Source organism: Lactuca sativa, chromosome 9 (genome assembly GCF_002870075.4).
Source record: "Lactuca sativa cultivar Salinas chromosome 9, Lsat_Salinas_v11, whole genome shotgun sequence".
Classification (NCBI taxonomy): domain Eukaryota; kingdom Viridiplantae; phylum Streptophyta; class Magnoliopsida; order Asterales; family Asteraceae; genus Lactuca; species Lactuca sativa.
In genome coordinates, this window is record NC_056631.2 from 102,601,555 (window position 1) to 102,673,643 (window position 72,089).

At 34.3% G+C, this 72,089-nt stretch overlaps 4 protein-coding genes and 2 non-coding genes across 6 annotated transcripts; 2 read left to right on the forward strand and 4 right to left on the reverse strand.

The window, feature by feature from the left end:
* Nucleotides 1-11,465: 11,465 nt before the first annotated feature.
* LOC111920704 (U-box domain-containing protein 14) lies at nucleotides 11,466-14,183 on the reverse strand. Its single transcript, XM_023916273.3, has 4 exons — nucleotides 13,588-14,183; nucleotides 13,332-13,448; nucleotides 12,852-13,265; nucleotides 11,466-12,704 (listed from the first exon to the last, which is right to left on the reverse strand). Exons 1-4 carry the CDS (start codon nucleotides 13,861-13,863, stop codon nucleotides 11,631-11,633), a joined length of 1,881 nt encoding a protein of 626 aa, XP_023772041.1. The 5' UTR covers nucleotides 13,864-14,183; the 3' UTR covers nucleotides 11,466-11,630.
* A 928-nt stretch (nucleotides 14,184-15,111) lies between these two features.
* Nucleotides 15,112-22,592, reverse strand: LOC111920703 (vacuolar protein-sorting-associated protein 33 homolog). The gene is made up of 22 exons (XM_023916272.3): nucleotides 22,441-22,592; nucleotides 22,298-22,337; nucleotides 22,068-22,148; nucleotides 21,782-21,976; nucleotides 21,592-21,702; nucleotides 21,413-21,478; nucleotides 21,221-21,328; nucleotides 21,046-21,090; nucleotides 20,617-20,673; nucleotides 20,285-20,382; nucleotides 20,132-20,183; nucleotides 19,912-19,968; nucleotides 19,526-19,588; nucleotides 19,328-19,434; nucleotides 19,129-19,251; nucleotides 18,462-18,543; nucleotides 18,299-18,369; nucleotides 17,691-17,771; nucleotides 17,150-17,207; nucleotides 16,996-17,051; nucleotides 16,518-16,611; nucleotides 15,112-15,555 (listed from the first exon to the last, which is right to left on the reverse strand). The coding sequence occupies exons 1-22, from the start codon at nucleotides 22,491-22,493 to the stop codon at nucleotides 15,466-15,468; spliced, it is 1,788 nt and encodes a 595-aa protein (XP_023772040.1). The 5' UTR covers nucleotides 22,494-22,592; the 3' UTR covers nucleotides 15,112-15,465.
* A 10,577-nt stretch (nucleotides 22,593-33,169) lies between these two features.
* LOC111920713 (small nucleolar RNA R71) lies at nucleotides 33,170-33,276 on the reverse strand. The gene has a single exon (XR_002859964.1). It is a non-coding gene; the product is annotated as a small nucleolar RNA R71 (small nucleolar RNA).
* Nucleotides 33,277-37,154: 3,878 nt separating this feature from the next.
* Nucleotides 37,155-37,227, forward strand: TRNAK-UUU (transfer RNA lysine (anticodon UUU)). Its single transcript has one exon. It is a non-coding gene; the product is annotated as a tRNA-Lys (tRNA).
* A 2,282-nt stretch (nucleotides 37,228-39,509) lies between these two features.
* On the reverse strand, nucleotides 39,510-39,967 carry LOC111920686 (uncharacterized). The gene is made up of 2 exons (XM_023916255.1): nucleotides 39,847-39,967; nucleotides 39,510-39,757 (listed from the first exon to the last, which is right to left on the reverse strand). The coding sequence occupies exons 1-2, from the start codon at nucleotides 39,965-39,967 to the stop codon at nucleotides 39,510-39,512; spliced, it is 369 nt and encodes a 122-aa protein (XP_023772023.1).
* A 13,560-nt stretch (nucleotides 39,968-53,527) lies between these two features.
* Nucleotides 53,528-56,802, forward strand: LOC111920702 (serine carboxypeptidase-like). Its single transcript, XM_023916271.3, has 9 exons — nucleotides 53,528-53,907; nucleotides 54,511-54,679; nucleotides 54,809-54,928; nucleotides 55,000-55,143; nucleotides 55,221-55,371; nucleotides 55,493-55,584; nucleotides 55,746-56,004; nucleotides 56,214-56,347; nucleotides 56,436-56,802. The coding sequence occupies exons 1-9, from the start codon at nucleotides 53,597-53,599 to the stop codon at nucleotides 56,562-56,564; spliced, it is 1,509 nt and encodes a 502-aa protein (XP_023772039.1). The 5' UTR covers nucleotides 53,528-53,596; the 3' UTR covers nucleotides 56,565-56,802.
* The last annotated feature ends 15,287 nt before the right edge of the window (nucleotides 56,803-72,089 follow it).

The window sequence follows — 72,089 nt, forward strand, 5'->3', positions numbered from 1 at the left end:
CAGTAGTAGCAAGTTGCCTCTTTGGGGTTAGTGACAACAGGAATGTCAGAACTAGACTTGGTATTTGACCCATTGCTAGACGACCCAGATTAGGCATTGTCCTTCCAGTTTGATTGGAGTTTGTCCTTACTCTTATTTCCTTTGCTTTTCCTAATAGAAAGGATGGGAGCACATGTAGTAGAAGGGACTTGATTCTTTTTCATCCCTAATTTAGTTATCTGCAACAAGTTAGGGAGTTGGGCCAATATGTTCTCTATGTTGTTCAAATGATAAGTCAAGATGAACTGATCATAACAAGATGACAAGGAGTTAAGGACTATACAATAGCTAATTCCTCATCAAAATTCACATTGAGCCTTTCAAGACGCTTCGCGTATCTCTACATTTTATGCACATGATTTCAGACAAACTCTCCTTCCTTTAACTTACATGCCATTAACGCTTTGACGACCTCATACTTTTCTTGACATGCTGTCTTGTGAAACTTCTGCGCAAGATCCAAGCCCATCTCGTATGGCCAATAGTCATCATAGAACTTTTGCAACTCAAGTACCATGGTTGCAACCATGATGCAAGGAACCTTCGTTGCATCGTCATAGTGTTTCTTATAAGCGGCAATCTCTTCTGGAGTAGAAATTGACTCATCGATTTCAATGAAGAGTTTTATCGTGGACATATTCTTTGCCCTCTTATCGAAGAGTTATATTGAGATTTCACATCCAATCTATGTAGTTTAGACCAACTAGTTTCTCTTTAGAGAGGATCGATAGTAGAGTAAAGTTGTTAGTGGATGATTGAGTAGCAGTTGCATCTCCTGGAATAGGCATCTATATGAAGGAAGTAGTTTTAGTTAGTTAATATAAATCCTTAATATTTTAACCCATAATTAGTATTCAAGACTAAGATCCAAGATAACTATTCATAACTAAGAAGAGGGATGTCGTAATCTTATTGTGAACTAATGAAGGTAGGTAAAAAACAATTCACCAATTTCAAACTAAGAAATTCCTAGATCTTTTAAGATTCATTGAATCTTATCAATGGCATATTTAATCTCAGTATGCTCTTCTATTTGTGACTTGGATGTCGTGGATCACAAACAAGATGTGAATAACCATGAAAACACGCTTGGCATCGTTGATGTCATTTATCATCTCCAATTAATGTGTCAGTTAACCACACACACTCCAATAACTATAATAATTTTCAAGATGACCATAATTTTTCTTTAAAATCCTTATTAATGTGTCAGTTAACCACATACGCTCCACTAACAACATATTAAAGTATGATGTACGTTTTCAAGAATTAGCATACTTTTTCACATTTTACTAAAGTAACTAGAATGAGAGTTTTAAAAGAAGGTTCTAGTACTTTTATATGATTCTACTTATTAATGATATTATGTCCTATCAAACCTGTTCGGCTAATGACCCTCCACCACACAGGAGAGCATTGGGTGAGACTGGACACCCATTCAACGATCATTCTATAGGCTGCTTCCTTATACCCTCTTTATAGCATGGTTTCATGAATGATGCATACTATTGATTTGACTTAATTTTCTTATACATATGGTAATTAACTTTTAATAATACATATATAAGGTATATTTCAAAACTTTTCAAAATATGAGGTCTAAATATTAATTATTTAAATCAATCTTTTAATTAATTAATATTAAACCAGTTCTAATTTATCTTTATCTTTTAATCAAATAATTGATTCAATTAATTAAATCATTATGGATTAAATAATTATTTACAATTAACCAATTAATAAAATAATTCAAATTTAATCCTAATCCAAAGCCCCTAATTTTCGAAAATAGGGCTAGGGTTTATTAGATTTTAATTTTTCAAATTTTAAGGCTTTTAAATAACAAATAAGGAAACAAGGTAAACCCTAAAAGGGCTCCCTAATTTTTGAAGAAAGGGTTAAGGGGGCTAGGGTTTTAAGAACCTTAGCAATTTTCAAAAATTCTAAGGGTGGAGTCTAGGGTTTCAAGAACCCTAGCAATTTTCGAAAATACCTTCTTTAGGGTTTAATTTCTATAAACCCTAATTATGATCTATTCAAAATTGTGCAAGATCAATTGAAAACAATGGCTCTGATACCACTGATAGGTTTTATAGGTTACAAAAAAAATAAGTGGTGAAAAAACTTAACCCTAAGTTTACATGCAACCAATTGGATCTAAGTTTTCTCTATTGATTGCAACAAACAATTGAACATCAAGAACCCTAGGAATACCCTACTATTTTCGAAAAACATAAAGGGTTTTAGGGTTTACATACCTTTTGATTATTGTAGTAAATAATCAACAATTCCTTGTTAAACAAGCTTCAGAAAGCAAGCACCAGAAATCTCATACCTCTAATGGTTTGTACTCAAACCCTAGCAATATAAGACTTTAGAGGAAAGATGAAAGGGGATGGAAATTTTCAGCTCTAAGGCTCTTAGAGAAGTGGCCAAAAATTCTAAGACCCTTGAGGGTATTTATAGGTGATTAAGGTACCAAGGCAACCCTAATTTGAATATTAAGTTAATATTTCAAATAAGGTAGTTTCTTTTTACCCTTTTCTTACTCCCCAAGGCATTTTGGATGCCTTAAGGAGCTCCACCAAAACCATCCCTTCTAGGGAGGTTCTGGAAGCTTTCCTTTGTTCAACTTTTGAACATTATCACATTTATTCCGTATACTTTTAATTAATCCAAATAATCCAAAAATTAATTGTATTTAATTTCTGATTAATTATTAATTAAATAATATTGTTTCTAATTAATATGTTAACCTCATAATACATTAATAAATTATTTATTGCTATTTTTTAATCCAATAAATCAACCTCTCTCTCCAAAAAGTCATTATGTCAATTACTAGTTTTGAGGTCAACCCAAAATGACTCTACTTTAACTCAAGTACATACCAATTTAGTTATTGTCTTAGACACCTAAGCTAAAAAAATTCGTCACTGTCTGTATTGTCGTGTCACTTGTTGACATGCATAAGTGGCATCTCCATCAACTTAATGTTAATAATGCCTTCTTAAATGATCATCTTACTGACATAGTGTTTATGGAGCAACCTGTAACACCCGATTCAAGGTATTTTTCATTTTGGACCCTTAGTCAGTAATTAGTTTGCACTTTTGGTCCTTAAATGCATTATTGTAATTTTTGGAATTAGGGTGTGTACATTGGGCGTTCCTCCTGAACGATAGGCATAGGCAATTAGGGGACAAACCCCAATTTTAGGGTTGGACCCTATTTAAGCAACCTTATGTCCCAAGGTTCTCTCATTTCTCAGCCTACATTGCCCTTTTGAGTCCCATTTCGAAACCCTAGCTCATCTAGATAGATTTGACCCCCCCCCCCCTCCCCCTCTTTGTGTTTGTTTTAGTGGGTGCTTGGTGAACCTTGAAGAAGAAGATACTTGGGGAAGGAGCTTTGATCAAGGAGGAGCTTGTAGATATAGATTCCACTCATCATTTCTAGCTTCATTGAGGTATACGCCTTTGACCTTTCTCATTTTATGCTTAGATCTAGTTGTTGTGGAGTTTTGGTCACTTTTTGGTCCCATGCATGAGATCTAGTCGAATTTTACCACACCAAAAGTTATAAGTTACTCCTCTTGATTTTTCTGCATTCCCTGGTCCATAAAGTTAGCATCTTGATGGTTGAGGATCAACCATGCATGAGTATATGTCCATTTGGTGAAAGTAGGATGCTAATTCTAGGTTTGGGTCCATTTAAGCCATGCAAAGGCTCCAAGTTAGTGACTTTATAGATTAAGACGTTCCTCGATGTTTGGATCTGAAATATGGACGTTTGGTAGCAAGCATTAAGTGCTTAATGGGATAAGAAGCTTAATGGGTGTATACGTCGGGCGTACGCGTTTGGATCCCCAACTCGGTGTAGTCACCTAGTACGTCAGGCGTACTAGGGGAACGCTTAACATCCGCGACCAGGTGGACTTTTGGCTTTTGAACCGCCATTGGGCTTTTTGGTTTTCGACCCTTCTCGGGCCAAAGGTCTTTTGATTTTGGGCCACTGTTAGGCCTTGGACCTTTTTGGATTTGGGCCCATATTAGGATTTGAGTGCCTTTTAGGAATTAGGCCATTATTGGGCTTTTATGCCTTTAAGTTTGGGTCGCGGCTTTTGGGCTAATTGATGGAAGGGTAAAATGGTCATTTACCCTGGGGAGTCGGGATTAGTTATTTAAGTCCCGATTATGGTTAATGACTCGATTATTAATTAGGGTTTTATTTATTGGTTAGTGCGGGGATTCGCCGGTTCAGCATCCCGAGCATCTATTTCAATGACAGCAAACTGAGGTGAGTTTGCTCAATATATTGTAGGACACTAGGGATTGTATCTGCTTGTAGTCTCTGTGACTCCTGATGTATGTATTGTATGTTTGTGTGTCTTTTTGCTATGTGTGTGGGGTAAAATAAACCCATGGGTGAAATAGACCCGATATAGCCTTGTGCTGACATATAAGTTGAAATAGACTCGGGGGTGAAATAGACCCGGGGATGAAATAGAACTGGTATAGCCTTGTGCTGACATATGAGTTGAAATAGACATGGGGTGAAATAGACCCGGGACAGCCTTGAGCTGGCATATATGTATGGTATGCAGTATTTTAAGGAACTCGCTAAGCTTTGTGCTTACGGTTTCCAGTTTATGTTTCAGGTACTTTCAGATTGAAGTGGAAGAGCTTGGGATGATCGCATCGCATACACCATGACTTTTCATTTATTTGACTCTGATGTATTTTGGATAATTATGGATACACTATGATTTCCCTTTGGTTTTGATAAACACGTTTAGTTGATGTTTTATTTAATATAAAAACAAAAAAATGGTTCTGATTCTGGTCAATCTCAGTTTTATTTGTAATAGAGAGCATACATTGATTTTTATCTTCAAACAAGAATCTTACATCTTATATCTACTAGTCTATGTCGATGGTATAATACTGACCAGTGATCATCCTCCTCTCATTAAGTCGTTTCTATCTAGACTACACTCGAAATTTTCCATAAAGGACCTTGGTTGGCTAAACTATTCCTTGGGTCTTGAGGTCTTATATACGAAATATGGTTTGTTTCTAACTCAAGCCAAATACTCTCATAACATACTTTCTCGACCATGCCTTCCTTACACTAGACCAACCTCAACACCCTTATCCATATAATATTATCTTGTCACTTTTGGTTCACCGTGTTCCAATTCGACTTTATATCATTCCTTAGTTGGTGCTTTGCCATATTTGACCATCACTCATCCTATCTAGTCATATGCAGTAAATCAAGTCAGCCATTTTTTACATGCTCCTAACATTGATCATTTTCAAGCGGTTAGAAGAATTTTAAGATATGTCAAAGGCACTATATCCTATGGACTTTATTTCACTTGTCCAGGATCCTCAAAGTTGGTTGGATATTCTGATGCGGATGAGGATAGATGTATCGAGAATCGACGTTCCACTTATGGTTATTCTATTTCACTTGTCCAGGATCCTCAAAGTCGGTAGGATATAATACACGACGCTGCATTTGTAGGTCTGAATATCGGGCGATGGCGAATATTGTTGCTGAAATTATTTGGATTACTCATCCCTTGCATGAGCTACATGCTTTGCCTTTGGATCTCCCTACTCTCTTATGTGACAACAAGAGTGCTCTTTTTCTCAGTCAGAACCCAAACTCTCATAAACGAGCAAAACATATAGACATTAACTATCATTTTGTTTGTGAGTTAGTTGCTTCTGGAAGATTGCAAACCCGTTTCGTTCCAACTTCTTTATAGTTAGTTGACATATCCACCTAGAGTCTACCACATCTGTTATTCGAGTAGTTTCATGCCAAGCTTCGTGTTGGATTGCCACCACCTCTTCGCTTGAGGGGGAGTATTAATGATAAACTTTAGCGAACATATTTATCTATATGTATTCCTACAAATCAGCTATATTGTTGTTATTTTGTATTGTATATATAGTTGTAAACTTGTTTTACCTTATTGTGGGTTTTATCAATAAAGTATTATATCCTCTCTCCCTCTAGGCTTTCTCTTCAGTTCTCGTGTAACAGCCCAACTTAGGTAAAAAAATTCATTTATATAACTAGAAATAATATCCATATTTGTTTCCCACAAATTATATTACATAATACATTGTTCCATAGATCAGAGTATCCAAAACAATTAGTACGGAATACTGGATAATGCACGTTGCGCCATTAAGCCGTGCCCTTACCCTTAGAGCCAAAAGTACCTGAAACACCCAACAAACTGTAAGCAAATGCCTAGTGAGTTTCCCAAAATACACAACACATATAGTTACATAAAAACCATGCAATAGAAAGGCATACATGAATTGCCATGGACTCCCTCCATGGTCTTTACTTGGAATGTTATAGGCTCCCTCTCATGGTCTGATAACCAAGTGTCATGGGCTCCCCCCCCATGGTCTTTACCTGGAATGTCATGGGATCCCCACATGGTCTGATATACAGGTGTCATGGGCTCCACCCATGGTCTTCACATAAAACAATCCATACCACAAAGCATACAATTGCATATCAACTAATTACTACATATCAGATAATGGGTCGGCATTAGTGCCTTCGACCCACTGGTATGATGAGAAGACTCACCTCAGTATACTGAACACAATAGTTGCTCGCCTATCAGCCCGAAACCTCATACTGAATAATGGTACAAATAACCCTAAATTAGGATTATAACTCAACCTAGTCAAAGAGTCCAAAAACCTAAGCCTAAGTCCTTACATGGTGGCCCAAAAGTCTTTCCTTTACTAATACGCCTAGGATCCAAGGTAAAAGCTATTAATGGGCCATACGGCTCAATAAAGCCCAACCAAAACAACTATGGCCCAAAACCGAATAAGGCCCAAAAAAGCTTACAAGCCCACACGAAGCCCATACCCATCTGGGGTGTGTGCGCCCATCATACCACTCCAATACGCTTAGCGTATTGAACCCCTTGGTTGTACGCGCAGCATACACAATATTACGCCCGGCGTACAAGCAGAATATGCACCAACGACCATTAAGTGCTTAATACATGGGATTCTAACGTTAAACTTCATATCTGAGTCCATTAAGATGTCCTAGGGCATAAAGTTGGCAACTTTATGCCCTTGCATGCCATAAGGGTCCCCAATACTTCATTCTTCCCACTAAAACCTCATTCAAGACCTCAAACTCATGCATGGTATCAAAACAACCTTCAAGATGACACCTTTATGCATCAAGCATGCTCAAAGAGCTCAGATCTAACTATCCTAGTATTTAGTCTCTGGAGTTGCTCAACTCTCAAGAGAGGGTCCAAGAACTAAAAAGGGACTTCATAACAAAACCCTAGCTCAAAATAACAAGAGATATGACAAGGTTATGACTTTATACCTCCAGAAGTTCCTCAAGATGAACTAGATGCGGGATCTAGAAGCTCAATGACACCCAAGACTTGGTCACCACCTTCTTCTTCTTGAATGCTCTCTAAAAGGGCCACCAAAACACTCTTGAAGCTCATGGATCACACTCACATGGAAATATTGGGTTAAGGGACGAAATGAGGCTATGGAGGCTGATTAGGGTTTGGTCCAAATGATATAATGTTACTTAAATATGGTGCAAATCAAAGAACTAGGGTTTTAGACATCCGCCACGTACGCCCCTCGTACATGCTCGTAGGCCCAGCATACGAGCCCCAGCCACCCGATGCCCTCACACACGTACGCTAAACATACACAAATGTACGCCCAGCGTACGGAAAGGACCATTTTTGACAAAATTGAATCACTTGAGGGTGAACAATGGAATACATGTATTGGAGTATTACATCTCGGTTTTGAAGACCTAGTTGCATTGTTTGGTTATTTCCTAAATATCCAACAACCAGAATATCTTGATGTTTGTGCAAAAGTTTCCTAACATCCATACCAGCATTCTGTAATGTTGGATTGTCAAGATCATATTCGTAGACTCAGGAAACTTTGCTTTTTTTTGTTGGGCATCAACATTTTCTTCACTATTTGGCATCAAGAAAGAGAAGGGTTATTGTCTTTTGCTTGGTCATGGTCTTGAGATGCATCCACATTAGAGGAGTGTCGGTTTAGGCTCTTCAATCATCCAAAAGAAAGCAAGGAACCGTTTCAACAAGAAAGGTATATCATTCTACCATCTCTCTCTAAGGTTTTTGATTTTGTTGTGATTAGTCATTTAGTCATGAACTTGTGATCATTGGTGTAATATGGTGGTAAAAATTTTGATTTTGCTTCCGGTACATTTGTTTGCATTTAGTCATAAACAAGAAAGTTATACCATTCTACCATCTCTCTCTAAAGTTTTAGATTTTGCTGTATTTAGTCATGAAGTTGTGATCATGATGCAATATGATGGTAAATATTTAGTCATGAACTTGTGATCATGGTGTAATATGATGGTAAAAATTTTGATTTTGCTTCGACTATATTTAATTATAAAAACCATCATATTCCAACATATACAAAATAAATGGTAAAAAAAATTAAACCATCATTGTTATGATTAACAAATAAAAGTTGAGTACATTACACAATAAATAAATAACCACAAAGCCATTTCTGTAATTTACTCTTATATTTATGTTCATACAGTTTCTGTAATTTACTCTTATATTTATGTTGTTTATACTAAGAACATCGATTTTGTAATTACTGAAAAGTGATTTTACATTATATTATGTTGTTCTTTGTACAAAGTACATTTCACATTACTCTCAAAACGATTTGTAGTGTAAAGTATCTTGTTTACTTCAGCGAATCCATCAACAATTGTTAAAAAAACAAATGGTTACACAAAAATATGTATAAAGATTGTTGACTTTTATCCATAGTACATATATACACGTATAAATAAATACGAATGCATACATATTATGTATCAATCACAAATTGACTTCTGCCTAATGCATACTACTTCTTCATAGTATGTATTCAGGCACACACTACCAATATGTCATAGGTTCGCCCCAAGCTCAACTTGTTGGAGAAGTTCCAACAAACTTCCCGCCTTCCGCTTTGCTCTATCGGTTCCATTCTCCAATAATTCCTTCAAAACCACCTCCGCTCCAAGCTCTTTCATCATCTTCATTCTATATCATACAGATTACTCACATAATAGTTCTATCAAAAATCAAAGACTGTAGAAAACAAAATGATGAGCCATATATTTTCCTCCTCCTAACAGATAGCAGGTAACTGCAATATCGTGGAACATATATTAAGTATACATTACACTTCCATCAGGTAATAACATCATACATTATACATGTAGTGGCAATGAACTTCCAATAAACCTATAGAATGAATGCATCACAGTCCCAACAAAATTCAACCGCGATCTACTCATCCCGCTGCCTGTCTACATTTTTTGTTGTTACAAACCTAAAACATTCCACTTCTGCAGGTATGGCACTTCCAATCTGAAAATTACAAAAAAATTACTACTATACCATAATAATTCTTATTAATGAATACAATCCTGTTTTTAATCCTAGGAACATTGCGCCATGGATCATCCCCTGCCACCCATGTATACATAAATCCAGAAATACCAGAAACAGCAGCACTTTTTGATATATACGACACATTTCTCATCTGTAACCATTATATTTCTTGAATGCAACTATTGTTAACAAAATGAGTATCTGATTTCAGTTTCCATGGACCACAAAGACCAATTTCTATTCCATCTGGAATACCCATTTTACCCATCTATTTCCTTTTCAAGAATAACAACTATATAAACCTGGAATACCCTAAAATCCAAAAACTACTTGAACTCATAACCAAAACATGCTACTATTTACACACAGTATATAATATTAATGATACATTCAGAGGGGGGGGGGGGGGGGGGGGGGGGGGCAACTTACACACTTACACTTACATGATCTCAATATTGGAAGCTAAAAACTTTTTGTCCCCACTTCTCAGTAGTAAAACACAGTCCAAACTCCATTCAATCCATTTTGCAACATTATTCTAATTGAAACTACAACAATAAACGTAAAACAGAATCATCATTATCCAATCTTTCATACTAAATTCAATAAAGACAAAAAATCCATAAACACCAAAACAAAACACGTTTCTCACAAACATCCTTAATCTATAAAGAGTAGATGTAAAGTACTAATTATCACTTTCATTCCTTAAAACATAAAAGCATTACATTACATATGACCACGACAAATACGGTTGCCAACCCATTACCTATACACAAGAAACCAAAAACCAAAGAAACGTCATTTCCAAAACAAACACCATACAACCATACCCATTTACAACCCCAAAAGACCATTCACATTCTAAAACAAAACACCATAACAACTACCTCCATAAAACTATCACCTTAATCCACATAAGGTCGATCATCCTCTGGTAGTGTCTTCAGCTCCTTCCTCAGTTCCTCCATTCTCATCTCTGCTTCCCTCTTCAGCTTATAGATGGTTTGGATAGATTTCGATGCTTCATATGTGTTATCAATGAGAAGCTTCTCCATCCGCGGATAGTTAAGATACGTAGGTCCCCGGTTCATATTTGCCTGTATTTCGGCTTTTGTTTGTTGGTTCACATAGAAATCATTTTTAACATTTGCCAATGCAGTTACCTCCTCTTCCGCCTACTTGATTAGAACTTTGATAATCTTTTCCATTTGCTGCGGCTTCATGTTTCTTCCTGCTCAATTTCTAGCACTGACGTTCGAAAACAGTGTGTACAAAAAAGGAGATATCTGGAATAAAGGGTAATCCCTTTACGGATCTTATAGAAGCAAGATTGCCCTCCATGACGATTGCCTTCCTACACTTAATGCGGTCATCAATACCGCTGACGTTTCCCTTGCCAGCTTCAACCTGTTTACCTACCTAAGTCGGCTACAATTACCGCACCCTAATCATTCCACTTGACCCCATTATTTTTACAATTTTATCCACTAAATTTACCACACACACACACATATATATATATATATATATATATATATATATATATATATATATATATATATATATATATATATATATATATATATATATATATATATATATATATATATATATATATATATATATATATGTTACAAAAATAAAATATCCATTAAAACATATACCGAAAAAGACAGAAATAAAACCACAATCAAAACAGACCCTGCAGAGTGGGTACCACAGCTAGTTTACTTTTATATTTATGTTTATACAATTTCTGTACTCTTATATTTATGTTAGTTTATACAAGAACGTCGACTTTGTAATTACTGAAAAGTAATTTTTACATTATATTATGTTGTTCTTTGTACAAAGAACATTTCACCTCCCTTCCAAAACGATTTGTAGTGTAAAGTATCTTGTTTTCTTCTGCGAATCTATCAACAATTGTTAAAAAAACAAATGGTTACACAAAAATACGTATAAAGATTGCTGATTTTTATCCATAGTACATATATACACGTATAAATAAATACGAATGCATACATATTATGTATCAATCACAAATTGACTTGTGCCTGATGCATACTACTTCTTCATAGAATGTATCCAGGCACACACTACCAACAAGTCATAGGTTCGCCCCAAGCTCAACTTGTTGGAGAAGTTCCAACAAACTTCCTGCCTTCCGCTTTGCTCTATCGGTTCCATTCTCCAATAATTCCTTCAAAACCTCCTCCGCTCCAAGCTCTTTCATCATCTTCAAACACTCAATATCACCCACACACACACACCACAAAACCGCCACTCCATTCTCCCGATTCCTAGGAGACCCCGTTCGAACCACCTCCACCAAAACCGGAATCGGATCGGCTTGCCCAATCGCCGCTTTCCCTTCATGATGACTAGCAATTATCGCCAAAATCGCTAAAGCCTCATCCATCATTCCACCGCTCGCGTCTTTCACCAATTCCATCAACGGAATCACGATTCCGGCGCGTACCGCTCTCACCTTGTTCCCTTGATAGATACATAGGTTAAAAATGGCGGTCGCCGCGTCTTTTTTCCCTCTCGGAGTCCCGTCTCGAAGCAAATCGATAAGCGGCGGAATCGCACCGGCCGCCCCAATCGCCACCTTGTTTTCGTCCAAAACCGACAGGCTAAAAAGCGTTGCCGCCGCGTTTTCCCGCCCCTCCATGGTTCCATTCTTCAATACGTCTACTATATCGGGTATGGCTCCAACACCCACGATTATCCCTTTATTCACCTCGTTTATTGATAAGTTCAAAAGTGCGGTGACCGCATGTTCTTGAGTCCGGTTATCTTGGGAAGATAGTAACTCAACTAACAACGGAATGGCACCGGCATCCGCGATGCAAATCCGGCTATCGGCATTCCGTTTCGCTAGTAACCGGAGTTCACCGGCGGCCGCCCGTTGCTCGTCGGAATTACCGTTTCCGAGTTTCTCGAGTAATCCGGTAATGGCGGTTTGGTCACATTCCGATCCGATTTTAGCGGTTTTAGGGTTTCTTGAGTTGCCTTGCGGTTGTGGCAACTCAATTCCGTTACTATCGCACCATAAGGCGATTAGACTCTTCAAGACATAGTTTGGTGTTAACGCGGTGTGGAGTAATGTTTGTTGAGTTTTTGGGCATGTTTTGTGTCCCGCGTCTAGCCATTTTTGAATACAAGACCGTTCATATGTCTGCAAAATAGAGAGATTTATATTCATTTTCAACCTTAACCACATTTGATTAATGGAAAACGTAATATTTGTAAAAATGTTATTTTTCCAACAATCCATAAGCTTGTACACACTGCCCAATTAGGGATGTCAAATCTAGCACAATACCTGCCCAGTGGAGACAATCACAGGATCTTTCATTAACTCGAGTGATATCGGGCACCTGAAATCATCTGGAATCACCGGAGATCTATGCCTCACGAAGCTCAATTCATGATCAGAGGAATCAAGTTTGGGATTTCCAAGCATCACGAAATCATTAATCTTTTTAAGAAGAAACGACATTAACTCGAAGCAATTTTCAGGAACTCCATCGGCTGACATGACCATATCATGAATTGCAAGAGACTCTCTCCTAAGATCATTTATTGTCGTGAGATGCAGTTTTGCTGAAAGTCGTTTAATCATTTCTAGATCGGGTTCTTTTCCCTTTTTCACCATGGCCAAATCTGTTTGGAACTGTAAATCCAGAGACTCGATTTGTCTTTTCGCTCGTTTGAATTGTAGGTGCACAAGTTGTATCTGAAAGATTATAATTAGTTAAGAGGTTATAGACTTCAATAATGAATTTGCACAAGTTGTACACACCTGTTCTCTAACTTCCTCAGGTATATCGAATCTATCATAATGAACTTTGCACAATGCCTCTTCAATCTGTGCAGTTATTGCACGAAACTTGTCGGCAATTCCATCAATTTGCAGCGCCTGTGGCATAAAAGGAATAAGAAACTGAAATAAAGTTTAACCTAAACCCTACAAACTAGTGGGAGAGACGTAAAAAAACCCAAAATCCCGCATCCAATTACGAATTATAAGACGAATTAAATCACATAAAGTGAAGTACCTGAAAGGTTTTGCTTCCTCCATTGACTGATTTGAGAAGCTCCAGAGCTAAATTCAAGGCAATTTTCAAAGACTGTAACCCTTGAACATCATCATCAGCGTTAAGTTGTTCTTCGCTATCTTTTAATTCCTCAAATAAAGGGTTCAAAAGCTTCACTCTCCTCATCAAATTCACGTACATATCTTTTACGGCGTTTCTGCACTCAGGTAACCCTGAAAACTCCCTGACCAGGTCAACGAGTTGACTCACCAAATCACCCCCTTCTTGATTGGCCATTATTAGACCACCAAAATCACACGATTAAGAGCTCACAGAAACACTCGGTTATGGGATTGAAGAAAGAATGGGTATTAAAGGGACTAGATTCTGCAAGTGGAGACTTATTCTGGGTTTATGAGGAATTGACGAAATCCCATGAAGAATAATTAATTGTAAAAGGGTGGTTATGGATTCATGGTTGACTTATTAGTTTGGTTGAACTTGAGGAATAAGCGGAACAGCGAAAGAGTCAACAATGGCTCCAAAAGGAGAAATGGTCGATGATTTGGTGAAAAACTGAAAATGGCCACAAAGTAAAAGAGCTACGAACTGTTTTTCTTTTTGTTTTTTTCTATGGAAACGAGGAAGTCTTTATTAATTAAGGTTTTGTTATAACGAACATGAGGAAATGATTATTTAATCCTTTTTTTGTTCTTAGAGGTAATCTTGATAAAAGTTGGTGTTGATGTAATTACTACTGAAATGCGAATTCTGAAACACACAAATAATAATAATAATAATAATAATAATAATAATAATAATAATAATAATAATAACTGTAATATGCGATTGATCGCATCATCATCAATAACTTAAGTTGGACGTAATATATAATCATAATAAATATTCCCTCTTGAGTATGGCATCTTGCTCTTTTTTGGCAGCTTCCATTAATTTGGAACTATATTTAGACATAAAATATATTCGTAAAAAAAATATTTCATAGCTGAAAACTGAAAGTTAATAGTTGAAAATTAGTAATTAGTAGCTGCAAATTGAAAGCTGAAAATTATACCTCTTTTATTTGTGTAAAAATGTTCGACAAAAATAGTTACAAATTTTAAAGCTTGTAAGACTACATAAAAGCTAAAATCAAAAAACTCTTAAAAGCTAAAAGTTACTTGAGATAATTCCAAGATTATCAACTTTTTGTTTAAAACTTAGGTTTTTCTTTGTATTCACTTCAGTTCTTCATATCGTTATCTTCTATCAACAAGTGAGTTATTCGAGTAGCTATTGAAGTTAAACATTTTTGCAAATTCTTTCAAAAGTGCTAATGCAGATTTAAATACTTAATGATCAATTATTGAAGATTGTGTCAGTGTCGACACTTCACACGTGTAGACTCTAGGTAAAAAGTCTACATTTTGGTGGTTTGGAAAAGAAAAAGACACTTCCATGCTTTAGTACTTTTACATCACCAAAAACACATGCAAATCATTCGTATAATAAGAAGCATTTTGTTTCTTATATCAAGTTCCAAGGAGACCAACAAATAATCATTTTATTAAGCTCAAGACCTCTTAGTAATTTATGAGCAAATCCCAAACAAAATGTAAAATCTCAAGCAGAATGGCATCATAGTGAACTTTACAAACATGTAGCACAATAAAACAAATAAGTTTTAACATATAACATGAAAAAACAAATGACATCTCAAAAAGCATATAAACAGAAAGCAGAAATGATATGATGCCAAATAACACCACCAGGACATGGATCATAGACTGTTGACATTCGGTAATGGTCATCATCTCCTGATTGGGCTACTCGATGCAAGTTACAAGCTCCAATGCTCATAGTACAAGTTGAATAAGCAAAACCCCCCAAAAAGGAAAGTCAACCCAACTTCTCCAAGAAAGTTTCGGTCAAGGTATTACCATTTATGATCTTTGTTGTCCCTATAATAATATCGTATGCCATCCCTTCCTGCAAATAATAAAATAACAAATATTTTATTATGCTGTAGTGATTAAATTATTATACTTTTTTAACCGGTTAGTATATATATATATATATATATATATATATATATATATATATATATATATATATATATTTGTCAGTGACACGGTTTTGGTTTCGGAACAAAATACAAAAGTGTAAGGTGTTTATACTTTTTGTTGATCTAGCCACTAAACTATTATCATAATAATCAGAGTAAATTACAGAAATGGTCCCTGGGGTATACTGAAATTCGCACTCTGGGTCCAAGTTTCAAAATTTTGACAAGGACAGTCCTTAAGGTTTAATTTTCTTACATCGGGGGTCCATCTAACTAACACCATTAAATAAACTCCATTGAAGCCATGCAAAATGACCAATTTACCCCTCATTTTGTCTTTCTCTTGTTTTTTTATATCTACATATTATAAGTATAAATAAAAACAACATGAAATAATAAAAAATAAAAATAAAAACCATTCATGTTAGTCATTTCACATGGATTTAAAGAAAAGACTAGCGGCACCCAACACACTCCTCAACAGAAAAGACAAAATGAGGGGTAGATTAGTCGTTTCACATGGATTTAACGAAGTTTTTCTAACAGAGTTAGTCAGAAGGACCACCTATGTAAGAAAATTAAACCTTAAGGACTGTCTGCATCAAATTTTTTATACTTGGACTCAGAGTGAATTTTAGTATACCATAGGGACCATTTCTGTAATTTACTCTAATAGTCATGTAAAAGTAATATTTATGTGGCTAAGTCAATAAGATGGCAGAAGTACATTACATTTCTTTTTCCCAAAATGGGTATCCAAGAACATTATTTTTTTTTTAAATTGAAAAAAGTAAAATGGTTTAATCAGTCCAGAAAAAAGTTAAGTGGCTAAATCAGTAAAATAGTAAAAGTACAAGGACTTTTCTGTAATTTGTTCATTCCTGACCTGAGAGCTGAGAAAGCGAAGTGCAGAAATCTCTGCAAATGTTACCCCTCCAACAAAGACAACTAGAACAAGAGATCGCCTCCCATCTTGTACTCTGAGATATATATTAAAAGGTAAACCGTATATGAAAAATTAACTACACCATTGTACTCTGAATAAATCTACAAAATTATAGCATTGTAGTTTTAAGTTCTTTTCTTATTATGATTATTAGCACCTTATACCTTGAATAATCTACCTAATTATAGTAGTAAATATCTCTTTGTATTTGGAAGGAATTATTAATATTATAGCAGTAAAAAGTTCTTTTGTATTTGGATGGAATTATTATTATTAGGAAGATTTTTCAAAGTACAATGCTGTAATAGGAAGGAGTGAAAATATGATGCTATAATATAAAAATCAATGAAAGTACATTGCTATTTCTTGCATTTATCCCAATGTTTCATAAGCAAGGATGAGGAGTCAGAGAACGTACTTGTCCATGTGTGAACCCCCTGGTAGTGTATCAAGTGTACCATTTGCAAATGCACTCTGTAGCAAAGTGGTCAAATAAGTTAAATAATTATTTTTATACAAAAAAAAAAAAAATGAGAAAAGATAAATCACAAAGAAAGGAAACATATTGTAACCCTTTTCGACTCTGTATGTGTGCCAGGCAACAGCTTTAATATTTCTTCAAGGGGACGCCTAAAAGACCATATATAATTATATAATATATAATACACATTCATATATCAGATTGCTTTAAAAAAAAAACAATAACAATACAATAACAGCCTGTAAAGAGCTGTACGACATGACATGACATGACAGTACTGTGTTTGATGTGGATTGGACTGACAAGACATGACATGACAGTCTGTAAAAAGTTGCCACATACGACATGACCGACAAGATAGTACTGTAAAAAGATGCCGCACGGTACTGTGTTTGATGTGGATTGGACTGAGTTTGATGACATGATAGTACTGTAAAAAGTGAGAGTATTGTGTTTGATGTGGATTGGACTGAGTGTGTGACACAATAAATGGCATGTCATTTTTTGTCCTATCCAAAAAGGTGGGACAAAATGGGATGGGTACTCGGTTATGGATCTCTTGTACGTGTAAAAGACTAAAATACCCTTGTCATCCTAATAATCAAACATTGGAGAAATGAAATGAAACTGACCATCCAGATCGAATTGCATGTTGGATCAGTCGAATACTGAGAGGAGCATATCCAGAGAAAACATATGACACGTCTTTGGGACTACCACCAAAAGAAAGAAGATAATTGTAAGTAATTGAATCATACAATAACTAGAAAACCAATCTTCATTTCAAAATTTACCATAATTTGTAAACCATTTGCCAAAATTCAAATAAGTTTTCATATTCCATAAGTAACTTATGGAAGTATTGATTCAAACAAGAAGAATGAACTTAATAAAGGGTTAAATGCTTGTTTATGTAAACTGTAAAGACATTTCACCTTTTGTTTCAATATTATGCAACAAAGTTGCTTTTTACACAAACTATAGAACCATTTTTCATTTTAGGATCAAAATATGCAACACGATATGTTATTTGTAACAAGAACGTTTCATTTTTTCCCCAATTTATGAAATAACACAAATTCTAGGGCAAAAGTATGCAACATTTTAGGTGGGAACTGGTTCAAAAACTTATTTATGCAAACATTGTGTCATGTTTTTATCAATTTATACAACAATGTTTCACCTTTTCACCAATTTTAAGCAACAATTGAGATTGATATTGAGCATATAAATACATTACTTGGTTGTATCAGTATCTTCAACCACAAGGTTAAGAGCTCGTTTGATTAACAACCAGTTGCTTTTTCCCTCCTTCACAAGACACGAATGAAGATAAAATTTATCAAAAAAAATTAAAAATTAAAAAAGAATAAGAGCATGTTAGCAAGAGGTACAAAATAAACCTGTTTCTTAACCAACCCAGCTTTTTCTAAATTATTAAGCGTAGCTATATGCTCAAATCCATAGCTGTGAAGAATCTCTCTCCTATAAATCAGGAAGTATAAAAGAAGTTAAATATGTCTTCACATAATAGCAACAACTTCTATTTTATTTTTATTTTTTTGTTTATATGAAGGAAACCATATTTTAGCCTTAATTATAGATCGAGTAGAATCTTCAAAGTAGGATGATGTAAAAGTTAAGACAAAGAAACAAAAGTAAGATCTACTCTAATAAATAAAAATCTTTTTTGTCACATGTCACACTCTAATTCATTTTGCCACATGTCATTTTGTGGTTGTTTTTTAAATTAAATTTGTTTCCACATGTCATTTTATGGTTTTTTCTGTTTTATTAAATTCCACATAGTGTTTAAATGTAAATGAATATCAATTTCATTAATGCAACTTTCCTTCTAATTTCAAAATTTCTAAATTGAAACCCAATTATTTCCTTTGTTTATTTATTTAAATTTAAAAGAGAAATGAGCATTTCAATTTCAATAATTCAATATTTTTCTTACTTTCATTACAAATTTAAACTTCCTAAATGTTTAGACATTCATATTTAACTTTTTTTTTTAATAATAAAGTAAACAAATCAATAAAATATAATCTTTTTTATCCTCACCTAATATAGTCAAAGTTTCTTTTTGGTAACCCAGCATTGGTAACTGAAAGTAAGATAAGCTGTCTAAGGACACTAACAAGAGGCTCCTGCTTATGAATCATCTCTTCAATGTAATCCAAACATCTGTAAAACATAAAAACAAATAATAATTTATTGTATATTAAATAAATTTGAAATAAATATTATTATTCAAGCTTACATGTCATAACTCTCAGCCTCCACAATCGTGTGTTCCATATCAAGTCGCCCAAGAAACGAAGGTTTTGAAGTAAGTGTGGATAAATGTTGAGCAAGATTAATGTGCCTCTAAAGAGTCATTTGATGCATTAAATATTAGAAAAAGAAAATTATAAACTAAAATGTTAATATAAAAAAAAAAATTCAAGAAAGCACATACAGTCATTTCTGGCAATGAGTTGAGCTTTTTGACAAAATCTTTCAACTCAGAAACTGTCTGATTCTGATATCACCAAAAAAAAAAAACAACTATATAATCAATCACATATATTTTTGTGTTTAACCCAAAAATAATACACATTCTTTAAATATTCGGTTACAGTTTTAATGATTATTTATAGTTTATACTATAAAAGGATGAAATATGAAAAAGGGAAAATTACAGAAAAACCATTTTATTTTGGGCAATTTTGCAGTTCAACCACTTATACTTATTTTTTTTTTCCAATCAAACCATAAAAGTTGCAGAGGTCAAAATGGGTAATTTGGAAAAATGTCTGAAACTTTTATAATCATTTTTTTTTCCAAGAAGAATTATTGACTTACAGTAGTTTGCATCTCCGTGTAGTCTTGCTTCATGGATGTTGCTTTTTGTCTTAAAACCTGCAATCATACTGCAGATGGCAACTAAGAGAGGACCTCTAAGGCAGATATAATTAAAGTACAAAGGGGTATTTTAGTAAATACGTATAGAAACGTATACATAAAACTATACTTGCATACAAACATATATAATATATATAAATCATGGTTATTATAGATCAACCTGGACAACAACTTCAAAGTTAAGATCCCGAGTCTCCCTGAACAGCTTGTCACTGAAAACACAGGGGTAAATCAGTAAATTTACGAAAATAGCAATGTATTTTTGTTTATTTGTGTATTATAATTTATAAGTTATAGAGCAAAACATGCATACGTTGAATTAAGAGGAACCTTCATCTTTTTCCCATCTTGTTGGTTAGCACCCATGATTGATGCATCTATCTCCACAGCACCATTATTGATGTGTAGAAACTGAAAAAATTACAAGGTAGAAAATTAAGATGGGTAAAATGACGGAAATGCCCTTACTAGAACCATGTGTGTTGGGCACATGCCATTTATATCAAAGATTGTTAATGGTGTTAGTTGGTTTCAAGGATATAATTGATATGAAATTGTAAGTCTAAAACTAAGAGTGAAAAAAAAAGATTGGTGGATAAAACATGCAAATTGACTGTAAGTTCAGGGACTAAATTTGTAATTTACCTCGTCCAGAAGCCCTTCATATGTCAATTGAGTACACATAGGAGTCACCATATCCAACTGAAACACAACAACAATCATGCAAGTTTGAAAATGAAAAAAAAAATTATAATATATAGGATTATGGAATTAAACATTATGAACAAGAACACTGAACACCTAATTAATCGAAATATAAAATAAAACTATCACAAAAACAATGACAAGAAAAATAAAGTGATGAAAATTAGGAGTATGGAATATGAATATGCATTGAAAAATATAATAGGAAAAATCCTTGATGAGGAAAATACTTTTCATAGATCAGATGCACTTTTTCATCTATCAAGAAGTTAATAAACTTTTTTCTGTTGCAAAATAAATCAGATTATTCATTTTAGGAATTGCATTGCATTTTAAGAAAAGAAAAGTAATTTAGTACAGAAAAATTACCTCTCTGTCCAGAATGATAATGGTATTTATCTCAGGGACACCTGTCTGCAGTTTTAGAAGAAAAATGAGAACAGTTGCTATTTGACAAAGGGAAAATTACAGAAAAACCATTATAATGGTTTTCTGTAATTTTTCCTTCTACAAGTAGAAAGTATTTCTCTCATGTATTACTTACATCAGTTGAGCTAACAGGCTCTTCAGCTTGCAGACGATTAAGCATGTCAGCAACACGTACAGATGCTTTCCCTTTTGCCCTAACATTTGGTATCAAACCAAAAGAGAACTACAAAAAACACAAATCTTTAAAATTGTATGATATAAATATATAAAGTTAATAATAATACTTCACGTAAAAATTCAACTAAACCTCAAGCTTGTGGATGGCTTTGGCAATATGCCAAAGAGAGGTTGTATCACCATCTGTTACACATTCCTGTTAACAGAAAAACCATACACACAAAGTAAATACTAAACACTCTTAATTGAAGGAATTACAATTGCCTAAAATCCTAATGAATGTAATGATTAATGAGTAATGATACATACTTTATAAGATGAATCGAGTTCAAACGATAATATATCCTCATCAATTGGAACAGCATACAATGGGAACTCCCCAATAGTTAATAGATTATGAACTTTTTCATCCTCAAGAAGCTGCAAAGTGAATAATTGGCTTATAAATATCTACATACATAATCAATCAAGAATTTTGCCAGGTATTAGAAGAGCTTACTTTCTCACATGCAACACCCCTACGAGGAACAAAATAGAGAAAATACTCTCTTTGAAGCCCTTTTGAGTTGTCATTGTGGATATGTGAAGAAATAAATTTCATCAAATGAAGCTGAGTTTGTACAAGGTAAACCACTTTTGTACAGGTAGTCTCGAGTGGATCTTCATTAAGATAAAGGAGTTCAGCCCCATGTTCCTGTTTATGTAGCATTGACAGTTATCAGATAGATAACCTATTAACCCTAATTATAAGACGCATGAAATGAGAGAAATTGGAGTTGACTTGCCTTGAGGACCGAAGTCTGGACGATCAATGACAGGGAACCACCTAGTTTCTGATCGATGACCAAACACTTTTTACCTCGAATCTATGAGTATGTCATCGAAAGCAAAATTGTGTTACAATGTTATCGGTTACTCATTCATTATAATGATTTAATAAACGGTACGAATTACACTAAATTCGTATGATAATGATCGAACTGAGTAGAATTCGGAGTATGCGAGTGAATCTTACATTTTTTAGGATTGTTATGAGCTCTTTCTGAGACTGATCTCTGTAATTCGAAAGAAATCAAATTACAAACTGATGTAAAGGTGAACACACACATTTACACCTAAAGTGAAGCGCATAACTTAACCCATTCGTAGGAAGCGTACCTTATAGGAGTCAAATTGATAGGTCCGTTCTGTAAATTGGGAATTTGAGCCATTGATATCCCCTTTTACGATCTGTGTCCCTCCGGTGTGATCAGAGCAAAAAGTAATTAGGCGACGAGCAGACGAAGATGAAGAACAGATTAAAGGCTTTAGAATGGGCTTGTTAAATTCTGGGCTTTGGAAGCCCGATAAGTTACAAATGTAGCACATCCATGTTATGTGATGTGAAGGTGGATCGTAGGAGCATCTTTTTTTAAATAATAATGTAATTTATACATTTAAATTTTATAAATAAATAAATAAATAAAAAAAAAAAAAAAAAGTCGGACCTCCTTTATAATTTTTCAAGTACCTGCATTATCTATTTTAGCAAAAAAAAATGTATTGAAATGTATGAAGATATTACAATCCACTTGATGCTTCAATCCATTTAAAATGTAATAGTCAAATTCATCAAAATAAATACCGAAGAAAGGAATGACATTTGAAGGCTTGATCAGTGTGCGACTGTTCACAAATCATGATTGGCATCTCCATTAGGCTACGCATCACTCAGGTTTAGGGATGAGCAAAAGGATCGAACCGGACCCGACCCGGGAACCGGCTTCGGCCAAAATCAAGAACCGAACCCGCCCGGCGGTTCTACCGGTTTCCGGTTCCTACCGATTCTTGTCGTGTCTTCAAATGTTGTAACTGGTCCTCGAAAAATAGCATCATACGGTTCCGGTTTTTTTGTCGGTTCTACCGGTTCCGGTTATATCGGTTCCGGTTCCTACCGGCTCCCAGTTCCAAAAATCCACAAAAATAACATCTCGGTCCCGGCCCGACCGGTTCCATCGGGTTCCGCCCGGTTCCCCGGTACATATGTTCATCCCTACTCAGGTTAGTTACTCTTCAGTTAATCATTATTCGATTTTAGAATTTCTTAAGTTGGAGACTTAGAGTTTGTCTAATTGTGTTTAATTGTCAATTTCAGAATTTATTTAGAAGTTAGAACATTAATTTTGATAGCAATGAGAACATTGTTTTTGTCTAGTAGTCTTGATTTATCTATTTCAATAATTTCATTTCATACAAAAATTGGAAGTATGTTTGATTTCATGATTTTTCTTTTGTGTAATTGTTTTGGTCAAAAACTAATAAGTTAATTTCATAACCAAATTAGTAAGTGTGGTGTGATGTTTAAATGTGTAAAACTAAAATGTTTAAGATTTTGAAATATGTTGAAGATCTTGGTCGTACCCAAGATCCTCGGAAGAAGATAATAATATTCAGAATTGATTTGTTTTAAAGTGCAACAAATGTATTTGAAGTATTTTGGACAAAAATAGTGTTAAAATGGTAAAATGGATGAATTTAGATAGTTAGAGGGTGTTTGGCATTACTTTTAGAATGACTTTTTAATTTTTTATTTTTCTTCAAAAAGTTAAAAAAAATCAAAAGATGTTTGGATAATTGAAAATTTCTTTTGAAATGATTTTTTGCAAAGAGTAAAAGAAGGGGTTTCAAAAAGTCACAAAAACCTGACTTTTTGTAATTTTTTGTGATTTTACATATAAAAGTTAATCAAAAGTCATTTTGCTTAATTCAAACACTTTTTAAATAGTATCTTTTGCAAAAAGTCCTTCCACTAAAAGTCCTTCTACAAAAAGAACTTTTGATTTTCAAAAGCAATCCTAAACACCCCCTTAATCTTAAGATATTCGGAAAAAAATATACCAAGATATTATAGAATATATTGGTTGTTTTGACAATAAAATTAGATGTATAATCAAGTAAATATGAATTGTAATCGGTTAAATAATAATAAATGAGTAACATGCAAGAACATAGTGATGTATGAGGAAAACCCTTAATCCTTTTGGATCTCTGGCATAAAATATCAGGGTGTGATGAAATTATATTGTCATATTTATAAACATTTTAGGCATAATTTCAATACATTTTAAGCTATATTTTAGTAATTGCAAAGATATTTAGTACTTATTAAGTTTAAATTTATTATGCAGCCAAAAAGAACATTCTTGAAGAAAAATGACTGAAACCGAAAAAAGTTGGATACTTTAAGGATTAGAGTTTAAAGGAGCACAATTCGAGTTATACACATTTCCCACGATATGGTGTTCTGAAGTCCACGGTGTGGTTACAAGAAGAATCTTGACTCCTTGCATAAAAATAAAGCTCACGACGTGACATTTATCTTTTCACGTCGTGACCACGTATCCTAGAAGATTCATATATGGAGAGGTACAAGTTTCCTTGGTGAATACGGGATAGACACTGAGTTCATGTCGTGACACCCTGATGGTCACGACGTGAAAGAGCGGTTATAAGGAAACTATATATATATATATATATATATATATATATATATATATATATATATATATATATATATATATATATATATATATCGATAATTAGATCAACTTGAAGAATTTTGGACAAAAAAACTGCAAAAATTAACCTTCTAAGACTTTTGGAAGGAAGAGAAGATTGAAGATCGAGAGATTAGAAGATTGTAGCAAGAGTTCACATCATTCATTCGGTTTACTTGGATTTGATCATGTCTAGATACTTTTTCATGGATTTATGAAGTTTTTTTAGCTTGTGTTTGATATATCAAGGCCTAGCATGTTATTAGTTTCAATCTTGTTGCCTAGATTTTAAGTTATGTGTAGTTGATTGATCACTTTAATTGCATGGACTTGTTTACCTAGAAGTTTATGAATATTAAATTGCGAGAGCTAGTGATGGGCCAAATCCTAGATTAGGTAATAAAGATAGTAACCTTAACTGTGTTAGACAACATAATTTGATCATAATTGTGTTTGGTTATTTGTCTTTATCATAGATAATTAATCTTATATTTATCTTACATAGCCCAATAAAATTAAATAATCAATTTGGTGTCCACTTGTGTATGATCATTGCATAGTTAGTAGTCATTGAATTAGTGAAAACGTTAGGAGATCAGATCAAGACTTATAATAGCTTTTATATTGCTAACCAACTGAATTAATCCATGTCTTAAAACTAACCGTAGGAAAAAAGGGGGATTCAAAGCTAAACAAAAGTGTCTTCATTTTCTTGAATACAATCGTCTTTAATTAGTTGTTTGCTTAGTTAATCGAGAAGTTAAGTTAATATAAACTTGCAAAATCAGATAAAAATCCTCATTTTAGTTGTTTTTCTTAGGTAAATTTTTAGTAATTATTTTATTAGCTAAATTTTGTTCCCCGTGTTTGATACCCGACTTACTTTACTATATTATAAAATGACTAGGTACACTGCCTATAAGTGTATTAGTAGTTAAGTTTTGTTAAGTTATAAATTTAAAACTGGTAGGTATATTTGTGCACATCAAAGTTTTTGGCACCAAAAAACGCAAAAAGTTAATTTTTTGTATTAAATTAGTTTTATTTTATTTTTTTACAGTTCTCATGACATGAACAACTTGTTGTCACGGCATGAAACTGAATTTTTCCAATTTCTCGTTTATCTACTTTTTAGTTCGTTTTTATGGTTTTGTTTTGTTTTGTTTTGTTTCAGTGATATATAACCAGGGGATCCAATTTTCAAGATTGTTCCCCTACTTGACAACCCAGAATCCAGGTTCCACAAGAATAAGGATAAAAAGGTCGACGAGTCGAGTAGCAGTTTTCAATCAGACAAGGATTTCGAAAGTTTTGAGAAAACTCCCAAAAAGAAGGGCATTGGGTACAAGCCAAAAACTGAAACTGAGGACGATTCATGAGAAGAAATCAAAAGCGAGGTAGAAAATATGGTGGACATCACAAGGATGACGATGGATGAGTACAAAAAGAGGATGTGTGATGACAACATGTCGGGTCTTGTTCCACCAGAAATTCCGACTGCAAAAAACTTTGAGCTCAAGAGACACATTCTCTTGATGCTCAAGGAAATTCCATTTACTGTAAAGGACTATGATGTAACGCCCGCAAATCTGGGCTAGTCAAATTAGAGGCAATAGGGGTCGAAAACGACTTTTCGACAAAAGATTATTTAGAATAAATAATCTTAACCAAGTTGTAGAGTATGTTACAAGGTTTTCGTACATATAAAGAACGCCGAAAACCGAGTTATAACGAAGAAGTTATGACCCGTTGAAGTTTCGCGACGGAACCGGCACGATACCGGGAAACGTAAATAGTGAATTTATGATAGAGCGAGATTTAGCCTTAGCGATCTAAACGAAAGTCGTAGAATATGTTAAACTAAGAACATCAATAAAAAGAACGCCCAAATCTGACTTCGTATGAGGAAGTTATGATTTTTCTAAGATTTAGCATAGCAGTGCACAGCCCGAAATCTGAATTTTAGATCGGTCGATTTTTAGCCGACGGGATCTAAATGAAAGTTGTAGTACTCGTAAATACCAACGCGTGGATATAAAGAACGTCGATAATAGAGCTCGTATGCAAAAGTTATGGATGAAGCTTAGTCCCTACTTTTCGAGCGCGGCGAATCCGATACAGTTTTGTAAATCCGAGATAGAATGAGAATTAGCCAACGAGGTCTAAATGAAAGTTGAAGATCTCATTAATAGGAACTCAACGGTAAAAAGACAGACAAAAACGGAGCTCGTATGCAAAAGTTACGGACGAAGCTTAGAGACTACTTTACTATAAAACTCCTATAAATACAAGGGTGAACTCCTCATATTTTCTTCACACCATAAGCCTTTCTTTCTCTCTCTAACTTCTCTCTAACCTCCCTAAACCCCTCCCAAGTCTACGGAACCTCCCTAGCACGAGAAGAAAGCCCCGGAGCGCCCGACGGCTCCGAGAAGAAAAGCTTTCGGCTTGGAAACGCTGCTCCAGCGAAGCCCGGTTTTTAATAAAAACTCGTTGTTTTGTCGAGGAAAATTGTTTTGAGATAACGAAGTGCTGTCTGAGTTCGGAATCACCACCTAATCAGGTGAGTGCATGGTCTCTTTCATCTTACACATAGATATGAAGTATTTTAATATAAATTACGTGTTATGTATGCATATTGTCTGAATACTTGTTGTCTATGCTGGTGAAAGATTTTTATACATGTTTTAAAAGATGTAAACTGTATAAAGTATTTTATATCTACAAAATATGTTGGGTAAAACATGGGTAGATGAATGATGATGGATAAAAGCTGAAATAGAGGAACATTAGTAGTACGGACCTAGTGCCCTATAGGTATACATTGGCAGCAGTGGACCTAGTATCCTATAGATGAGCACTGGCAGCTGCGCCACAACCCGTAGATGATTTAGATCTACGGTAAACGTCCTAGCAGCTGCGCTATAAGGATAGTATCGGCAGCTGCGCCTAATAGGGAGCCTTATGACCATGACAGTAGTGTTTAAAGGTCAATACCGGCAGAAGCGCCTCATAGAAAATGTCCTAATTCTGGCAGCTGAGCCTAAGTGACAATATTAGCAGCTGCGCTTGACCAATGTGTCATTGGCAACAATGGACTTCATGTTGTTTCCTTAGGATGATCCTTAGGAATGAATGAATGAGAAATAGCTGATTCTTAGGGTAGATCCTTAAGAATAAAGAAGATAATGGGGATGGGTAATTGGGTTGATTGTTTGATTGTTTAAACATAATAATTATATTATTGTGGGTTGAAAACCCTATGTACTCACCAGGTTTCCCAACCTGACCCACTCAGTTTATTTATATCACAGGTGTTGATATGAAGTGACATTACACTGAGAGATTTAAAGAGATGTAGATCACTAGTGTAAATAATTGTAAGTTCTGTTTATGCTTATGTTTATGTATTAACGATGACATCCCAAACGTTTTAAAATGAAATAAATACGTTTCTTCGAAAATGTTTTAATAACGTATTTACCATGTTTTTCTGGGAACAAATTCCGCAACATTTTTTTAAAATGAAGTACTCTGATTTTTATAAAGCATAAACAACATCGGTCTTTTTTGGCCGTGAAAATGGGGATGTCACAGTTGGTATCAGAGCATTAGTTTAAGCGAACTAGGAATATGGATTTATTTCTAGACTTAAACTTAGAATGTTAAGCGATGATTGTGAGGTATGAGCACTAGATTATTTTAGGAATTGTGCCTAAAATGCTTTTATGTGCTAAATGCTTGTGCCTGATATGCTGTTATTTGTTCGGATCTATGGTCTGTTGCCGACCGGATCTGGAAACCTTATGTGTTTAGGATTCTAAGCGTTTAACTACGATATTAGAACTAGCATATAAACGTTTCGGAGTGATAAGAATGATTTAAACGTCAATCCTAAGTAAAGGTCTAGATTCACCTCATTCAGTGTATAGATCAAGATGGCAAGAACCCGTAGCGGAAACGTGAATGCAAATGGGAACCGAGATCAACCCCCAGCGATTGAGCAAATACCGGTTGTGGTAGCCGCTGCTGAGCCAATAACGATGGCAGGAGTGCAAGCAATGATCCAAGCGATGTTGGATCGTCAAATGGAGGAAACCAGACGTTTTCTCCAGCAAAATCGAGAGGAAGCGACTATTCAGATCGAACAGCCCAAGTTGAACGAAGGGCAGACTGAGGAAGGAAACTACAGTGGGACTGTTGGTCAAGTCAACCCACCAATAGTTCGACAAAACAACCAAGATGACAAAGTCGAGAGGAATGGATGCAAGTACAAGGATTTTCTGACTTGCAAGCCATCGACTTTCACTGGAAAGGAGGATCCGATCGGGGTCATGGATTGGATCTCGGAGATGGAATTAGCTTTCATGACGTGCGGTTGCAAGGAAAAACAACAGACCATGTTTGCAGTGCGTCAGTTTCGAGGAGGCGCTGTACGATGGTGGAATACCTTGGGAAAGACGCTGAGCCCCAATGAGCCCCTGCAACTGACATGGGCAGAATTTCTGGTGCATTTCAAACGTAGGTACTGCTCAGCCCAAAATCTGCTCGAGCTAGAAAACCAATTCCTTACCTTAAAGAAAGGAAGCATGTCTATTGATGAATACACCAACAACTTCACAGAGAAGATGGAGTTCGCCTTACGTCTTGTTCCGGATGAGCTGACAAAAATTGACAAGTACGCAAAAGGACTTCCATGGGAATATGCAGTGCCAGTGCGTCAGGCACCTACTTTGGAGGCAGCTATCTGGGCTGCCAAGTCGGTTGAGGAGATGATCAAGGGAAGAGCCGCCAACAAGACCGAGGTTGGCGAAAAGAGGAAGTTTGAGGGGTCTGCGAAGCCCGATGAGAGAAGCAAATCAAGTACCAGGAAGTTTAGAGGAGGAGGGAGTGAAGAAAGATGGTGCGAGAAGTGCAAAAAGAAACACTCTGAAAAATGCAGTGAGGAAGTAACTTGTTTCAAGTGTGGGAAGCATGGGCATTATGCCAACGAGTGTAAATTCAATAAAAGGGTGTGTTACGAATGTAATGAGGAAGGGCACTTCAAGCAAGATTGCCCAAAGAGAGAGGGGGCTACAAAGCCAAATGTGCCGCCAAAGCCAAAGGCGAGAGCATTTCAAATGATCCTTGACGAAGCAGATGACAATGCGAGGATTCAGGAGTGACGGCTTGACATCCAAAGATCGAGTTATGAAGTAGCCATAGAATCGTATGATGTAGCCTGTTAGAGGCATAGTCTAGGGTGAACTTGAACACCTATGTAATAGTTTCAAGGAATAATAAAAACCTTCGTTTTGATATTTGATGTGTTAAGTTGTTATATGATTTTATTGTGTGGTGACTTGGAAAACTGCGGGACGATACATGAGACGAGTATGAGTAGGTGTGAATGGTAGTAGAGGCCTATACTACCGGAAGCCCAGGACTCACACTTGGATCAGGGAAAGTCACAAGGTTACCAAGAAGCTAGTAATTGATTTTGTTTTATTCAAGTGTGTTGTTACCATCGTTTCGGTAATGACTAAGAAGATTGTTGATATTCCGACCCTAGTGGTCATATCGAATCGAGTCCGACTACGATGAGTATGTTGTGTGGTTCAGAGAACCAAGTTTGATGTAGCGTCTGACTTAAACCAAACGGTTGAAATCAAAGCGATCAATAGAAGTATCGCACTTGTTGTTAAAGAAGTTGGTGGTTAGAAATGCCTAATGTTAAAGTGTGATTATATCACATTAGAACATGAAGGAAGGCATAGTCTGTTTTAGAATTTAACTCTAAGAGACCTAAGTCTAAGTGTTGCAACATACGATGATAGGTCATTAGAATATGACACATCGATCTATAGTAGTAATAAAAGAACTTATCTCAAGTTCGTATCCAGCAAGGATCGAGATTGTGACTTGAAGGTCATAATTTGGAGTCTAACCTGAGGTAGAGAGCAGGTGCACGATCGAGTACTCTTACAGTCAATGAGTTTAAGAGATAGAATCGAAGGAATGTAGAAGTTATAATTATTACCTAGGATGAAGAGATGACGTATGGAGTCATTATACGACCCTGTTTCGTTGATGATTCTGGGACGTAATCATCCTAAGGGGGAGATAATTGTAACGCCCGCAAATCTGGGCTAGTCAAATTAGAGGCAATAGGGGTCGAAAACGACTTTTCGACAAAAGATTATTTAGAATAAATAATCTTAACCAAGTTGTAGAGTATGTTACAAGGTTTTCGTACATATAAAGAACGCCGAAAACCGAGTTATAACGAAGAAGTTATGACCCGTTGAAGTTTCGCGACGGAACCGGCACGATACCGGGAAACGTAAATAGTGAATTTATGATAGAGCGAGATTTAGCCTTAGCGATCTAAACGAAAGTCGTAGAATATGTTAAACTAAGAACATCAATAAAAAGAACGCCCAAATCTGACTTCGTATGAGGAAGTTATGATTTTTCTAAGATTTAGCATAGCAGTGCACAACCCGAAATCTGAATTTTAGATCGGTCAATTTTTAGCCGACGGGATCTAAATGAAAGTTGTAGTACTCGTAAATACCAACGCGTGGATATAAAGAACGTCGATAATAGAGCTCGTATGCAAAAGTTATGGATGAAGCTTAGTCCCTACTTTTCGAGCGCGGCGAATCCGATACAGTTTTGTAAATCCGAGATAGAATGAGAATTAGCCAACGAGGTCTAAATGAAAGTTGAAGATCTCATTAATAGGAACTCAACGGTAAAAAGACAGACAAAAACGGAGCTCGTATGCAAAAGTTACGGACGAAGCTTAGAGACTACTTTACTATAAAACTCCTATAAATACAAGGGTGAACTCCTCATATTTTCTTCACACCATAAGCCTTTCTTTCTCTCTCTAACTTCTCTCTAACCTCCCTAAACCCCTCCCAAGTCTACGGAACCTCCCTAGCACGAGAAGAAAGTCCCGGAGCGCCCGACGGCTCCGAGAAGAAAAGCTTTCGGCTTGGAAACGCTGCTCCAGCGAAGCCCGGTTTTTAATAAAAACTCGCTGTTTTGTCGAGGAAAATTGTTTTGAGATAACGAAGTGCTGTCTGAGTTCGGAATCACCACCTAATCAGGTGAGTGCATGGTCTCTTTCATCTTACACATAGATATGAAGTATTTTAATATAAATTACGTGTTATGTGTGCATATTGTCTGAATACTTGTTGTCTATGCTGGTGAAAGATTTTTATACATGTTTTAAAAGATGTAAACTGTATAAAGTATTTTATATCTACAAAATATGTTGGGTAAAACATGGGTAGATGAATGATGATGGATAAAAGCTGAAATAGAGGAACATTAGTAGTACGGACCTAGTGCCCTATAGGTATACATTGGCAGCAGTGGACCTAGTATCCTATAGATGAGCACTGGCAGCTGCGCCACAACCCGTAGATGATTTAGATCTACGGTAAACGTCCTAGCAGCTGCGCTATAAGGATAGTATCGGCAGCTGCGCCTAATAGGGAGCCTTATGACCATGACAGTAGTGTTTAAAGGTCAATACCGGCAGAAGCGCCTCATAGAAAATGTCCTAATTCTGGCAGCTGAGCCTAAGTGACAATATTAGCAGTTGCGCTTGACCAATGTGTCATTGGCAACAATGGACTTCATGTTGTTTCCTTAGGATGATCCTTAGGAATGAATGAATGAGAAATAGCTGATTCTTAGGGTAGATCCTTAAGAATAAAGAAGATAATGGGGATGGGTAATTGGGTTGATTGTTTGATTGTTTAAACATAATAATTATATTATTGTGGGTTGAAAACCCTATGTACTCACCAGGTTTCCCAACCTGACCCACTCAGTTTATTTATATCACAGGTGTTGATATGAAGTGACATTACACTGAGAGATTTAAAGAGATGTAGATCACTAGTGTAAATAATTGTAAGTTCTGTTTATGCTTATGTTTATGTATTAACGATGACATCCCAAACGTTTTAAAATGAAATAAATACGTTTCTTCGAAAATGTTTTAATAACGTATTTACCATGTTTTTCTGGGAACAAATTCCGCAACATTTTTATAAAATGAAGTACTCTGATTTTTATAAAGCATAAACAACATCGGTCTTTTTTGGCCGTGAAAATGGGGATGTCACATATGAAGACACATTTAAACACATTGATGGGGTGTTGGACATTGCCAGCTACTTCCATGTTCCAAATGTCTCAAGAGATGCGGTATTACTCAATATGCTTCCGGTGACGTTTACAAAAGAAGCAAAAATTGGTTGAAGTCACTTACACATGGAACAATCACAACCTGGACCAACCTTCGTGAAGCATTCATTGAACAATTCATCCATCCTTCAAAGATAGCCAAACTCAAGATGAAGATAGCAAATTTCCAACAAAACAATGGTGACTCTTTGTATGAAGCTTAGGAGAGATACAAGGGAATGCTAAGGAATTGTCCTCAACACAATCTCAATATGCAACAAGAATAGTTGATATTCTATAATGGGATAAACATAACCGCGAGGCAACTCCTTAATTTTCAAGGACCAATGACGAAGAAGGGTCCGACTACAATAAAGGCGTTAATTGAAGAATTTGCAAAGCATTCGTGAGAATAGCACAACTCTCGTGAAGATATCACTAGAGGAAAAATAGGTGGAGATAGAGGAAATGAGAACTTGGTGGCAGTGATGGCAAAGCCCGATAATATGGATAGAAGAATCACCAAGATGGGTCAATCCATGCATGTCATACAAGTAGGTTATGACATATGTAGTGGACCACACTTGACAAAAGATTGCGACTTGGATGAGAACGAGAACCGAAAAGCACAATTATTCTACTCTAGTGGTGACCGATATGATGAAAATTGGAGGAAGCCTAAGAAGTAATGGTTTCCATATGATGAATACAAGAAGGTTAAAGAAGAAAAGTTTAGGCAAGTTGTCACACCCCCAAAATGGATGGCGGAAACGTTCGGGGGTGAAACAACGATCACGGTATCACAATAATTGAATACATTGAAACATAAGTACATAAACAACCATCATATCATATGATTATATCAGTTACATGACCCAAATACTACTTAGTATCAAAATACATTACAAGGTTTGCATATTATCAAATAAAGTAGTTCTCGTAATGATATTTGGTGTCTTGTCTTCAAAAGTAGTTCCACTGATCCAAGCATAATTGTTTCCTGAGATTACATGCATTTTTAAAAGTCAACATAAAGTTGACGAGTTCATAAGAGGTCAGTTGTAGAAAAATTTGATATTTTTCCTTAGATAAAAATCTTATCTCTGTCTTCTAAAATATAACTAATATGTTTGTTTTACTACTTACATTGGTTTTCAAGTAAAAATATAAATAATAAATTGTTACGAATTATTATTTTAACTATATAATTATAGTCTCGTGCAATACGTGGAACTCGCCTAGTTATGAATATATTTCAAGATATACGTCATCGTCGGGTTAAATTATAAGAACTTTATTATAACTATTAAAATTATGTTTAAATATTTTAAGACATGACCAGGCCCGTCACTAGTAATTTTTTACTCTCTCATTTTTCCAGTTTAATTACATAAGAAATCACATAGTTTTGGTTCTAGATTTGCCAATAATCTCAAAAAGAGCAACGAAAAAGACTGGTTATGGAAATTTGGAAAGTATCAGATAGAGTTTAATTTGGTGGCCCTATTTAGCAAGTCAAAATCACAAATTTATATGGTTATGGAAATTTGGAATTTGGTCAAAATCGATATAAGCAAACATAATCAAGGTACCAGTCAATCTATTGTGTTAAGATAAATCAGATTTTCTTTAACTGTTAGCCTAAAATCAGTTAACAAAATAGCGGTCTTACCACCACTATATCATAATCAAGCTTACGGTAAGCAGCGGGAAATAGCAGCGTCAACGGTGCTACTACAGTCGTTCCAAAAAACGCTAATAACATATAACTAAACATCATCATTACTATGTTGAGGTCAGTTATCCGTTATAGCACATGATTGATTACATATATTGTATTCCGTTGCATTTACGAAAATTAGAATTTAGAATAGGTCGAATCGATACCATTAAATAGGCAAATAATCAAACTAAAGTTTTATTTATTTTTGTCAAGTTCAAAATTTTGAACTAGTATTTTTAGAAAATTATTTTTGATATTATAATAAAGTATGAAAATTCATATTATTTTAGAAAAAAACAATTTCCGAACTCGTATTTTGTCGGAAAACTGGGTGCACAAAATCATAATGGAGTTCAAAGTTTATCTTTTCGAACATGGTGATTATTTAGTTTTTTTCGTAGAAGTGATCTTCATTTTACGATATCTATGTATTATTGGTATTTATCCCATATTAATAAAATTCATTCTTCAAAATCTTACAACCATACCAAAGTCTAGACCATTCAATGTAACAAAGCACATTATTCAACTTCCATCATAACATCTAAATCTACCATCTAGCTTCCAAAATTCACCAACATATAAAAACAAAGCCTTATTTATTGGGACCTCTATCCACGATTTAACTTCCAAAATTCACCAATATATCAATATATAAAAACGAAGCCTTATTTATTGGGACACCTCTCTAAAGAGTGGTTAAAAATGAATTTTTCCTTCCATCCCAAACCACATCTTCAGTGGCGGAGCTAAATGGGGCGTTGGGTACTATAGTACCCCAAAAAACTGTTTATATATATATATATATATATATATATATATATATATATATATATATATATATATATATATATATATATATATATAATATTATTTGTAAACATGTTTTATGTTATTGTATCCCCAACTAAAGAGATTATAACATATTTTTTAATGTCTGATATTTGATAACTACATATAATATATTGGCAATGTTTGTACCCATATCAAAATTTATGGTTCCACCACTGCACATCGATATCAAATTGTCTCTTTCATCTCACTTTATCACATAACCACCCCTCAATCATGAAGCTTGGTCTCCCTTGCATCCCACATCTTTTTATTTAAGAACTCAAATATATAAAACTTATAAAAAAAATATAAAAACTAGAAAATATTAAAGATAACATTCCATTAATAAAAAAACAAGAGTAAATAATAATTCAAATAAAAAACTACTAAATAAACAACTTAAAAAAAGTTGTTCAAATTGAGTACGATGGCAGTTGCAATATATTCCATGAGATCCACTTGAAAGTTATCGTGGGTTTCTAGGGATTGCAATTCTAGACGAGTATAAACACTCGAAGGGTCCTCTTGATTTGTTGGAGAACTATTTTCATCAAAAGGGTATACTACTGAACCTTTGTCTTCTAAAGTGATATTGTGTAATACTAAGGTCCCGTTTGATAGTTTATGTATGGGAAAATGTTGTCTGATAAAGTGTTGATAAAGTGCTGTCTGGGAAAGTTTTTTGACTGGAAAAGAAATCATACTGTTTGATTGTACATCTGATTGATTTTGCTTAATGATGAAAAAAAGTAATAATTCAATAAAAAATAAATTTAAAAAAATTAATAATCCAATAAAGAAAGAAAAAGACGGGGTTTGGTGTATAATTGTCTTTCCAGCCCATTCAACCAGAAAGATATGATTTTGGGGCTTTCTGGGAAAGACATATCTTACCGGGAAATACCTCTTCTTTTGTGCAAATCAAACAGTCTTTCCGGTCCATTCAGCCAGAAAGATCTGTTTGGACCTGAAAAGATGCGTATCAAACGGGGCCTACACCAAATTCAATATCGTATCATCTGGTACTCGTCTCTCTAATCATACATTGAACTAGACCTAAATCAGAGTCTTGTTTTATATTAATAATTCAAGCCTACTACTAGTAAACATAAATATTTCATAGTAGGGTGTCGCAGGAAGTTAGAGATTGGAAGATAGTACGAAAAAAAATCGAAAATTTTTGAAACTTTTTACACTGCGTTCGGAAAAGTCAGGAGTTGCAAGGGCCACCGTGTGTCATATACTAAATCCACCACTGTCTTTCAGTAAAAACTAAAATAAAATATTGGTTCTATATGAAATCAAAACGATCTTTCTATAACTAGATTTAAGTAGTGGATCGAGTTTACCCATCTAATTTGTATAAGTTTTGCTCAGAGAATTAATTTTACTATTCTTTATTGAAAGTTACCCTCTTAAGTTTATACTAAATATTTATCTCTTAAAAGAATTTTCTCAAAATATACGTGCGATATGAGTCCTAGAAAGTAGAAACATACAACTTGTAAAGTTTAAGATAACTTGGGTTTTCTGTTGTAAAAAGATTAACATTTAGATAGAAATTTAAGTTAAACTACTAGAACATCCTAGCCGTTCTAGCTCAGTTGGTAGAGCGCGTGGCTTTTAACCACGTGGTCGTGGGTTCGAGTCCCACGGATGGCGACTGTTTTAGAATATTATATTTAATCTTGAACACGAATTTTGTTTTTAATTTACTAATATGTTAGGAACCACATATTTTTTCCCGGCCACTTTTTCGATCACTAATTTGTTGTTATTAAGGATGGATATCTTTACTAATCTTCTGCTTCTGTCGTTCTTTTAAAACTATTTATACTTATTTTGATGATAAAATTCGTCATGTCTGTTACTATTTATAAGATCATTTATGACAAATTTCGTTAATATATCAAATAATAATCAAAAGGTGTTTTATAAAGTCGATACAACTTTACTAACTTTGATTGTAATATACACTTAAAACAAAAATATTTGTGTATAATGTTAACTTGGGCACACAAAATACTACGACAATTACAGGAATTTCACAGACAAAGTATAGCATATATTACATAATTACATGTTTCCCTCTCGGGCTCTCCCTCTTTTTTATTTTTTTGGAAAAGCAAAATTTTCTCTTCTCCCTCTTTGTAGGCCAACCCATCTAGATAAACAACCATCTCCCCAATTCATATGAAACAGTAGAAAACCTATTGTCTCATAGTTACACTTGCAACAATAATCATATATTAATGTAACTTAAGAACCTATTTTCCAATTAGCAACAAAGTAGTGATAGAAGCATTGGAGCAACATGTATAGATTTTCTACAAAAACCTTAGCAACGAATTTAATGAAAAAGTAGACCGTTGCCCTTGCTAATCCATCCTAATACGCCATTAACATTGCACTACGCCGGTAAATCTCAAAATATTTACACTATGTCGGGATTATTTCTCAACAGTAGTATAGTTGGTTCCTCTATACCGGGTGTTATCCCTCGGACAATTGCATACTCTCGGATGAGACGTTTGCATGCACCTAATTGTCAACGTATTCTCGATGTTACTAATGTAGTTTCGTCCACCTCATAATTTATAAGTTGATATGACATAAATAACTTAAGATTAACATTTATATATTGTTTTTTATGCATCGTTCCCCAACGAGTTGTTGTAACCTAATGCGCAAGAGCATGCTGCTAGGTGGTGGATTGAGAGTGTCCAGTGGATAGATGCTGCATATTACGCTAATGTTTGAGTTATGATTTTCTTTGTCAATGTTTTAAAACAATTTCCTTTTGAAGATGTAGCAAAAACAAGTTTATGGTTCCGTACAACATTTTGTAGAATATTATGATATCGTACAAACATCAGTACGAGTTTTTTAAATCAACGGTATCATATTGTTAGCTACCTTTTCGACTAGTATGTCTACTCTTAAACTTAACATTACTTTTGCCACTTGACTTGGTCCTACTTGAAGATTCATTTTTTGTTGACTCTGCGGGAAACGGAGCGTCACAGTTTTTGCTTGTGTGACCGATCCTGTGGCAACGATAACATTTTTTCTGAATTAGACCTTCACCTTGGGATGAGATACGACTATGGTTTTTAGGTCGTCCGGCTTGTCGTTTGTCCATCAATGGTGGCAAAACAACCATGCCTTCATTTTGTTCTTCGTATTCAGCTGGAACTGGTACATGAAACACAACCACTACATATGTTGATCGATATGTTTCCATTGTGAAGTACGATGACACCCATGCATAGGCGGATCCAAGGGATATCCCGGGATACCCCTCAAAAAAATTTCGGTAATGTAATTTTTTTAGAAAATTTTTGTTTTTTTAGTGTATATATATGCATCCCTTCACTTTTATACACAAACATATAGCTAGTCTACTAGTTAAGGTGTTGGGTTATTGAAACAAAGGTCTCAAGATCAATTCTTGCTCCTTACAAATCCTTTGTTTATATTTCTTTTATTTTTCCAGCTATTCTATTCTCTTTTAATTTCCAAGCTATTCTATCCCACATCGCAAAACACATATAAACTCAGTTATTTTCATCTATTATAAAAACTTGTTATCATCATGATTCATTTTATATCAACTTTGAGTCCCACATTGATTCAAGTATCAAAAGATACTTCAACTTTATGTTTATATAACAAGACTTAAAGTTAGCTAAGGATTCTATTAAGGTTTGAGTTTAATACCAAAACCAAACAAGTAAACCCATGTACAAGCTGAAAATCGTAACACCGAACTGATGGGTTTGAGTCTGGTTTGGTTTTAAAAGTTTCAAAATTGTGGCTGTCGGTTTTGGGTTTGATTTTAGGTCAAAACTGACCCGACCCGCCCCATGCTCAGCCGTTGCGGTGATACCCGGAAAAAAAAATTGGGATACCCCTTTGCTTTGAGTCTGGCTCCGCCACTGCACCTATGCACTGCAATGTTGATATCTTAGTTCCTTGAATACCGCCATAGCATGAGTACAAGGTATACCTGACAATTTCCATTTCACACACGTGCAATAACGGCTTTCCAAGTTTACTATACCATTTTTCATTTGGTCAGTCACCTCATATTTGCTTTGATAAATCTGGTATACCTGAAAAGCAGCGGATTTGTTGATCCTCCTGTCGATGACCTTCCCGGCATACTCAGTGACATCTTTTTTGCTTTCAGCTATAACAAACATTTACGTATATGTTGTCATGCACAATAAATTACACTACATTTATCATTGGACTATTACAATATATGGAAACACTTACCTCCAAATTGGCACCACCATTGTTGCATAGTTGCTCGAAAGAAATCAATCAACAATGTTATCGGTAGTTTCCGTGCGTCTCTTGATAATGCATTGATGAACTTGACACTATTTGATGTCATAATATTGTACTGAACCACAGGGAAACACGACCTTGCCCATCTCTCATTACCGATTCTGTCTATCCATGTATGACAATCATCGTTTAGTGCACGACGTAGCCTTGTAACAGCCCGGATTTCCAGGTATTTTATTGTTTTGTTTTTTTGGTGTTTTGAGAGGGGACTCGGCGAGTTGGAGCTCAGACTCGCCGAGTAGGGTCGCGATTCTGGACGCGGGATTCGTTTGGACTCGGCGAGTCCAGGATATGGACTCGGCGAGTCCACGCTGTTTAATGAAACCCTAATTTCTCGGGTTTGGGACCTATTTAAAGGGCCTTATGGTCGTCATTTGCATCCAATAGCCCATAGAGAGAAACCCTAGAGTGCTTTAGCGATTTGAGAGGGAAAGGAAGCATTTCTTGACATTTGTGTGTTGTTTAGCAAAGAAGAGGGAGGCTCCAGCCAAGAGGAGGCAAAGGGGACTGCTATTCGGTGGATTTGAAGCTTAGCCCTTCAATCTAAAGGTATGATTTCGGCTCATCTCCTGTTTTGTGAAGTATAATTGATTTTAGGGTTTCTTGTGACCTTGTTGAGTTGATTGGACGGCCAAATAGTCCCTTGCTAGTGATGAGACTTCGGATCTGGATCCATAAAGGTCCAGAGAGCCTCATTCATCAAGCTTTATATAGAGCAATGGAGGTTATGACCTTGAGTAGTGGGATTTGTTGATGATTCTTCATATATGGTCATATAGAGGTTGTTTATGCACAAAGTCTGGAGCTTTACGTGGTGAATCATTCTAGGAAGGCCAGATCTATGAATTGTTGGAATAGATCTGACCTTAGAAGCAAGTTTGAGTGATTGCATGGCATGGACTCGCCGAGTCCGATGAGCAGACTCGGCGAGTAGCTTGAAGATTGCCTTGGACCGACCAGTGAGTGGTCCAGTCGAGTCATGGATTGACCCAGTGAGTCAGGGCGAGTTAGAGAGGGTTGTTAAGTGGTCTGAGTCGAGCTGGGACTCGCCGAGTCGTTCTTGAGACTCGGCGAGTTGAGTCGGGGTGGCCCCGCGATTCTTCCAGGTGGAACTCGTCGAGTCAGGGGGAGTACTCGACGTGTAAGAAGGGAATCCTAGAGAGTTGGTGAAAACGTCTAGACTCGCCGAGTTGCCCTCGTGCACTCGCCGAGTCCGGTCAAAGTTGACCGTTGACCAGAGTTGACCTGTGTTGACTTCTTAGGGATAGTCAACCTTAGAGATAAAAAGTGTTAATTAGAGACATATGATGTTATAGGAGGATTATAGCTCGGAGGATCGGGCACGAGGGATTCAGGATTTGTGAGTCATCGAGATCCGCGAGGTGAGTCTTCTCACTATACTTTACCTTGAGTCGGTAATCAGAGTTATGTGTTAGTGTATGTATGTTATGTGTATGTTATGTGTTGTACTGCATTATTTCTATGTGATTTATGCTGTGCATGATTACAGAGTTGGAACCGGAAGGTTCCTAGAGTTAGAACCTGAGGGTTCACAGAGTTGGGTGCACGGACCCATAGAGTTATAGCCTCGAGTGGCTAATATGTGTTTATGTGGTATTTTGGGGAACTCACTAAGCTTCGTGCTTACAGTGTTAGTGTTGTTGTTTCAGGTACTAGCGATGACCGTGGGAAGGCGCCGGCTTGATCTGTACACACGCAGGGGACTTTGATATATTTACCTTGATCTTGGGATTTTGTGTAATGTGAATTGAGATTTAAAGCTGATGTTTTTATGAAAAATGAATGAGAAATGTTTTTATAAATTGTGAAAAATTATTTTAAAATTCTCGGTGTTACAAGCCTACTCAAACTTTCTTTTAAATCAAACTCTCGGTAAGCCTTTGCAGCCTCCCAAAACAAAATCTCTGCTCTCTCTTGCTTTTCGATCTTTGCTCTCTATTCATTAACAAATGGCGACATCAGAGTCCGTGATATGCATTCGAGAACACGACTTGAATGACCATTTCAATTAAATTGGCTCTATCTGATATGATAGCCAAAAATGACATGCCCCTGATACATTCTTTAAGTCTTGATAAAAACCAAATCCATGACTCTTCACTTTCAGTTTTCCTATCACCAAATGCAACATGGAGGATTTGGGTATGACCATCCATGCTTATTACTAGAAACTGGTGCCCAAGTATTTCCCTTTAAGGTGTGCACCGTCAATGATAATAATAGGATGCAAACATCTTTGAAACGCTTGAACCTAAAAAGTAATTAATAATCTAATTAAAGCGAACACATGTGTATGGACATTAAATATAAAGAAGTAGGTATATAAAATATAGGGAAAATATATTACCGCACAACTGATAGTCATGAAAAAAATATTTAAATTTGTTGCATCACTCGTCTTTATATGTGTAACCGTCCATGGATTCTTCTTCTTGAAGTTGTAACAATATAAAGGTAGTCGTAGAAAGCTTTCTTCAGGGTCCCTCTCAATAGATTTAGAGCATATATTTTAGCATTTCATGCTTGCTAGTATGAAATATGTACACAAAGACGGTCATTTAAAGTTCGTTGCATCTATTTTGCCCCGTAACATATTATCGCTACTATTAGCTAATATGCCCTTCAAGAAGTGATCCAATACCTTTTGTTGGCTTGTCGGTGATGGGGACGTGGTTGTGTGTTTGATCAAGTGTGTTTCTCTGATAGTTTAACCACTTGAATTGTATCAGTAGTATTATGTTTTGTTGCCCTAATCCGCCAGTCATAATTATCCATATAGGAAACAACTTCAAACATGTCTTTTGTAGATTTTTTCACTTTATATTGGAAACCTTCACTAACACTTTTCAATCCTAAATTAAAGCTTAAGTGCTTCTTTTTGAAGAGTTGGTACCGGTCCAAAGCTATGGTGGGCCCAGGGCAAAAAGAAAAAATGGGACCCCCAAAGCTATAAATATAATAAATATTTGTTCGAAATAGAATGTTATAAAATTCACTATTAATATTAAAAAAACATAAATATGGTCACAACATTACAAAAACAACTAATTTAAAGGAAAATATTTCCCCTAGCCTTTCTAGATGCAAAATCATTAATAATACTATCCAAATCAATTTTATCTAACATGTGTTTATCTATACATAACATTGCCAGTCCGTTCAACATTTCTTGCGACGTCAACGATCTTAAATAATTCTTCAATAACTTTAACTTTGAAAAACTTTTCTCTGCAGATGCAATAGTGACATGAATGGTTAACAAAATGTTATATGTAATAAAAGTATTTGGATAACAATCAACAACTTTAACACAATCCAAAATTTCAAGAGCAGAAATTATATCATTAGGTAAAGTCATTTTCAACACTTTCAATTCTGAAAACGGTTCACTTGAATCCACATCAGAAACATTTTCTTTAGAAAAAGTAGTAGCAAACTTTATACAACTTTCTTTAAGTTCACTTTCACTTAATGACTTTAATTTCTTTGAATCATTTAAAAACCCAAAAATGCGTTCAAAGTATTTTAATTGTTCAAATCTATTTTTTAATGAAACAATTATCATATTCACAATAACCAAAAAATAATTAACTTTTAAATACTCTTCAACCAATTGTGTTTCTTCTTCATGATCACTTTCATCAAATTGTTTTTTTTCTAACAATACGACATTTTGATGGAGATGTAGGCTCTACACCCATATCAAGTGAAATAGTTTTAGCAATATTCATAGTTGATGTAAAACCTTCATTTCTATAATTTTCAAAAACTTCATAATATTTTCTATTTGGTTAATAGTAGTAGGGATAATGTCACTGTAGCACAATAAACTTTTGCCATTTTTCCGATTTGGTCACTATTTTTTTTTGCGCAATAGATCCTTAAAGTGTCATTTTACCTGTTAAATAGGGAAATCTTGTAAATTATTTCCGGTTTCACCGGTTACCTTTGGTCCATGTGTTTTTTTTTTCAAAATTAAAAAATCAAGTCTTTAAAGGACATGGCTTTTCTTTTTCCCCTAAATCTAAACAAGATTACGTCTTCTTCCCAATTCCCATTACCACAAAAATCAACCAACGATTTTGCAGAGATTGTGTTTGCTTCTGCGTTTGTATCCTTTACCCCAAGCAAAATAGAGATCGATCCCACTCTTTCGTCTCCTTCTATCGATTGCAGCTTCTGGTATTGATTTTATGTATCAATCAAAGAACGAAACCTCCTACTATTCCTTCCCAATCGATCACAGGCACCCTCATTCATTGTGTATTCTTCACAAAATGTATGTATATGTGCGTGAATCCTCATCACCAAGGAATCAAATCCCCCTTTCTTCTTCTCGATATCAAAATTTTAGTGGTTTGATAATGGCGATGGTGACTCATATATTTCATCGATTCCAGAAATCAGACATCATGTATCGACCTAGGAGGTTACACCGGATAAAGAAAGTTGGACTTACCAGATAAAGGAGCAGTAGTTGCCTAGTTGGTGTCAACGATAGGAAGTATGGAGCAGAGATCGGAGAAGGGTCACAACTCTTCTCTATGATGAACGTTGTGAAGGAGTGTGTCTGGGAAATGAGCCTAACGATGTGAACGAGGGTATTCCTGTTATGGAATTTTCCTAATCCATCACATAAGTAATTACTTGGGGATGAAATTCATTTAGGGATTTCTTAGTTAACATTGAGCGGTGATATAGATTATTAGAGAGTGTGATGGTTGCGTGTAATGGAATCTCAACATGAGTCTTTCTCATGCCTACATCCGTACGACCGGCCCGTTCATAATGTTCCTGTTAGGAGGTGAAAGACACAGCGGAAGATAAAGAACTCGAATAGGCAAACTATTTAAGTAGTTTCATCAGTGAAAGATGCAGAGGAAGATGAAGAGCTCGAATAATGTTTTCTATATTCGTTTTAGATTAGGTGCTTTTTTTGGAATTCTTTTGAAGCTTTGAACTTTTGTCTGGTTTGGTGTTTATTTTGGTCTATTCAAGTGATCATTTTGGGAGGTGGATAATGGATGGGTGGAAGAAGGTGGTGGGAGGCGGGCGATGGTGGTGGTGGTGGGAGTTGGATTTGTTACTATTTTCTTCATCTCCAATATCTACAAACAAAGCAAAATCCATTGTTGAGGTTTTCATCTACAGGTTCATGATTATAAGGAAAGGTTGCAATGGTCTTGGCCATGGTTAAAGGTGATAGTGGTGGGCTGGTGGCTGACTGTAAAGTTCCAATGGAGGGTTGGAAATTAAAAAGTAAGATGTTATCTATGTAGAATATATGATGTGGCTACATAAAATAATTATTAATGCCACATCAACATTTTTACTGGGTTACCTGCTAAATTCGAGTAAAATGGCTTATTTAACAGGTAAAATGACATTTTAGGGATCTATTGCGCAAAAAAAAGTTTAGTGACCAAATCGGAAAAATGGCAAAAGTTTATTGTGCTACATTGACATTATCCCATAGTAGTATCAATACAAATAGATTGAGATTGCAAATTTTTACTTACAATATTAATTGCAAATAAAACTTCATACCAAATAACCATACCAACTAAAAATTCAAATTTCCCAAAAGGTTTGAGTAAGCTTTTAACTTCACTTTTTATAGCACCGTAAAAATTAAAACAATTTTTTGCATTTTCAAAACACATTTTCCAAACACATTTATTAATAAAATGTCATTGTATCATATCTTTGTTTCACAAAACATACCCTAAGATCGAAATACATAAAATCTCATGTTTGTGTACGAATCATGACGGCGCCTTCCCGCGTTCATCACTGGTACCTGAAACACATAACACATAACACCGTAAGCATGAAGCTTAGTGAGTTCCCCAAAATACCACCCTAAAACATATTAGCCACTCGAGGCCATAACTCTGTTTGACCCTCTGGTCAATGTGTCTCAGTGGGACCCTCCAATCCCAACTCTCTGTGAGCCCTCTGGCCCTAACTCTGTGGACCCAAAGGTCCTAACTCTATGGACCCACTGGTCCTAACTCTGTAAACTCTGAATCATGCATATCACATATCACATTAATCATAACACAAAAATAGCATGCAAATACACTGGCACCTAACTCTGAAATACACTGTCACACACTTTGTTTACCACTTTAAGTAAAGTATAGTGAGAAGACTCACCTCTGGTAACTCGGTAAATCTCTGACTCGGTAAACTCTGGTCTAGCCTCCGCCTAATCACATGAAATAAGTACCCTATTTAATATAACTTCAAAGGCTAGACTATGTCCTCTTATGACAGTAAAAGACCATTTTACCCCTCTCATAACTCAAAAGGCCCCACTATAGACCATACCCTAAAAGTCAACCAAAAGTTAATTTTCCGGGTTACGCTGCGCGTACCAGATGTGTACGCTGAGCGTACCCGGCTGCCTCTCAGAATCAGGGAACGCCACCCAGTACGCGCCGCGTACTGGGATTACGCCCGGCGTACTGGGATTACGCCCGGCGTACTCCCCTGCTTCAGCCCTTTAGCTCTTGAGGTCTTAAACAGTTAAGACCCACGTCCAACTTCTAGATCTGACCACTTCTAAGCCTCTTAGTCCATAAACTTGATGACTTTAAGCCTTTGCATGGCTGAACAAGTCACCAACTCCCATAATATTCCATTCTCTAACTCTATAAGTCTTATTACTCAAGCATGACCTCATATCAACAACCAAGATGGAAAATTTATGGATCTAAACCACTAATACCATTGAAAAGGGACAGATCTCGGACCATGGAGCACCCTTCACTCATAAAGTCTCCACCTTTAGGGTTTTTAACCCTAGAAATGACACATGCAACAACAAACCAAAAGGAGAGGAAAGTTTTGAACTTTATACCTCTAAGTGTATCCCCTTTCTCTGTAGATCTCAGATCCAAACTTGCACTTCAAGCTTTAGCCTTCAAAAGCTCCTTTCCTTCTTCTTCACCAAGTCACCAATACACAATTAGCTCCAACAACACTCACACACACTAAGAACGATGGGAGGCTCTCTCTTAGGGTTTCACTCACTGATATGGAGGCTGAGAAATGAGCCTTAGCACCCTTTAAATAGAGCACAAGCCAGATTAGGGTTTTGCACCTGGGCCGGATACGCCCGGCGTAACTCTGGGTACGCCCAACGTACCTTGGCGACTCCGCGTCCAAAATAAGCACATGAGTACGCCCAGCGTACTCATTTGCAACATTTTCCTCTAAAGGGCTAAACTTGACAACAAGAGAAAAGAAGGGGGGTTGAATAGTTGTACCTGAATCTTGGGATGTTACACTTTTTAACTTTGGGTAATCACATGTTTTACTTAATTTTAGCAAAGCAACTTTTATTTGAGGAGCTTGAAATCTAATTGCTTTTATACTTTTAATCCTACTTTCCCAACGATTATTATATAATGATTTTAAGGTTAAAGTTGGAACATTATCTAATAATATTTTCCATCTTTTAGTAGAACTAGAAAATAATGTATAGAGGCGTTGCACAATTCCAAAAAATGAAACAACTTTTTCACAAGAAAAGTGTCATATCACTAACCGTAAGATTAAGACTATGGCAAACACAAGGCATATATAACTCTCTAGGATTAATTTCAAGCATTCTTTTATGAACCCCTTGATGTTTTCCTTTCATATTAGACCCATTATCATAACCTTGACCCATTATATCATCCACATTAAGATCTAACAATTTCAATGCATCTAATAATTCATTAAAAAGTCCCAAACTAGAAGTATCATCTACTTTTAAAAATTATGAAAAATATTCAACAACTTGTATTTTTTTAGAAGAAAAATTCACACATCTTACAATCAAAGACATTTGCTCTTGATGACTCACATCGGGAGTACAATCAAGAATTATAGAAAAATATTTTACCTCTTTAACTATTTTAATGATAGAATTTCTAACCGTGTCACCTAAAAGAGAAATTAGTTTATTTTAAATTTTATAGCTGATATAATGATGATGAGTTTCATTATTTTCAATTCTTCTTATATGATCTTGCATTATACCATCATATTCAACCATCATTTGGATTACTCCTAAAAAGTTACCATTATTATCTTGAAAAAGTTTTTCATTAGACCCTCAAAAAACCAAATTATATTTAGATGAAATTTTCATAGCCGCTATTATTCTTCTTAATACTTGTCTTCAACGTTCTTTTCTTTTATTATTTCTTGTTGTAATTCGTTATGAATTGTAAGGTTTTTATCTAATCTTAGTTTTGCTTCATTCCAATTACTCATACAAACAAAATGTTCATTACTATTTTCATGTTAGTTAAGTCTCTCACTAAGATGTTTCTAATCATTATATCCTTCATTTGTTAAAAAACTTTTTTGTTTCTAATCATTATATCCTTCATTTGTTAAAAAAAAACTTTTTTGATTAGTAGATTTAAATATTTTACAACAAAAACAAAAAACTTTATCTAAATTTTTATAGTATACTAACCATCTTCGATCACGTGACAAACCATTATTTAACTTTCTAGTATAAAATGCATAAGAAAAATGTCTAGAAAATTTATCTATAGGAAACACAAGATTCGTTTATCTTATTGGTCCCTATTCAATTAAATCTCTTGATTTAATATCAAGAGTATCCCAATTTCTAGGGTAAAAAATATCTATAGATTCATTTATATTAGTATTTTTTTCATTTATATTAGTATCAAGTTCATTTAAATTAATATTTTTTTCATTCAAACTAGCAACATTTTCATTTATGTTTTTATCTTGTCCATTCAAATTAATATTTTCTTCATTCAAATTATTATCATGTTCATTTAAATTAATTTTTTTCGTTAACACTAGCAACATTTCCATTTAAGTTAGTATCATGTTCATTCAAATTAATATTTTTTCATTAGAACTCATTGGTTTTAAAAATTTAACCATAGACCCTTTCTCTTTTTATAAAGAAACCTCAACAATTTTTTGTTTTTTTTTTGTTTTGTTTTTCACTACTGGATAAGTGTTTTTTAGAAAACATTTTATGATTGACAATAAAGTAAAAATTACTTTAAGAAAATAATACACCTGATTTCTTTGTTTTCTTTGTGAAATATGTTGAACTGTTGAAGCCTAATATCAAAGCAAGTTGTAAAAATCAATAACAAAAAACATTAATATGATAACTAAGATAATATCAAAAATCAAATAACCAATCCATCATATTACAATGTTACCTTGTCAATTACTCAAGTCATGTATCTAATAGTGTAGTAATACTTTCAAGGTTTGAACTTTGAAGCTGAAATTCTGAAAGAATAAAGTCAGAAGCAAAACATTAGAAATTTTGAAGGCAGAAACATTTATTTTCACTAACTCAGAAATCTGATACAGTAAAAAATAGAAAAAATTGTCAAATGGGGAACCTAAAATTTAAAATATCTTTCATATTACTAAGCAGAATATCCAAAATATCCAAAGCAAATAATAATATCATCGATTTCATATATAGGTTTGTTAGTCTTTCAACAATAAAAATACAGAACATAATATGGGAAATCAAGGCACTACTCAATATCAAATTCTGGTAAATTGCTAAAGCATCCAAAAACAATTGAGATTTGAGAATTGAAACTAAATTACTAGGCAGAAGGCTAGAAATTAAAATGAAAACTAGATATTCAACTGAATTGAATCAATTTGATACAAAAACAATTTTTTTCTAAATTAGTGAAACGAAAATTTGCTTCCCTGATTCTTCATATTCCTTTTTACTTGAATCTAATGAAATGGACGAATTGAATGAGAATTAAGAAACTAAAATCGATTAGACCATTACCTGGTGTCCTTGTCCCTATGTAGGCGTGTCAATATCAGTTTATTTTCAGCCTTCTGCAACTGAAATTGATTAGAAATTGAATATAATCTTCGATTTCAGCCTTCTGCAATGAACTCGCAAGTTTCACTGTAACAGCCGAAGATGAGAAATTCAATCGGTTATCAATCAGTTTATGATTATCCGAGAGAGCAGAGAGATGTGTGAGACTGTGCGAGACAAAGTGAGAATTGAGATTTGAGAATTACGAAATCGGAAATGAGATGTATTATATCTAGATTCGAGACGATTATCCGTTAGAGATTAAAGACTGTGAGAGAAAATCGACGATTCAGTATCAACGCGTGAGGCGTCAATTTAATTACCTACTGATTCATATGGTGCCCTGATCTCTATTTCCCATGTTCCTCTCTACCTTCCTTAGTCTCGTTCCTATTTGAAATTGGAATCACGTTCTGACGTTTAGCACTTCAGCGGCATCAAGATTCAAGTGACCCATTTTATTATTTTGTTTAGGTGATTGGGTTAATGTGATTTTGGACTAACTTTGGGCCCCTAATTAAATATATAGATAAAAAAAGTTATATATATATATATATATATATATATATATATATATATATATATATATATATATATATATATATATTATAAAAAAATTGGGCCCCCTCGAGTCATAGGCCCTGGGCGGTCGCGCGTGTCGCCCACCGTATGGACCGGCCGTGGTTGGTATAACTTCATATGAGAATTATAGTTGTCCGATGTGGCCTATTTATGATTTTTCTTTGAGCTAATTCGGTAGTGGTAAAGGTTCAGGCATACCCCGATGGATGGGTTGTGTTTCTTAAGAATTGGAAAAATAAAAAGGAAACTTTTTCCTATTGTGCTTTTCGAGGTTGTAAGGGATCAGTTTCTTCCTCTCCATCTTCATGATCATCCCCATCAAATTCAATGCAACTCTGAAAATGTTCAACTGGCTCTCCATATGGAATTATATTACCATCATCAACCAACATCATTAGTTTTGCCTCATCATTCGCAGATTCATCAACATCAACATTAAGGTTAGCGTGAACAACAACCTTACCTTTAGGCATATAATCACCCCTATGTATAGGGGTCATTGTAAGAAGGAACATGGTTGGTTGTCATAGGTAATAAATTACAAATTTGGTTACTTCCAACATCGGAAGAACCATTTCCAAAACGATTTTCCCTGGGAAATCGATTAGTACCACTTTCCATAACATTATTAATAACAAACAATTGTACCGTGTTGGGAGGCATAGTAGTAATAAAACTAAGAAAATATCTAATATCACTATCTTTGAGAATCTGTATAAGTATATTTGATCCATGACATTGAAAAGATAGACAAATTTGATTAGTGTGTAACTTGGACTTGGAAGCAACAAACGTAACTAACCCAATAAAGTTGATATCATTGCTTATATCTACACCAAAGCATGTGTAATCCGGAGCAAGATACTGCATACATCAGTCGATACGCTGCCATTGCCCTCCACTAGAAACTGGAACTCAAAAAAACCCGTATACTTACTCATTCCAGAATGTTTATGGAAAGTATCGAACCAATCAAATATATTAGACACACAAATGTATTGCATATTTGGAACAAAAACATACAAAAACCCTAATTCTAGCTTTTCGGAATGTACGGTCGTTCCAGACTTCAATCAGGAATATACTTTTTCAGTCTTGAAGGTACAAAGTGTCAGATTTCGAACCAAATTCCCACCAACCGACACTCACTTAGGAATAAGATCATAAATACTCCAGAATATCGTATTCCGGATCACAACTCCGGAACAAAACAACGTGCTCCAGAATATGATATTCCGGATCATGAGGTCGTTTTCCAAAAACAAATGTTGTTTATTTTTATTAAAACGGTTGTTTATAAAGGGTTAGACTACTCAATTTCCCTATATATTATAAGAATGAACTATTGATTAATAAAAAACAAAGAAGTATCAGAAGCAAGAGTCGAACAATGGTCTTTAGGGAAAATGACTTAGGAGGGTAACTACCTTTTATCCGTGTTCACATATTGGCAACTTTTTCTTTTTTGTACATTATAAAGCAACTAACTTGTTTTAACTGTTTAAATTACACAAATATTACCGGCTAATACATGTTTTAACCGGTAACTCAAAAGGAAAATGACTTAGGAGGGTAACTACCTCTTATCTGTGTTCACATGTTGGCAACTTCTTATTTTTTGTACATAAGAAAGCAACTAACTTGTTTTAACTGTGTAACATACCAAAAATCATGACCAAAAATTTTGTTTTTAATTTAATACTAAAACCATAATTGTTAAACAATTAATTTAATACTCTGACATCGGGCCCAGCCCGACATCAGGCCCCGCCTGGCATCGAGCCCCGCTCGGTATACAGATCTGTCTCTCTTAGGCCCCGCCTGTCTCCGGGCCCGCCCGCTAAACACATACAATCATATACCATGCTAACATATAAAGAAACATACTCTACTATATTTCTGTCCTAAGAAACATACTCTGCTAATAATGAGATACATAACATCGTCTGTACTCAGCTAGTGATGAGATACGGGACCTCGCTCACACTCACCTCGCCTACCAGGCACACACAAGTATCAGACATACAACAAGTATAATCTAACATGCAAGCATTCCTCGGGCCCGCTCGACATCGGACCTTGGTCTGGAATAACATGCTAGCATACAATGCCTAGGGCTAACCCCCGGGTCTTCCTACTCATAGACTACATGAGTTGGCATTGTGGCCTTAAACCCATTCACACAGTGAGGAGACTCACCTTGCACTGCTGAAGCCTTGGTTGGAACTAGCTGACTACGGACGAAGTTTCATATCTCATTATTAGCAGAGTATGTTTCTTAGGACAGTGATACAGAAGAGTATGTTTCTTTATGTGTTAGCATGTTATATGATTGTATGTGTTTAGTGGGCGGGGCCCGGAGACAGGCGGGGCCTAAGAGAGACAAATCTATATACTGAGCGAGGCTCGATGCCAGGCGGGGCCTGATGTCGGACGAGCCCGATGTCGGAGTATTAAATTAATGGTTTGACAATTATGGTTTTAGTATTAAATTAAAAACGAAATTTTTGGTTATGATTTTTGGGATGTTACACAGTTAAAACAAGTTAGTTGCTTTCTTATGTACAAAAAATAAGAAGTTGCCAATATGTGAACACGGATAAGAGGTAGTTACCCTCCTAAGTCATTTTCCCTTTGAGTTACCGGTTAAAATAGGTATTAACCGGTAATATTGGTGTAATTTAAAGAGTTAAAACAAGTTAGTTGCTTTATTATGTACAAAAAGAAGAAGTTGTCAATATGTGAACACGGATAAAAGATAGTTACCCTTCTAAGTCATTTTCCTCTTTTTGAGAAAGCAAGCAAACAAAGCGCACTTTGCCAACTAAGCTGCGAGTCATGTTTGAAGTTTATTTACGCAAATTGATATATATTAATTACTAATACTATAATTTGGCTAAAATTCAGGCCTTATATTTTTTCATGGCATATATAGTAGCACACTTTGAACCCATTAGGGTGGGAAACTGATTATCTCTTACTAATATTCATATACAAATAAAAAAAATATCATTAAGTTCAATATTTTAAAAAGTTGTTATCTTAACCCTAGGTACCATCTAAGTAAAGAAAAATCCTTAATTACATTTATATGCAAATAAAAAAAGAGAGATATTATTCATTCAATTTTAAAAAAAAGCTATTATCTTGACCCTAGGTACCATCTACGTATATGTTAATTGACAAGTAATCTCATCTCTCTTCCAGAAGTCTAAAATGGAGTGTTTGAGGCTACTCATCCTCTCTCTTGCTCTCGCATCTCTTTCTCCGGCGACCAGTCTCAGCCACAACGACCCCAAGTTCCCGTCGACTCAAGCGAGGAAACTGATCAGAAGCCTCAATTTGTTCCCAAAACACTCCATCAACATCGTCGATCGCGATGTCACCAACCGTTCATCTATTCCCAGTTCGAAGATAGTCGAGAAGCCATTTAAATTCCCCAATTTCGTTGATGCAGACAGCGTCACCATTGAAGATTTAGGTCATCATGCTGGTTATTATCAGATTGAACACTCTCATGATGCTCAGTATATTCCTAAAACCCTGTGTTACTCCTATTATTGTTCTTGAAATGCCTCCTTTTTACAAATTTGCTGATATCATGAGTATCTAGGAACTTTTTCTTCGCGTAAATCAATAAGCTGATTTTTCGCGTGGGAGCTTCTCGGCGTTGAACATTGAACCCACATTGTATTTACAGAAATAGTCCTTAAATTATATCCGATTTTACATTTTAGTCCTTCCAAGTTTCAACATTCATAGGAGCGTAGTTACGCGACCATTTTAACCAATTTTGCTACATCTACTCTTGTTTACATTGAAAAAAATATTTATCTCTGCCACCTTCACGAATTTATTTTACTTCGCGTAAATGGAACTATTTTATCGTGAATACGAGGTCAGAAAAAGCTATTTCACAAATGATCGAACTTTATTTTTCCGCGAAATAATTGGTTATTTTGTGAAAAAATATTTACCTATTTTGGTCATTTTGTGATTAACTCACTTTGACTATCCATTTATGTCATAGATGCAATTTATTTGATAACTTTCTATTTTCAGAAACAGTTACTTTATTCATTTCCCTCATTTTCACTAGCATCTAAGAATAATGTTTGGATTATTTGTAGGATGTTTTACTTTTACTTCGAATCACGCAACAGTGAAAAAGACCCTGTTGTTATCTGGTTGACTGGGGGACCAGGCTGTAGCAGTGAGCTTGCTCTTTTCTATGAAAACGGTCCTTTCAAAATCGGAGATAACTTGGCTCTTGTATGGAATGAGTACGGGTGGGACCAGGTGATAGTTTATTAGTTGAATATTATATTATTTACCATTTGATAATTTTTTAATGCTCATTTTTTCCTATTTCTTGTATGTTGTACACAACAATTAATTAATAATAATAATATTGATGTGTAAATTCAGGCATCGAATCTAATATATGTTGACCAACCTACTGGAACTGGCTTTAGTTACAGCTCTGATATAAGAGACATTCGCTATGATGAAAAAGGAGTCAGTGATGACTTATACGATTTCTTACAGGTCTGTTTCTTTGTCAAATGACCTGTTTGCCCTCCGCAGATGATATTTATATCGATATAATTCTTTTTCAGGCCTTTTTCACAGAGCATCCTGAACTTGTGGACAACGACTTTTATATTACTGGAGAATCATATGCTGGGCATTACATTCCTGCTGTTGCTTCACGAGTCCACAAAGGAAACAAAAATAAGGAAGGGATACACATAAACCTGAAGGTGTCTCTTTGTTTTTTTTTAAATAAATATTTGTTTTATCAGTTGAGTTTGTGTATTGAGTTTCTGAGTTTATAAAGGGATTTGCCATTGGAAATGGACTCACTGATCCCGCAATTCAGTACAAGGCTTATACTGATTATGCATTAGACATGGGGATAATTACAGAGTCTCAATCTAAACATATCAACTTGATAGTTCCTGTGTGTGAAGCTGCAATTAAACTTTGTGGTAATGTTGCATCTCTCTCTCTCTCTCTCTCTCTCTCTCTCTCTCTCACACACACACACATACACACAGTTAGTGGGAAATTTCTTATACTGATATACGTCTTCTTTTGCTCTTTTTTTAGGCACTGATGGGACAGTTTCTTGTGTAGCTGCATATTTGGTTTGCAACTCCATTTTCATTTCGATCACTTCTATTGCATCAGGCAAGATCAATGTAAGCAAATCTGATTCTTTGTTTTTGAATGAATTTAAGCGCAAAAAACAACTGATAAACACAACAAACAGACATTGACAGAAACAGGACTTTTGCTTTTTCAGTACTATGATATTATCTAACCTATAATATGACACTGATTTTTAATTTGGTTTTTTCAGTACTATGACATAAGAAAGGAGTGTATAGGAAGCTTGTGCTATGACTTCTCAGACATGGAGACACTTTTAAACAAGAAATCTGTTAGAGAAGCTCTTGGAGTTGGAGATGTAGAGTTTGTTTCGTGTAGCACTAGTGTCTACCTGGCGATGCTTATGGATTGGATGAGAAATCTTGAAACTGGCATTCCTGCTCTCCTTGAAGATGGAATTAAATTGCTTGTATACGCCGGAGAATACGACCTAATCTGTAACTGGCTTGGTTAGTTTTCACTCAATTTCTCAAATCAAATGTTAAGCAGGACATGACATGACAGAACAGGTTGTACCGCAGACCAAGACTCAGACTGACAGACAGACTGGTGTCAGTGAAACAAACATTGCAATTTGTTGTCCTCCTCTAAAAATTGCGAATCGTTGAAAATAGCCTTAGAAAGCGTGCATTTATCATTATTTTAAAAAAAATAAAAGGTAATTCGAGATGGGTTCATGCTATGGAATGGAGTGGAACGAAAGAGTTTGGTGCGTCTCCTGAAATTCCTTTTGATGTCTCGGGATCTGAAGCGGGCTTACTTAAAAGCTATGGTCCACTCAGTTTCCTCAAGGTATTATGTTGCACTTCTTAGACAGAACAGGTTATACTGCGTTTGACATACACTGAGACTGAGACTAAGACTGATGTGAATGAAACAGGTTCATGATGCTGGTCATATGGTTCCTATGGATCAGCCGAAGGCAGCTTTGGAGATGCTAAAGAGGTGGACAGAGGACTCGCTTTCCAAAACTCCAATGGAGCCTATATCTCTGGTTTCCTCTATATAATACTATGGATGGGTCTGAGTCTCTTGTTTATAAATAATGTTGGTCGTGGGTTTGGGTCCCTCGGATGATGAGTTTTTTGTAGTCAAATTCTGATGACATTTTTTTTGTTGAGATAAATAGTAAAAATGTTCTTAATGGTAATTAGTATGCATATTGAGAAGCAAATAAATGTTTGTGTGCATTCATTTTGTGGTGTGGATATTTTACATTTTCAGATAATTACAAACTCAAATATTTATGTTGGTGTATTGTAGAAAGTAAGGTGGTCTTTGTTTTATGTCTGCAAACCTGGCCTTTTTTGTCTGCGTCGTGCAGATCACGAGCAAACATTAGCCTACTTTAGTCTTCACAGACTGTTTTTTTAGAAGACTGCAAATCTAAAAATGTTTGTACGTCCTCCTCTTGGTGCAGATGTAGACTGAGTCTTCTAACCTCTTCTGGTGAAGGGAAGAAAAGGAAGAAGTTCTTTGTTTTGTTAGCATCAAAAAAATGAAAGCGAAAGCATTTTGTTGTTACTGGTTGTTTTGTAAATGAGAGATTTTTAGCTCAAGAATTGCTAATTTCAGTTTATTATGCATGTCTGGGTTTGTGATATATTATAGGTTTCATTTTCAGAAGGGAAATTAGCCAAAAGTCCAAGAATATGAGCTCTTGAATGTGGGTCTTTGTGTAAGTTTTATTCATAATTGATAATGTACTCTTCAAGTTGATTTGTTCTTAGTTTATTTATACATATTGTTCAAGTTAATATTTGGTTAGTTTATATATATATATATATATATATATATATATATATATATATATATATATATATATATATATATATATATATATATATATATATATATATATATATATATGGGAGGGTTCATGCGAAAATGCAAATAATCTGCGAAAGCGCGAAAACAAGAAAAACCTATGAGATTGTGCCACCTCAACATTATATTTTGGACAATAATTCATATAAACTTTGAAATACATTATGATAATCGATAATAGATGAGAAATTGTTTCATATTAATAAAGTATATTTTTGACATTTTTATTATGAAAACGTGAATTTAAAAATGGTTAAGGACGTGAAAAAAAAAGTAATTGTTAAAAACGTTTTTAAATCTATATTATCATAACACGATCCAATGTAAACTTATTATCTTTAATTTATTGCTAATAAATTTATTTTTTATAGTATATGTGTTTGATTTTTATAAGATAAATCTGTTTTCGCGTTTTCGCAAGATATTTATGTTTCCGCATGAACTTCAAATTTATTTAAATTTGGTTTAATATCCTATAAGAAACATATAAGTTTTAATAAGCATGATTAAGAGACAAGACCAATGATTGGCTGGATTAGCGTAAAGCGCGCAGATAAGGACGTAAGTCGCGGTGCCGGACCACAATCAGCGTCGGGACGAATCCCCTCTGCTCACCATTATTAAAACAAGTAAGTTTTCTTATAGAATTTTAAAACAAAATTAATTAAATATGAGTAAATTTCCAGGCATACTATCCAAAAAATATATTCTTGGTAAAAATATCAATAATGAACAAGATAATGATGATAATCAAATGAATTCTATTGAAGAAACCGTTAATAACATAGAACAAAGTTTAAATAATTGGACAATACCTAAAACTAATATTAATACGATATATAAAATAGAAACTTTTGATTATTCTCAAGGTTATTCTATTAAAATGACAGAACAAACTTTGTCTATTGGTCAAAACCAACAAAATTTACATTTGTTATCATCACGATCTATTCTAGAGCATAGAATGAAATATAAATTTTTACATGTCGGTTTAGTCCAAATTGCTATCAAGCCTCTATTTAGAATTGGAATAGATGTCCCTATTCTCCTTATTTTAAGAGACAAGAGACATAAAGATTTTCAAAATTCTATTTTAGCTATGGCTGAAACAAATATTGCTAACGGACCTATTTATTTCAATTGTTATCCGAATTTCTCTGTAGGACTATTTGATAAAAATATTTTAGATACTTTGGTGTTAACTATAGAAACAAAAAATTTAGAATTTAAAGATGATACAAAGCCTTTAGCAATAATTTACCGTGTTTGTTACAAAACTATGACAACTACACTTGAACCAAAAACACGTTTATCAAGTCCTAGAAATGAAACAATTATTTTTGAAGCAAATACTAACCATACAAAAGTTCATACACCAAAAAGATTAAAATGGTCTGATATAACCCAATCATGTAATTGGAACTTACAAAATGTTATTGATCCAAAACCATTAGACTCTTCAAAACAAATCTCAAATATTATTGAATATAATGATGGTTCTGTAGATATAAAATTTTCTTCCTTAAATATTTCATCATCCAGATTATCAACTTTTTTTATTCTAGAAACAGGCTCTTCAAAATCTTCGTTATTAAAGTCGAGATCTTTAAAACTAAAAACTGTTGACTATACTAATTCTATTCCCAAACCATTATATCAAGATGATCAAAATAGTGAAAATAGTCTTCGTAGTCCTACTAAATCAGATTTTATTGATGAACTTCAAAACTTTAAACAACAATTATGAGTTCTAAAATACAAATTAATTGTTCACAAAATAATAAGCTTTGGGCTAATATGTTAAAAAGGCATTGGAAAATAAATTCTAATATATGCAAAACAATTCAACATTTAGAAGAAACTAAAACTCATGAAAATTATAATTTATACAAAATATCTCCATATACTAATAAATATAATAAACAAATAGAAAAAATCTCTAGGCTAAAGATAGGAATAAAAAAATACGAAAAATCAAGAAGTCATAATTTAGAATCGATAAAGCATATATCTTCAATCCTAACAAAAACGACCTGTTAAAATGAATTTCTCGAATTTAGAATATCAAGTTGATTTTGATTACTTAAAAAATATTGAGTATTATAAAGATTATAACCATAAAAAAAGAGCTTGGCACCAAGAAAATTTTTCATACTACTTAAGATTTCTCCATTTAGGCCTTTGGGAAGACTATGTCTTATCAAATAAAATTCATTCTCCTTTTTTTCAATGGTTTGAATTAATTTATGCCCCTAAACATAAAATAAATTACCCATTTAAAAATGATTCTATCACTCCCATTTTAGAGAAAAAATATAAAGATATTATTTCTAATAAAGAAATTATTGCTAATTTTCCACCAAAAGGAGAAATTATTATTAACGATATGTTTATTGCAACTCCTTTAGTTCAAGCCCCAAATCAATTAACTACTGAAAAGGGTCTTCAAAAAATTATTTACCAAAATAATTATGCAAATGAAACCTTATCTAGTATTACCGAGTATTTAGTTAAAATTGAAGAAAAAATTTTCAAAGATAAAAACGTTAACAAGCAAGATATGGCAAGCACTAGTAATTTAAGTTTTGTTCCTTGCCAAATCGATGGTAATTTTAATCTAGGAAATACAGATTTAATTAACGAATTAGAAAAAAGACTTTCAAAACTTCATATCTCAAACACTAATAATATTAATACTCTTACGAATGAAGAATCTGAAAATAGTGATATTAATAGTGAAACAAATTTTGAAACTCTTGCTCAACAATTTGATACAAATGATGATATAAATCAACTCACTAATGACTTTTCAAATCTTAATAAAATTCATCAATCAAAGCAAAGCACTTTCGGAAAAAATCCAAAACCAACCATAAGAAATTATTGGAATAGACCCTCTCTTCCAGATGTTCAACTTGAAGAACGAAGTTTTCAGTTTGATCGTTCTCAATATGATGGTAATTCTGTTTATGAATGGAATATTGATGGCCATTCTAAACATCAAATTATGAATATTGTACAAGAAATGACTATGGCTGCTAATGCTTATAAAGCTCATAATAATACTCAACTCCAAATTGTTAATATTATTACTTCTGGGTTTACTGGCAGTCTTAAAGACTGGTGGGATTTCTATATTTCACAAGAAGAAAAGGATTATATTTTATCTGCTAAGAAAACTATTATAAAACAAGAAAATAATCAACAAATACAAACGTTTGAAGATGATATGGTTAACACTTTAATTTTTGCTATTATCAAAAACTTTGTAGGGGATCCTACTACTTTTCAAGAAAAAACTTCAGAAATTTTAATGAATTTACATTGCAGAAAACTTACTGATTTTAGATGGTATAAAGATAATTATCTTGTTAAAGTTTTTTCAAGACCTGATTGTAAAGAGTCCTATTGGAAAGAACGTTTTATTACTGGCCTTCCAAAACTCTTTGCGGAAAGAGTTCGACAAAAATTAAGAGAAAATTTTAATAATACCATCCCTTATCAAAATTTAACTTATGGAGATTTAATAAACTATATTAATAAAGAGGGATTAGCAGTTTGTGCTGATCTTAGGTTTAAAGAAAAACTCAAAAAAGATAGAATTAATAGTAAAAATGAATTGGGAAATTTTTGCCAACAATATGGTTATCAGCCCTTGAATGGTCCGTCTACTTCAAAATCTAAAATATTTAAGAAAAGATCTTCAAAATATTTCAAGAAAAAGAAATATAATCTTCCAGAAAGTTATAAAAGGGGTAAAGATTACGCTTCGAAATCTAAAAAACCTTATAGACTAAATTATAAAAAATCTAAAAAAAAATCAAAAGATATTATTATTTGTCATAAATGTGGGTGTAATGGTCATACAACAAATAATTGTTATGCTAAGACAAAAATAAATGAGTTAAATGTCTCTGAAGACTTGAAAGAACAAATAAGAAAAATTATTTTAAATACTGATTCAGATTCCGATGAAAGTATTTCCGACTTTCAAACAAATGATTTAAATATTCTCGAAAATACTACTTCAAGTTCTGAAGATTCTAATATTTGCGAGTGTATTGGTAAATGTCACTGTAGCAATTTAATCAATGTAATCACTAGTAGCTCCATTAATGTTCTTTCACAAGATGATAAAGATCTTTTAAACTCTCTTGATTCTATAAAAGATAAAAATATCCAAGAATTGCTAATAAAACAGATGCTTAATAAAACTAATAACATAACTCCTGCTAATAATGAAAATTTTAATTTAAAAAATATATACGAAAGATTTACTGAAGCAAAGCCAATTTCTATGCAAGAACTTCAAGAAGAATTAAAAATAGTAAAACAAGAAATAAAAGAAATAAAAAACAAAATTTTAATTTTAGAAAAGGAAAAACCTTCTACTTTTAAAAACAAAAATATAGAAATTAATAACAAAGAAGAAAATAAAATTGAAAATGTAACTATTGGTAAACTTATAAATAATCAAGTTTCTCAAAAATGGAATACTCAAATTACTTTAATCAAGGATAATTTTAAAATCAACCTAACTGCTTTAATTGATAGTGGTGCTGATATGAATTGTATTCAAGAAGAAATTTTTCCTACACAATTTTATGAAAAAACTACATCTAGACTTACTGGTGCCGGAGGTACAAAATTAATTGTAAATTATAAAGTTTCTGATGTTCATATTTGTAATAACCAAGATTACTGTTATAAAACTCACCTAATTTTAGTAAAAGATCTCTCTTCTCCTTTAATTCTAGGAACACCTTTCATTACAAACCTATATCCTTTTATGGTTCATGATGATGGTATAAGAACCAATGTTTTTGGAAAGGAAATTATATTTAAATTTTGTGAACCTCCTCTATATTCAACGATTAATGTCCTTAATTATAAAACGCAACAAGCTAAATATCTTATTAACGAAATAAATAATGTTCGAATAAATAATCAATTAAGTGATAATAATATTCAAAATAAAATAACAGGATTAAAATTAAAATTTGAAAAAAATGTTTGTTCTAATATTCCTAATGCTTTTTGGAATAGAAAGCAACATATTGTAAAACTACCATATATAAAATTTTTTAATGAAAAGGATATTCCTTCAAAATCTAGAGCCATTCACATGAATAACGAATTAGAAAGTCATTGTAAAAATGAAATTCAAGATTTAATAAATAAAAAACTCATAAGACCTTCTAAATCACCATGGTCTTGTTCAGCATTTTATGTTATGAATGCTGCAGAATTAGAAAGAGGATCACCAAGATTAGTTATCAATTATAAACCTTTAAACAAAGTTTTAGAATGGATTCGTTATCCTATTCCTAATAAACGAAATTTGCTAAAAAAGCTTTATGATTCAAAAATATTTTCAAAGTTTGATATGAAATCAGGATTTTGGCAAATCCAACTTCCTGAAGAAGATAAATACAAAACTGGTTTTAATGTTCCCTTTGGGCATTTTGAATGGAATGTAATGCCTTTTGGATTAAAAAATGCTCCTTATGAATTCCAAAATATTATGAATGATATCATAACTCCTATAAGTAGTTTTGCTATTGCTTATATCGACGATGTCCTAATTTTTTCAAAATCAATTGATCAGCATTTTAAACATTTAAATCAATTTCATGATTTAATTTATCAAAATGGTTTAGCTGTCTCTGCAACAAAAATGCATTTATTTAAAAATAAAATTCGTTTTTTAGGACATGATATTGTCAAAAACACTATTAGACCTATAACAAGAAGCTTGCAATTTTCTACTAAATTTCCTGATGAAATTAAAGATAAAAGACAACTTCAAAGATTTTTAGGATGCTTAAATTATATCCATGATTTTTTCAAAGATTTAGGGATCATATGTAAACCGCTTTATAATCGATTAAAAGACAATCCTGAACCATGGACTCAAAAACATACAGATATAATTAAATATATAAAACAAAAGGTCCTTACTTTGCCATGTTTAAATTTACCCCATCCCGATGCCAAAATCATAGTTGAAACCGATGCTAGTGATATTGGATTCGGAGGAATTTTAAAACAAAAATTTGTTAACTCAACTGAAGAGCAATTGGTTAGATATTACTCTGGTGCATGGAATGATACACAGAAAAACTATTCAACTGTCAAAAAAGAAATTTTAAGCATTGTTTTATGTATTAAAAAATTTGAAGATGATTTATTTATGAAAAGTTTTTTATTAAGAATAGATTGTCAATCTGCAAAAACTATTTTGGAAAAAGATGTAAAAAATATTATTTCTAAGCAAATTTTTGCTCGTTGGCAAGCCCTCTTAGGTAACTTTGATTTTGAAATAGAATTTATAAAGGGAGAAAATAATTCGCTTCCTGACTTTCTTTCTCGAGAATTTTTGCAGGGAAAATGAGTTTGCCGTCCTCTTCCAAACCTGATGACAAGAAGTCAGTCTCTCAAAATCTTGTTCCAGTCTCTCAAAAGCTAGTTCCATTTCAAAATCAAAATCGTTTTTCTCCTTTAACTCCTACTTCTAAGAATTCACAACTTTATTCTAATATCCTTCAGTCAAAGCTTGTTACTCCAAAATTTACTTCAACCGACACAATAAGCCCTTTTGCAAAACCTATAACTCCTCAAACTCAAAAATCTGTTACTCCTAGCCCTTCTACAAAAACTCCTTATGTTCTTAATCCAAATTTCCTAAGAGTTCAAATTCTTGAAGATTTTCAAATCCATAAGTTACACCAAGGTTTTCATGTTCTCACAAATCATCTCTTTGGACAAGGGAAAACCTTTTATGTTGATTCGTATAAGACCCGAGAATATTATCAAGCTATTCTGCAAGAATCTGGTTCAGTCAATTTTGTTCATCGTTCTAATTCTAAAGAGGGAAATATTGATTTTAGCAAAGCTCATATTATCAAAATCATTTCTCCAGAAAGTTGGGTTCCAAACCTTCACTCTGAAAAACCTCTTATAAGTTATCCTGCTTATCCCAAATTTTCTTACTATGATTATCAAGACGCCTGGACTAAGGCATTCTTTATTCGGAATTATTCACATTCATGGTTTATCTTCTTTGATTTGAACTTCAATTGTGAATATCCAAGATGGTTTATCAATTGGTACAAATATATGGGTATTCTTCCAAATTATTTGCCAAAAGAAATTTACGCTGGATATCTCAAATTTAAAGAATTGTTTATTCAACAAATTCCATAGTTTGAATACATGTTACAATTCACCATGATATTTAAAGTTCCATGGATAATGTCTTGGACTTTTCATTATCAAGAAGCAAAGGATTCCTCTCCTCCTTGGCTTAATCGCCAATTTCGCTCAAAATGGTGGGATAAAATGAAGATTTCTCAAGCCAGTGAACAAGCAGTAATTAAACATTATCAAGAAATTTATATTCAAAAACCAGAAGTTGAAGCCACTTTTATCAACAGTCTTCCCAAAAGTGATGTGGATTTAATTGCAAGAATTAAAGATGCTGCTACCTCTTCCCCTGAAGAACTTCAAAAATTACTTCAAGAAATTCGCCAAACTCCACCAGTTTCTAACGATTCTCCAAAATCTATAAAGAATGATTTATTTGAAGACGCTCAAGACCCTTTTGATGATCCTTATGAAGAATAAGAAATCATTATCCATAAATTTGATGTAATACTTTAAATGTAGGATATTTCGTTTCTTCTATTATCAAAATTTCGTTTTTCAAATACGTATGCATGTATACTATGTAGGTATTCATGTATTTATGTATAAACAATTTTTATCAAAATTATTATCAAATCTATAATCAATGATGATATGAAGACAAAAAACTTTAGAAGATGCTCTATAATGGCTTGCTTTATCAAAAGAAGATGGCCATTGATTACAAACGACAATTGTTTCAAAAGATGAATGACAACCACTTTCAAGGACAACCACTTACAAGTAATTATTTCTATTGATTGGCCATGGGTTCTTACGGTGAAAAATATCACTAGATGATTTCAAGACTTTGAAGACTCCAAGATGATTATAAATAGAGACTATCCTTTAGTTGAAGACACAAGAGAAAAATTTCATTCTCTAAAAAATGTTCATCTCATGTCTAAAAAATCTCCAAGAGTCTCTCTTTCTACTAGTAGATGTTCAAAGTCTTTAGATTTTCAAATAATTCTTTCTCCAGAAGTATGTACTGATTGTAATTCAAGCCTAATTCAAGAAGGTATTATCTAAAATATTTTATCGTTGTGTTGTTTTTATTTCTCTATGATAATTTCATTTCGAGTTATTCTAACTATTAATTCTACAAGATTTGAAATTTTTGTTAAAATAGTATTCGTTTTTAATAATCAAATTAATCAAATTCATGGTTAAATCATTTAATTATGTCTAACAAAATCTTGATGAATTGTATTCCTAATAGAAATATTCTTTTAAAAATACAGCAAATCCAAGAATCTATTAATAACTCTGAGCAAAATCTTAAAGATTCTTATAAACCTAATAATCAAGGTACAATTTTAAACAATAATCATATTCATGATGTTAGACGGTTCATAAGAGCAAGTATTAAAATTCGTTACAAACAGATACGTTATCTAAAAACAAAACTAGTTGTTTTCTAGTTTCAAAATTGATAATTAGTTCATAGTTCAAAATAATTAGTTCATAGTTCAAAATAAATTAGTTCATAGTTAAGATGGTATGTTCATAGTAAAATGGTATATAGTTATATATATATATATATATATATATATATATATATATATATATATATATATATATATATATATATATATATACTATCTTATAAAAGAAATCCCACTATTTCTATAAATAGATTGAATATAATAATATTATTTTTTAAGACGTCCAAACCATTAAGCTAATAGTACAAGTAACTACTAATAAAATAATATTAAAATTTTAAACTCAACCCAATTATACAAATGATATAGCATAAGGTAGAATTATAAATTGCACATGTTTTTGACCGGCTCCCTTTAACCACTTTGACTCGTATAAGCTATTCCCCGAACTTTCAGGAAAAATGGAAAAATTGAATTGATTCCTTATTTTAAGGCATAATCTAATCGAGCCCTCTCTCACTTCTCCAACATCATCGTTCTCTCCAAAAGGGGGCTTTTATTTTTTTTAGGTTTCTCGCTCTCTTTCGATCTTCATCTTTCCTTCTTTTCCATAGTCAAGCCATCCACTGAAAAAACACCCACAATCGCACCTTCAAAAGCCTAAACACCTTCTCCCAAATAAACTCTAACCATGAATAATCCAACCACAAATGTCATCTCCAACTATGCCTCTCACCCCCACTACCACAGAAACCCTAACGTACCCGTCACTGTCGTTTGTCGCCATCCCTCACCCTCTCCTTCTGTGTTTATCACTAAATAATCATCATCACCACCACCACATGTGAGTTTCCCTGTCTCTCTACAAAAATCATCACCGCCACCGCTAGCTTGTTCAATCTCTATAACTGTGTGTATTTGTGTCTTTGTTTGACTATGTGTATATGTTTTTGATTTAAGTTCAAGCTTTTCACTGCTGACTTTCCTGAAGAAATCTTTTCTGAATCTGCATCTTAATAAGTTTATTTGTTTAGTTTTCTTTCAAAATCTCATCTATGTTTTCTTTTAAGTTTGAAAAATGGTTTTCAGATCTAGATGAAGATGAACCTAAAGGGAACGAAAAAGGATTTGAATAAGGGATATCAAATTGCATCAGGTAGCAGATCTCCGTTAGGAGATGACAATGAGATTATTTTGGGTAGGTGATTCACATGTTTCATGCCATCTCTCTCTCTCTCTCTCTCTCTCTCTCTCTTTCTCTCTCTCTCTCTCTTAACGATATCTCACAAGCACCAATTTTTTTTTTAATTGAATAGGCGTTGATCACCACGATATTAAATTGTTACAACAACTTAAAAGGTATTGTTGTCGACTGCAGTTCAGGGCATCTTATTGGCATCTTCTACTTTAAAATTTAAATATATTGTTGGCTTGCATTGTGACAACCCGAAATTTCCATTGTATGAACATCATCTATTCAATAGAAGCTAGCTCAGTTTCAGTGATTTTCAAGCTTTTCCGAACAAGTTTGTGTACATTAGGGTTTATGTTTTAGATGATATCAGGAGAGTGGATACTCCTGGTTTTGTGAAACTTGGGCATTTCAAGTTTCATACTGTTACAGTCCAACATCAGGAATAAAAATATTTTCTGCCAAAATATTCCAGGACTATAAATAGTTTTCTGAATTAAATTAATTCATTATTCACAATTCCAAATAGAGAAAAGCCATATTCTCTCTGACGGATCTTCGGGTTTTCATCCCAGATTGTGAGTCTACTTTTCTATATGTGATTCAATACTTGTTAGGTGTTTATTAACATCAATTGCATGTTTAGATATCAAGATCCGGGAGTTTACCGCCCAAGAACGTTCTTGGGGAGTAAACTCCAAAATGGAACATTATGGCTTCCTAGTCCCGATTCCTTGTTAGACAACTTGTTTAGGAGTTAGGATATGATCTTTATAGGCCAAAATGCATCCAAGAAACACAAGTTCTAGGAGTTTACGGCCAAGGAACTCCCTTGGGCCGTAAACCCCTTTTCAAGGGCTTAAGTGCCCTAAAACTTTCCCCAAATGCTTAAGGACTTTAACTACTAGTACTTGTGCTTGTTTAGAACATCAAAAGCCCATAAAAATCATAAGTTTCTAGGAGTTTACGGCCAAGAACCCCTCTTGGGCCTTAAACCCCTTTTTGTGGGACAAAAATCATTCCAAGCAACCCTTAAGCCCTTAGACAATTTACCTTGCACCTTTGGGACTAGAATGGAGAGTAGAACACATAGAAACCACTCCTTGAAAGGAGTTTACGGCCAAGGAACATGTCTTGGGCCGTAAACTCCAAGTGAAGGCACCAAAGTGTGTCTCTTGTCCCCATTAGCCTTAGATAAATTCATGAAAGCAATCCTTGTTGTTTAAGTGCTTCAAATCAATTAAAATCCAAGAGTTTACGGCCGTAAACTCTAGGATGAAGGACCTTAGGCCGTAAACTCCCATATGGAGTTTTCTAGAGCCTTAAACTACTTCATGTGTTATTCCAATAAAGCTAGGAGTGTTCTAGAAGCAAGACAACACCACAAAACACCCAAAAACACCATTTGAGGAGTTCACGGCCATAAACCCATGAGTTTACGGCCGTAAACTCCAAGGTAAGGGGTTTGTTGGGTGGTGAACTCCTATACAAGGCCCTTTGATGATTCAAACCCTTTTGCCTTGTCCCGTAGCAACTTAGATGCAACCATTTGAACCTTAAACACTCATAAAAGTGTTTAAATGTTTTCTAAGTGTCTTAACTTATTTATTTAAGTTATTATTTGTCTAATTAGTTATATATATGCTTATTATATGATAACTAGGCTCGTGCGTGTAAACCAGTCTCCGTTTGCCACCTAGCACGGTAGCCGACACTGCAATTCAAACGACCCACCACAAGTGAGTTCATACCCCTTGAATCAACCTTTGAAATGATTTTAAGTGTTTTAAATACTTTATGGGGGGGGGGATACAAGTCAAATACTTATAAGTTATTGCTTCAATCACATGTGATTGCATTTAATCACATGTGATTAATAACTAGGAAAACAACGATTTTTACCACTGTTCAAACTGTTTATCAAATTGTTTTACAAATTGTTTTACTATCCAAACTTACTTATAGACTGTGATTTAAACAAATGCTTCTTATACTTGAACTGTTTTATTACCTTATGCCTTCAAATTGTTTTATAGATCGACATCAAGTCGATCTCCTCTTGAAATCATATTTATGCTTCAAATGTTTTACGAAAACTTATTTATGCTTTTATATATCCAATTGCATGCCCATATATGTATAGATATATAAATAATGTTCAAAGGGCTTAGGAAGGCCATCCGCCCTATTTCCTTTTCCTCGATTTGGATGTGGTCTGGTGGGATTTCGGGTGACCATCCGAAGATCGTTTCCATATTACTTATATATAATATATACATGTATAGACATAAAAGTACTTCCATATTCATACTCATCAGTACATCATTAGCTGGTTACCATCGGGGTAACGCAGGATCATACATATACAGATATACTAGAAACAGTACATATACATATATACTAGAAACAATACATATACAGATATACGAGAAACAATACATATACAGATATACGAGAAACAATACATATACAGATATACGAGAAACAATACATATACAGATATATGAGAAACAATACATATACATAAATACATAATAATTGTGATCCACTGTGTCGGAGCATGCCTTAAATGTCATGACCCGAGTTGTAGCCAGAATTCTCTTGGAGGGATAGCGTGAGTTTGCGTATAGATCTATACTGGATTGACTATCCTACACCTTGCTGCTAGCTACAGCCGGACCTGCAGGTCTGCGGGTGCCAAACGTCATTTCTTTTATTACGACCATTCATTATGTCGTTGTTACCAGTCGATAGCATGGTGCAATTTATCACAATATACCTTAATATAAATCCGGTTTAAGGTAGTAGTATTTAGTACAACAGTAGTCTTATTATACAAAGCTACAGTACTACAATGATTTACCCATTACATATTTTAGTGATAACATCACTTAAGCATTAATGTACAAACTATATTTTTATCAAATGATAGTTATACTTGGGTAATTACACACTTTTACAACAGACAAGTTTACAAAACAGTTTAGCCTTGGTAGAAGGTTACTTTTATAGAAAATATAGGATTTTCTGAGAGATTCAAACTTTTACAAACACTTTCAAACATTTGCTTACATTTTACAAACTTATACATTGAGACAGGTTCAAACGTTTTTACAAGAAACATTGACACTAAAATACTTATGAACTCACCAGCTTTATGCTGATAAATTCTTTCAAAATAACTTGTATTCTCAGGTCATCAGTAGACAGGTACCGAGGCCAGCTTTTGAGAAGATGGAGTGCATTCAAGACTCATCTCATATTATTTTGTGTTTCATTATTTTTGGTGTCTATAACTGTACATAACACACTTGTATTAAAATTATATATTTAATGTAATGGATGATGTTGTTTGCTTATTTACATTTACTGTGTTGTGATACTATACATGACGTCCTCCGCCCCAGAACGTTTCCGCCATTCTTGGTTTTGGGGTGTGACAGATTGGTATCAGAGCATTGTTTATAGTGAATCAAGTATATCAACCCATAAAAGATATACTAATCTATAAACCCAAATGGGATTAAAACACTCTGACCAAGAGTCTATACTTTAAATAATAAAATATTTAATTAAGTATACTAGTCTACATTCATACTAAAATCAGTGTCACAATGACAAGAACAAAAGTATTACGATTGTTGAATATCACAAGTGAGCTCGGGGATGTATGGTCAGTCCTGGGAATGGCATAGCCTGATCAACTATGCTGGTCCTAGGAGTGATTAGCATATGCCCTAGAATGGTTGTGATATGTTAACAAGTCTAAAAACTTACCAACAATACCACAAGAAGATCAGTAGAACTTAAACTTAAAACACTATAGGAGTATTTTGTATTATTAGTTACACGTATACTATATTCTTATACCTCTCTTCTCGCGTAGATCTAAATGGCTGGATTTCATCATGGCGACCCGTACTTTCCCAATGAAGGCAATGCCGGGTGGATCGATGAAGAGCCTGAAGATGAGCATCCAATCCCTTTGGATGATCACCTCGCAGAAGGCTTTTCAGATGGATCTGACTCCGAGCAGGGTCAGCCCTTACCATACTTTGAGGACCGAACCTTTTACAACATCAACGATGGTGGCTCTGCTGACAGAGCTCTGCCGGTGATCATCCGCAGAATAGCTCGTAATGTCGAGCAAGGTCGAGCAGCCATCGACCGGGTCATGGAGATTGATGCCAATTCAGGCGTCAATACAGTCCGCATCCGCCGTCTTGAAGAAGACATGGAACGGACCCGGAGAACCAACGAAACTCTGCAGCAACAGGTGGCTGCCTCCCGTGCTGAAGTCTTAGAACTTCGAGCTCGTCAGAGAGCTCAGGACCGGCACCTTCAAGAGGTGTTTCGTCAAGTGTCCGACCTCAGGGATCGCCCGAGGAACTCCCATCGCCATTAGATGATGTCTAGTACATCTCTGTCTTTTGATTTAGGGATAGCCTTGAACTTATGTGCTCTAAGTAGCACTTGTCTGTAAAATATTCCTAACTTTCGATACTCTAACTAGGAATCAGGGACTGTCAGTATTGTCCTTATGGTATGATGTAAGACCTACTGATAGGTCGATTTTCATTGAACTTATTACATCAGTAATACCTGTACTATTGAAATCTATTATGTGGGAAAAATTTGTACACTTGTGTATTCCTACTAATATTTCTTATTGTGATTTCAAACACTCATTCAACGGTTGGGCTATGGTTATTTAGTCCATGGGTCACTCTCACTTTGCTTACAATTTGATTCTTAACATCCTCCTTGTCTTTATAAACTCGCCGAGTCCCTTCGATTAAATAAAAATATATAAATAATATAATACATACCCAAGAATCTGGATGTTACATCTATTCTTTTGTGTTGTTATTAGTAGTGAGGTTCTTTGGCAGCGTCAATGACTAGGGATAGTGGTGAGTTAATGCATAGCTTGCATCTCAAT

Coding starts and splice junctions, on each gene's coding strand:
- LOC111920704 (XM_023916273.3), bottom strand. CDS start 13,863: ATGGCCAATCAAGAAGGGGGTGATTTGGTGAGTCAACTCGTTGACCTG. Junction 13,449..13,587: donor GAGGAAGCAAAACCTTTCAG/GTACTTCACTTT, acceptor TTTATGCCACAG/GCGCTGCAAATTGATGGAAT. Junction 13,266..13,331: donor CTGAGGAAGTTAGAGAACAG/GTGTGTACAACT, acceptor ATAATCTTTCAG/ATACAACTTGTGCACCTACA.
- LOC111920703 (XM_023916272.3), bottom strand. CDS start 22,493: ATGGCTCAAATTCCCAATTTACAGAACGGACCTATCAATTTGACTCCT. Junction 21,329..21,412: donor AAGCCATCCACAAGCTTGAG/GTTTAGTTGAAT, acceptor TGTTTTTTGTAG/TTCTCTTTTGGTTTGATACC. Junction 18,544..19,128: donor AGAAACTTTGACTATATTAG/GTGAGGATAAAA, acceptor CCTGATTTATAG/GAGAGAGATTCTTCACAGCT.
- LOC111920686 (XM_023916255.1), bottom strand. CDS start 39,967: ATGACATCAAATAGTGTCAAGTTCATCAATGCATTATCAAGAGACGCA. Junction 39,758..39,846: donor ATGGTGGTGCCAATTTGGAG/GTAAGTGTTTCC, acceptor TGTTTGTTATAG/CTGAAAGCAAAAAAGATGTC.
- LOC111920702 (XM_023916271.3), top strand. CDS start 53,597: ATGGAGTGTTTGAGGCTACTCATCCTCTCTCTTGCTCTCGCATCTCTT. Junction 55,144..55,220: donor GGATACACATAAACCTGAAG/GTGTCTCTTTGT, acceptor GAGTTTATAAAG/GGATTTGCCATTGGAAATGG. Junction 55,585..55,745: donor TTGCATCAGGCAAGATCAAT/GTAAGCAAATCT, acceptor TGGTTTTTTCAG/TACTATGACATAAGAAAGGA.